Consider the following 72,089-nt stretch of genomic DNA (forward strand, 5'->3'; position numbering starts at 1 on the left):
TTGAATGTGGCAATGGCCGTGCCAAGGTGGTCCCCTGTGGGTGGAGGAACGTGACGTGGTGGAGAGCGATCTGCCATTTCAGGTGTGCGTGATGCCAAAGTATGTGTGCCAGTAAACGTCTCCTGGGTGCACCCTGGATGGAGGAGCAGAAGATGGCATGGAGGGAAACCTGCACTGGACGCTCCCTTCCTTCTGCTGCAAGGACTGAACCAGGCCTGCTCCTACATGCGGGCTCCGAAGATGTGGTCTTGGGCCTCCTGGGCGGGTGGGGTGGGGGTGAGGGGCGGAGGGGAGGACGAGCTCAAGGGGTCCAGTCACAGAGGGACCGGGGTGCGCAGCCGCAGGTGGAGCGGAGGCAGGTGAGTGCCTGAGGGATGTGCAGGGGTATCCGAGTGCGTGTGGCTGAGTGTGTAGATGAGCGTGGGACCTTAGGTGTGTGAGCGTATAGGTGAGGGAGCATGTATACGGATGTGAGCGAGTGGGTGGGTGGTGGTGAGCGTGGGAGTAGAGGCCGCGCATGACCCCAGCCCCAAAGCGTCGCCTCAAACTCGGGCGGGACAAAGGCGACCCTGGTCCGCAGCCGCCGAGTGGGTTTGCGGAGCGCAACAGCGCCTGGGCCGGGGGCCGTCGACACGCGAGTCCTCCGAGCTGCCCAGAGCGGCCCGGCGGCTCCTCCGCGCGGGAACTTCCGGCGGCGGAGCGACGCGTTTCCGGCCGTGGGCTCCCAGCGCGGCTCCACGGCGCTCGGCGTATGGGGTAGGCCGGGAGCCCCGGAAGCCAGCGGGGACCGGAGGTAGGTCGCGCGGGCCGAGAAGGGGCGGGTCTCGGGTAGAGGGGACGGGCGGGCCGAGGCGCAGCGCCTTTCGGGGATCCGCCGGGGCCGAGGGTTAGGGAGGCCCGCGGGGGGCGCGCAGGGGCCTGGGACGGAGCCGTGCAGGCTCAGCTTCGGTGAGACGGAGGCGGGGAGACTCCGTCCGCGTTCGGGGTGTCCTTGCCTCCACTGCGCCCGCTGCGTGCCTGCCCTCGGGCCTGAGGCGGCGACGTTGGGGGGAAGGACTGCCCTCGGGCGGGGCAGGGAGCGGAGTTCCGATGCCTGTCCTCAGGCGCAAGCCATTCGAAACAGCGTTCTGTACCTAAATTCATTCAGAAAACCTTGACCGAGAGCCGCTGTAGCGTACTGGTAGAGCAAGACTGCCTGAGTTCGTGTCCTGGCCCCTTGCCCTCTGTACGGGTTTGGGCAAGCTGCCTTGGCTCAGTCTCAGTGGTGGGGTTACCACCTACTTCAAAGATTATTGTGAAAATTAAATGAGATATAGAATATACAGCACAGGGCTATGCTTGCTCCATAGTAAATGTTCGCTGCTATTAACAGCTGCTATTACTACTGCTCTTATTATGCTACTGGCATCCCTAATATTCACCAAGTCTTCATTCTCCCATTTTTCCCTGTGACAGGAGATTGCAATTCCATCCTTCCCATCACTTAGGTAGAAACCTCGGAGGCAGCCTTTCTCAACTGTTATAATTTCTTTCTCAGGCATCCAAGGTGGTAATAGTTATGCACTTCAGGAGGAATAAGGAAATAGCTAAATTATTTTATCTCTCTAGGTCAGATAAGGGGCATAGGTTAAGGAAGTCTGCTGGGAACATTCCTAGATGCCTTTCCTCACCACTTCACCATGTGTTCTGCTGGCCTTGTCAGTTCTCCATTCACACTGAATCCTAAAGGGGCCTGATCTCAACCACCAACCGCTAAGTTGAGCCTCCATCATCCCTTCCTGGCTTTACAGGATCCTCAGCCTGACCACCCTACATCCACTGTTGCCCTCCTGTGGTCTGCCTTCTGCACAGTAGTTGGATCTCTCTTTTTAAGGCTTATGATCCTCCTGTGATTTCCTATCTTAAGGTTGCTTTTTTCCAGCAACACTCTGGCTCCCCTCTTGGCCTGTTCCCTTGGCCTGGACTGCTCTCCCTGAGATGTTTGCACTGCTTCTCTCTTCCTCCTGGTCTCCTCAGTATAATTCTTATTAAATACACCTTCCCTATCCATACTGCATGAAATTCTGACACCCCTTCCCATCCCGCTTTGATTTTCTCCACATCACTTATCGTCAGATGATTTCTCATGTATTTGCTTTGTGTCCCTCTTGCTAGACCATAAGTTTCCTGAGGTCAGGGACTGGATCTGCTTTGCTCACTGCTGAATATCCATAGCACTTGGCATTAGTGAACCCTAATTGAAAGCATGAATCCCAGGCTCTCTGTTGAGTACAGGAGGAGCACTGACGATTGGGACAGCTCCCTCCAGGAGCTCTTGCTGTGATGGAGAGCCGACAGACAAACCTGCCCACGCAGGAAGATGTTCCACGTTTTGGGGTAGGAAGCAGAGCAGAGCCCTTCTGTACAGCCCTACATGGAAGTGGCCATATTGCAGTGCTGGGTACTCGAGCCCTGAAATGTGCCACATCCAAGGCTGCAGGGAATAGAATAGACAATTTTTCCTGGGAGGAGATCAGGAAGGCTTCAGAGAGGAAGTGATTCCCCAGCTGAGCCTTGAAGGAGGTGAACTTTCCCAGGAGGCGGGGGAGACAGTTCTTGAGGGAGTGAGTAGGGAAGTCTGGAGCTTTGGGGAACCTGCAAGGGTCTCACTGTATTGGAGTACAGCCTGTGAGGGGGCTTCCAGGGACATGAGATTGGCCGATCGGGCTGGTGTGTCTGGGCAGTTGGATGTAGATACATCCATGGGGAAGTAACATTCAAGCTGGGTGTTGGGGTTGGCCCACATCATTGCCTGCCATGGCCTCTCTTCACACCGTCATGCCCCTTCCCATGGTTGTCAGGGAGGGGGCTGATGTGAGCAAAGTTGTGCCCAGGCTGCCAGAAGCTGTTGCAGTGGAGGCCTTTGGACAGTGATGGTCCCGAACTCTCGGAGCCTATCTGCCAGGTTTTCAGGTGAGCTTCATGGAGGTCCATCTTCCCTCTCACTCCTTAATGGCTGCCTCCTGCACCCCCAGGAAGCCAGAGTGGCCTCCATTTGTCCATAGTCTTGCCCATCAGAGTTCAACCCTCTCAGAGCCTGGCCCACATGCCTCCTCTTCCTTGCAGATTTCCATGCTCAGCCCAGCCAGCTGGGTGGGCACACCCTGCAGAAACCCACTCATGGGGTATAGAGACTAGCTCAGACTGAGTGCTGGCTCAGCTTTGCACATTTGGCTTCTTACTCCCCCCACCAAAGGCAGTTGATGTTTTCTTTTTCTGTGTCCCTCTCACACTGGGTCAGAGAATGCAGTATGATGAACGAGGGCCACCCTGTGTGGGTTTCTACCAGTCCTGCCTATGGGGGCTGTGAATTCTTTGATTGGGACCACAACTTCTGCATCTAAACACCTGGGAATGCTAGGGCTCAGAGCTTTGGTCAGCCTGATGGAATGTGCTCCTGAGAGGTGGAGCCTCATTCCTAGAGGTGGGATGGGGATGGGGGTGGTTGTCAGTGGATGAGCCACAGGCCAGAGCTGGGCTCACTCAGCGTCTCTCTGTCCCCTTCCAGATTCCTGCCTCTCACCACAGCCTAGGAGCCCAGGAATGGAAGCTGTGCTGCCTAGGGCTGGATCTCAGGTGAGCTTTCTGTCTACAGCTGGTTCCTTCCACTCAACCTGGAGCTTCTCTGCACAGCGGACTCCTGATTTGCTGTGCATTGAGCACCTGTTGTGTACCAGTTCCTGCACAGGAGTTGGTTTCTCCTGTCCCACAGAATGCACAGTCTATGGACTGAACAGACACCGGTTCCATGGGCACATAACCAGGAGCTAGCAGTCTGTGGGGTCAGAGAGGCTTTTCTGAGGCCACAGCTGGATGGAGAGTAGCGTGAGCCCTGGAAACAGCATGGCCCTGCAGCAGGGGGAGGGTGGCATGTTGTATGCAGAAGGGAGATGCTAACATCTACATCAGTGTGGTTATATGGGGTGGGGAGATGAAGGAATGAGAACCTCCGCCCTCAGGACAGATGGGGTATGGGAAAAGTGAAGGAATGAAGGTGAGACCTGAGCAGCAGTGGACCCAGGCATCTCGGCTGGAGCCAGCCATCTTGATCGCAACAGAAAATAAATGATGGGCAGAAGGTGTTTGCATCATACAGAGAGCAGATCCAGAGTGCTCCAAAATCAACGAGAAGATGACATATTGACAATGTTCCAATAGAAAAATAAACAAAAACAGGGAGGCCCCAAGGAAGCCATGGGGACAGTGGACATCAGGCAGTAACACCTAGTGTGGTGGTGGGGGCTTACCCACACTGCTGACAGAAATGGGAGTGAAACAGCTGTGGGGAGAACAACGTGTACCTCCTTATGAAACAGAGTCCTGTTTTTACACATCTCTCCATGAGGAGATGCCTCAACAAGGATATACCTGTGAGGTATGTCCTCTTTGCAAGGCCCGTGAAAGGGAGAACCTGGAAACCTGGGCAAGGAGTGGGTATGAGCAGGGTGAGGAGCACAGGGAGGTGGTAGGAGAGAGGATCAGGGAGCAGATGAGAAGATCGGGGAGCAGCAGAGTCAGTTGGAGTGTTCGGGAGTGAGTAGGAGAGCAGACTGGGGGAGGAGTGGGGGAGGAAGGGGGAGCAGGTGGGTTTGGGGCACAGCCACGAAGGACACAGCCTCATGCTTGGGACTAGCTTGTTTTCTCTTCAACATCCCAGTCTAGGAAGAAGGGGATCCAAAACTCCATTTACCGGAGTTCTTGGCCTAGGCTTTGGGTTCATCATGGGCCTGGGGAAAGGGAGATGGTCCTGAGCAGGAATAAAGTATTTGGGCTGTGGCCATTATGCCATCCAGTAACATGCAACATCCTAACAGGAGCACCCCAGCCTAACAGCATTCATTGCCAGTCACAGGAGTGAGGCCATCGTCTTCTCATTCAGAAGCCAGGAGAGGAAGCCCACGAGCAAAGAGGCACAGCTTCTCTTGTGAAGATGGCAGGTCCTTCCTAGAGGCTGGCTGGTGGGACAGGGTTCTTCTATAGAAGCAATTTGTTTTTCAGTGTTTTCCCAGTTTAAAAAGGGGAGGGCTGGGGTTGTGTTAGAAAGAGGAGTGTACATATTTGTCTGCCTTTGAAAAAATAAACACATGGAAGAATAGACAATGAAAATGGCAATCAACAGAGGAACATAGGACAGGAGAAATACAATGGTGACACTGTAGTTTGATGGCTAATGTTTCATTAAGGAGAGCCAGATCAGTTACCACTGCAAACACTGGGAGGAGCCTGAAGGTTTTCTCTATAAAATTGTGTTCCTATTCCTCTACCCTTCATCTGTGAGCTGGGGTGGAGGCCTCTGGGTGTAACTCCAATGCCTTGTCCCAAGTTGCATGTTTACACAGATGACCTTATCCAGTCTCTGGGGACTGAAAGCGGGTTTCCCTTCATGTGCCCCCAGCCTCATGGGGCTGGATGATGATGTCCTTTCCTTGATGCTGGGGAACTGAATCAGCCTGGCTTGGGTGGTATGAGTCATGAACATCACATCTGTGTCTTCTGGACATATTTGGAGGATATTAGTAACAAAACCCATAACCATGTATATTTGCCCTCAGTAATTTTTTTCACCCTCCTTGACCATGTTTGTTTTCAACTTCTACTACTAATTGAGGGCAATGAATTCCATTGGCTTGTTCCTTTATAAGTAACATGGAAGTTGTTTTCTTTGATCTTAAATTGACCTCCAGGTGTGCCTTTTAATTTATAATCTAGGATCTGCCCTTTTAGGGTGTCTTGGTTTTACCTCCACCCTGCAGAGGTGTAATTATGTATGTAAGAAGGTGTTTGGAGAAGCCAGCTGCCTCTTCCCTTCATTGTTTTCAGCTCTGGTCTCCAGCACCACCCGCTCCTTCATTTACGCTGAGGCTTCCACAGCTGATGAGAATTCCCTCAACATCCCCTTCCAAAACAACACACAAGAGGCACTTGAGTACCATCAGCAAATATCTGTTTGCCAGGGTTGCTATGACAAATACCATACACTTGTTGGCTTAAGTACAGGAAGGTGCAACAGGGATACATTGGCTCATGGTTTTAGATTCTGGCAGTTTTTTGTCAAGTTTGCCATGTTCTGGTGGTAGCTTCCCAGCAAGCCTCCATCACATGGTGATCTCTTTCTGTCTCCTGGCTTCTACATCTGACTTCTTCTGATTCCTCCTTCCTTGTCCAAATTCTTTTGTTTATAAGGACTTCAGCCATGTGATTAAGGCCTGTCCTCAATCTGGCCACAGCTTAACTAAAAATAACATCTTTAAAGGTCCTATTTATAAATAGGCTCACATTCACAGAACTGGGAGTTAGTATGTGAATGTGTCTTTTGTGGGGGGCATGATTGAATCTGCAGCAACCATCAAGATCCTTAGGGCAGCAGGAAAATGTTGTTTCAGGGATCAGTGACATTTGAGGATGTGGCTGTATATTTCACAAGGAAGGAATGGATGTATCTGACTGTTCAACAAAAGGATCTCTACAAGGACGTGATGCTGGAGAATTATGGAAACTTGATCTGGCTGGGTAAGCACTGTCCCCCTCCCTGAGCCACCTCTAGGCTCCCTGAGCACCTGGGTGCTCAGAGTTGTGATGCTTCTGAAGTGCTAACCTGGGCTGTTGCTCAAAGAGTGGAACTCCACATCTTTCCTGAACTAGAAACAGGGCTCTTTTGCCCTTTCTCCAGGAGATAGGCCTAAGCTCTGCAGAGGGGAAGAGACTGGGCCTAGTAAGTAAAAGTGACAGGCAAACTGGGTTAGAAGCAAAAGGCAATACAGGGTTTAAGCGAAAGAGATGATAGAGGTGGTCAGTTAGGAGTCAGAGTAGGGTCCTGAGAATGGTTGAGGCAGAACAACTGCGGAATGTGTGAGTGACCCAAACCCAAGAAGAAGGTTTCCAGTGGACTTGTCACCCACCACCCTGCCCATACAAACCAACTTTCCACATGACTCAGGAAACACAAGGGCCTGCCACTCCTAACTCCCTGGGCAGAATCTTTCCCCTCCTTACCCTAAACACAAGTTCCCTTTAGATTTTGTTCCACTCGGGGGATTCCAGTTTTTGGCAGGAGTTTCCTTCTCTTTCCTGTGTCAGAACCCCTTTAACGTCCTCATATTTGTTTTCTTCCTTTTCTTCTTCCCTCCCCCTCACCACATGGTATTCCCCAACCTCTCCCTCACCCTGGACTTAGTCATATCTTTAAAGAGACTAACTCTTCCCCACCCTGGGCCTTCCCACCTAGTCTAACTGAATCTCTCCCTCTCTCTACCTGCTGTCTGTAGACCATAGGCTTTGGTTCTCAGTAGAAATGCACGTGTTGTATTTCCTTCTCCACCAGCAGAACTTCGAGGTCTCAAACCTGACCTGATCTCCCAGCTAGAGAGAGGAGAAGAGCCATGGCTGCTGGATGTGCCAGAGACTGAGACAGTAGAGATGCAGAGATGTTCCTGTCCAGGTGAGAAGAGGGGAAGCCAGCCCTGAGAAGAAGGCATTAGTGAGATAAATTAGGAGGCCTAACTTGAAAGAATAGAGCCAACTGAGACAAATGGATTACGGGAGAGAACAAGTAAAGAGAAGATACCTGTGGTTCCACAGAAAGTAAGAAGCCAGCCCTGGGCCTTTGAGAGGGGTTGAGTGGGAGCTAGGGAGAACTTTGGCCATGGCCAGGAGACAGACTGAGGGTGAGTACCTTGGGAGTGATTCTGCCCAGGGAGTTGACAGGGGAGGCAGGCCCTTGTGTTTCCTGAGTTATGTGGGAAATTGGGTTTTATGGGCAAATTGGTGGGTGATGAGTCCAGTGAAAACTTTTGGGTTGGGGTCAGTCTTCTATACTTGCAGCAGTTATTCTGCCTCACTCATTCTCAGGACCCTACCAGACTCCTACCTGACTACCTCCATCATCCCTTTCTCTCACAACCTTTAATCTACTCTCCTATCCTGTTTAGCCTACCCTTTTTCAGCTTGTCTCTATCACTTGTTTGTAATTAAGACTCTTAATTAAATTCCTTGCCCATCCCCATCCCTTTTTGTACTATATTACTGTTCACCTTAACTACCACTCCCATCCTGCTTCCTCTCTGTAGATTGGAAATTATTTTTTCCACTTGAGCTTGCATTTAAGTGATGGTCCTTGTCCAGTGCCTGCACTGGGAGTAGTCATATTTACATTATTTTTGTTTATTTTTCCAGATTCTTTAATGGGCACTGAGAGCAAACAGTACTTTAAAAGACAAATATCAGACATAGCCACATGTGAAGTAACATTAGACATGCTCCTTCAGGATTTCCTACCAGGATTTGAGGAATACAGGGATGTTTCAGACACCTGTCAGGGAAATGCCACAGGAGTTGTCTTGAGGAAATCTCTAACTGAGGAGAAAAGTTATAGTGAATTGACCATGTCCTGTGAGGAGCAACCCACGTGGAAGACTGACCAGAGTTTACCTGAGTTAGGAGAAAACTTAAGTAAGAATGCAAATCTCATTACAAGTTCCAAGCATACTACAGGGTACAAAGCCCATCAATGTGATAAATGTGACACAAGTTTCAAATACAATTCTGATCTTATTCTACATCACCGAATCCATACTGAAAAACCCCACAAATGTCATGAATGTGGGAAAGATTTTAGCCGAAGTTCATATCTTAAGGGACATCAAAAGATTCACACGGGGGAAAAAACATATAAGTGTAATAAATGTTTGAAAGTCTTCAGTAGTAGCTCACACCTTATACAACACCAGGTAATTCATAGTGGAGAGAAACCTTATGGGTGTAGTGAATGTGGGAAATCCTTCAGACTGAATTCCCAACTTAAACAACACCAGAGGATTCACGAGAAACCATTTAAGTGTGAAGAATGTGGGAAATCCTGTAGTCAAAAGGCAACCCTGATTCAGCATCAGAGAATTCATTCAGGAGAAAAACCTTATGGCTGTAATGAATGTGGAAAAACCTTCAGTAAGAAATCGATACTTATTCTTCATCAAAAAATTCATACTGGGACAAAGCCCCACAAATGCCATGAATGTGGGAAAGATTTTAGTTGTAGTTCATATCTTAGGGAGCATCAAAAAATTCACACTGGAGAAAAACCATATAAATGTAATAAGTGTTCAAAAGCCTTCAGTTGTAGTTCACGCCTTATTCAACATCAGTCAATTCATAGTGGAGAGAAGCCTTATAGGTGTAATGAATGTGGGAAAACCTTCAGACTGACCTCACAACTATCTCAACATCAGAGAACTCACACTGGAGAGAAACCTTTTAAATGTGAAGAATGTGCCAAATCTTTTTGTAAAAAGGCCCACCTGATTCAGCATCAGAGAATACATTCTGGAGAAAAACCTTATGGCTGTAATGAATGTGGAAAAGCCTTCAGTCAGCCATCACTTCTTATTGTACATCAAAAAATTCATACTGGAGAGAAACCCCATGAGTGCAGTGAATGTGGAAAAGCTTTCAATCAAAGATCTCTCCTTAGTAGACATCAAAGAATTCATACAGGAGAAAAACCCTATGTTTGTGATGAATGTGGCAAAGCTTTCAGTCAGAGCTCACAACTCATTCAGCATCAGAGAATTCATACAGGGGAGAGACCCTATGTATGTGATGTGTGTGGAAAAACGTTCAACCAAAACTCCCAGCTTACAGTACACCAGAGGATTCATACTGGAGAGAAACCACACAGATGTAATGAATGTGGAAAAGCTTTCTCTCAGAGCTCCCAACTTAGACTGCATGAGAGAAGTCACACTGGAGAGAAACCTCATATATGTGATGAATGTGGTAAAGCCTTCAGTCAGAGCTCTCTACTTATTCGACATCAGAGAGTTCACACTGGGGAAAGACCCTACAAATGCAATGAATGTGGGAAAGCCTTTACTCATAGTTCAACCCGACTTCAACATCAGAGAGTTCACACTGGATTGAAACTGTATAAATGTAACACATGTGGAAAAGGCTTTAGTCGAAGTTCGTATCTTACGCGACATCAAAGAACTCACTCTGGTATAAAAACTTGATGTACTGCATGTGAATACCTTTGATGCTTCACATTTTAGTAAATATCAATAAATTTATTCTGGAAAGGAGCTGTATGAACATAATATGTATGAGAAAGCCTCGGGTCCACACATTTTTTTACACTCACAATTCATACTGGAGATAAATTTTGCAAATTTCACCATCAGATGTCATGCTTAAGGAACTAACACTAATTTCAGAAAGGTTGGGTAAGCCTTCAGTTTAAGCTCTCAGCCAGCTCACATCGAAGTCTTGCTGCACATTCCTCAGAATGTTGGAAAGATTTTAGCAAAAGCTCACTTGGAACAAGTTGCTGCATGGTGTGCCATGGAAACATAGGCTTGGGGCACAACAGAAACTTTCAGTAGATGACTGCCTTATTACTTACATAGCACAAAGGGTCCAAAGGAACAGAAAGAGATCCCATCATGACCAGTCTCCCAGGGTGGCCAAAACTGCTCCAGTTGGGGTCAGTAGATGGTATCTCTGCACACCCTACTTCAAGAGAAGAGAGACAAATCTGTGCTGTTTGAGGGTGGTATTTATGCACTCCACGGGGAGGGGACCCTGCCACTGAGAATTCCTGCCTTGATTAGCATTGGTGCTGCTTGTTCCCGGGTTTATGGTCCGTTTCCCAGGTTTATGGTCTGAAGAGGCCTTTTTCAGTAGACTTAACATCTCCCCTGTGTGTGGAATGGAAACAGACTGAAACATTGTCACACAATGGAAGAGGGGGAGGAGAGAGGCAAGGGCTATAAGGTAGCTGCTGAGTCTTTCTAGGAGGTGGCCACTGGAGGCTTACCCAGCAGCCACAACGTGGACATTTGTCCTAAATGCCGGCTAAGCCTCTCAATGGGAAACCAAGAGGCTCAGAGATAAAAGTGGCAGCCAATTACCCCATAGGAGGGGATCAGAGGGCCAATCAGGTGAAGGGCCCAGAAAATATGATGAAACTCCAGCCCAGACCTCTTGATGGTGCTGTGTCCCCAGTAGAAAGAATGCATGGGTCTGGGTACCTACAGATAGATGTAGGAATGGGTCAGAATTTTAGGGCGGCCACAGGGAAAGGGGGTCCTGGCTATTGTCAGAAGGGTGATGTCCAGATCAGGTTCAAGTCAGGCCACTACCTGGGAAAGTCAATTCAGAACAAAGTGAAGAGGATAATATGCAATGGTAAAGCTTTGATAAAGGGCTTGCAGAGTTCACAATTCCATTGTGCCAAGGAAGTGGGTCACTTGGGTCCACACATGTTCGTCTCTACACCCATGATATGACTGAAGCTCAAACTCCTGGTGATTAGGATTGATTACCCCTGCAAGTGTGGTGACGCCTTTTCACTTGCTGGTTTCTGGGCATGAGGATTCCAAAGTGCCCTGGCAGCAGCTGTAGCTTGTTCAGTAGGAACTTTGCTTTGTCCTCTTTGGGGACCAAGATCTTATGGTGAGTGGGACCACTCTTACGTCTATCCTTAGGTTCCCAGATCCATATATTCTACCTAGTAGAAACATAGCACCATCAAGACATCTATGAATTTATACACTGTTTCCCAAAAGGGCTGTCCCAGCCTTTCAGTGTGTTTTATCCAAGCTTGTGCTACAAATGAAGGCCAATTCAGTACTGTATAACTGCCTGCCTCTGGGTTATAATACATGAGACAATTGGGGGTCTCCTACCTCCCCCGTTGTAAAGTGGATTCTCTGTTTGGATGGTGTTCCAGTTTGCTAACGCTGCCATTATGCAAAATATGAGAAATAGATTGCCTTTTATAAAGGGGATTTATTTGGTTACAAATTTACAGTTGAAAGGCCATGGAAATGTCCAAATTAAGGCTATCAACACGAGTATACCTTAACCTAAGGAAGGCCAATGGCATCCAGAAACCTGTTAGCTGGGGAGGCACATGGCCGACATCTGCTGATCCCAGGTTGTGTTGCAGCTCCTCACTCAGCTCCTGTGCATTCTTCAAAATGTTGTTCTTGGGGCATTTTGCCCTCTCTTAGCTTCTTTGGAGCAAAACTGGGCTGGCATCTCCAAAGTGTTCAGCGTAAGTCTGCTTTCAATGGCTGTCTCCAAGATGCCTCTCTTAGCTGCTCTCCAAAATGTCACTTGTCAGCTGCTCTCAGATCCTTCTGTCTGTGAACTCTTTTATAGGACTTCAGTGATTTAATTAAGACCCACCCTGAATGGGTGGGGTAACACCTCCATGGAAATTATCTAATCAGAGGTCTTGCTCACAGTTGATTGAGTCACATCTCCATGGAAACAATAGGTTCCAACCTAATTAACACTAATACATCTGCATTAAAGAACATGGTGTTTCGGGAGACAATACATCCACACCAGCACAGGTGGTATGCTATATGAGGTTCCTCATCTGTGAATTAAGCAATTTTTAAGTCCCCAGATGGTGGTGCTGGTTCAGACTGCAAGAAAGGCAAACTCTTACCTGGAATAAGTATATATCCTTGGGAGGACAAACAGCTGGCATTTAGAGGATGGAAGGGGACTCATTTAGTCAACTCTGACACTGACAGATTGGACTGTCAAAGGTGGCAGCAGGTAAAGAGACATTGGGGGAGAGGGGTTGCTATTTAGTTGGGCCCTAATTTCTATCACCTCGGCCACTTCTTTCATAGACCCATCATTTCAGTTCCAATCTGGCTGATAATGAAGACTGTTGTCAGCTGACTGAATTATTTTGTCTACTTAGTTGTTCAGTGTCTTCTGTGTAATTTGCTTTCTGGTGGGCATTAATGTGTTATGCAAAAACTTTTACACTTTGTGCCCACTCCCGTGTCCATCCACGTGCCTCTACCCCAGAATTCCTTTTCTCCAGTCTTCCTTTTTCTTCTAGGCCCCTGATCACATGGCTAGGACACTGGCCACTACTCTGGAATCTCTATTCTCACCTTAGGCCACTCCTATTTCTATCCATAGTGGATGATCAGGGGCACTGCTTGCAGCTCTGCCCAGTAGGAATATTCTCCCTTGCCACTCTTTCAAGGCAACCTTGAATGTAATTGTAATGTAGTCACTGATGTCCATTTCAGCATGGGCTCATGTATTAAGCCTCTATTTGTAAACCAAGCTCAGCCTCTTTCCTACTCCTTCGGCTGTTCAAAAAGAACTCCCCATGTGACCTTAGGTGTAAACGGGAAGGAACACTGGTGCAACTATGGTGACTGACATGGAGGACTGGGCTATCTGTGCACTCAGCTTACCCATGCTCTCTAGCCCTTTTTGGGCTCCATCCTGGATGTACCATTTCCACCTTGAGATGGACAGTGGCTGGGCCTGTCCAACTCCATGTCTTGGCAGGCAGGACAGAACCTGATGAATAATAGGAAGTGCCTATGGTAAATGGTGACTTGGTGTCCAAAGTCACTTGATGGTCAAGTGTTCCATCAATACCATGGTCTAGTAACAAGCCAAGACCTGTTTCTAGAATGGCATATAATTCTCTGCTGAAGACTGCACAGTCTTACCCCTGCTCACAGTGACCTGAATTGTGATTATTTCTATATTTTTCAAATGCCTACATTACTGCACCTGTCACAGCATTCCCTTCCACCAGGACATTATCCCAGTTCACTGTTGTAACTGAGCCAGTGCCTTGTGCCAGGGACTGAGTATCCCAACGTACTGACTATCCATGCCCTATCGACAAGGGCAAGGTCTTCCTCACCTGCCATACAGTGAGTGAGCCAGTGCTCAATCCCATCTGACCACCTGTTTTCTTGTGCCACTCTTGGTACCATTTGGGTCCTCCAAGAAGCAGACACCAAGACAGGATTAAATGTGCAAAGGTTTTGCTGGGGGCAGGGAGTGCCTATGTGAGAGAAAAATTGGAGGGAACCAGGGAAGACTGAAACAGCCATTAGATCATTACACTCATCTGACACTGAGAGGAGAGAGGTTTGGGTGGAGGCATCCTAGGCTGCTGTGCAGTCTGAAGAAGGATCAACAAGGCTGTCAGGAGGCCATCACCTCCAAGGAGTTCCAAGAATGAGACTGCCTTAGTGTCCCTGCCATGCTCTGTGATTGGTAGGGACCAGCCCCTGAGAGATGTGACCTCAGCACAAACAGGGTAATAGGTTTCAGAGCTCAGCAGCTGAGTTCTAATTAATGGTGGTCTGTGTAGTTGCAATCTGCAAGAAAAGATTATCATGGCTGCCACAGTTAATCAGCAGACCATCCCTGGAATCTATTTTGGTAAAAAAGGGAAGAGATCATGGGTTCAGGAAGCTGTTAATGAAAATGTTTTCTGATTAATGTTTGCTCATTCACTTTCCTGCTTGCTTCCTTACTTACTTGAGTCCAAAATATTTTCAGTAGGGGCATTCATGGAGGTATGTGTGAGTACATGTTCAAGTAATCACATAAGGCATGAAGATGGCAAATCTGCACAGGTGATAGGGCAATTTGGAGATGGGTGATAATGATAGCTATGCAAGGCCTATGCAAAGGCAGTGTCAAAATGGGACAGTAGAGGCTTCCAGCAGTGGATATAGTAGCCTCCCTGAGGATAGGAAGCTGGAACAGAGAGATAAGGGTAGCCCAGGAGGCTTGAGAGATTGGCCATGTATAATGGATTGTACAAATTAGTAAATATGTTGAGGATAATAGAGCCAGGTTTCTCATTGACTGAGAAGGGATGAGGAAATGTGGAAAAGAGGAAGCTGGAATTAACCCTGTAGTGTTGGATTGGAATTGGAGATATTGGTTTGAACTCATGGTTTTCTATATAGAGAGATAGTGAATGAAATATAGTTTTAAAAATGTGTATGTGTATGTATGTGGTGTGAGTGCATGTGTGTATGGATGGACATACATATGTCTTGGAGCAGGAACACCTCAGCAGCAAATACTCTTGGTGCTCAGATCTGGGTACCTAAACACTCCACCAAAAGACATAAGAGGTGGTTGAAGAAATGGTTGATTCCAGGGCTGGGCCAGGGAAAATACAAGATTAACCTGGAATAACTTGTTGGGGTAAAATGCAAGGAAGTATTCATGGGGACATATCTAAAGAATACTGAAGCAAGCTTGAAGGGGTTCCCACTGGCCAAATCTGGTTCTATTTGAGCATTAAAATTAATCATAAAGAGGATCCAAGATGGCAGCATAGAGAGGAGTGGAAGCTGAGCAGTCCCCCTGGAACAACTGAAAAAAAAAAAACAGAAACAATTAGTAAATAATCCGGAATAACTGCAGGGGGACAAACATGACTGTCCACTCATCATACACTAACCTGAATTGGGAGGATTGCCCGAGATCACAGCATAAAACCTGTAAGTAAGAACTGCGGATCCAAATCAGAAGACCCTCCCCCACAGCCTGAGCTACAAATCCTCGTGGTGCCAGAGAGAAGCTTTCTCCCAGCAAGCGAATATAGCTCAGCTGAGCTCCAACTGGGGTTTTAATTAGTGAGTGTGAACTGCTCACTACGAGGTACGAATCCCCAACAAGTAGACAGAGGCTTTGGGTGACAACTGACCTTGGAGAGCCAGAGGGTCGCCTTGGACTAGCTCTGTTTCTTTTTCGACTCAGTGGAGAAAGCCTCAGCCATTTTCAGTTCCCAGTTCTGTGACCCAGACAAGGGTATAGCACAGGCAGAGAGAGACCACTGAAATGCTAATGACCTCCCCCTAGGGCGTCTATCTTCTCCAAGAGGAAAGGGGCGGGGCCCAGCTCTACTACCTGCCTTTCATTCAGAACTTAACACCAGTCAAGAATTATAGGCTAATCTTTGCATCAGGCAGAGAGTGACCCTGCATGGCCTGGCGGCCCGGGGCTTCCCTTGATGGACAACATGCTCTAGTGACGTAGCACAGCCTTCCCTCAGCAGAGGTCCTGGAAGATCACAGCAGAGAAGGGGGGCCCGCTCGGAAAACCCAGGGATGCTACGTCAATGCCGGTGGTGTGTGGGTCAGTGACAGAAAATCTGGGGCAAAACTGAAATGAAGGCTTAGACTTTGGCAAGAGCCCTGAATCTCCAGAAACACCTGGGACATTTGAATATTAAAGCGCCCTGCCTCCCTGACCACCCAGACACATGCACCATGTTTAGGGCAGACAGCTCCAACAACAAATCCAAACTGAGTTCACCAACTGAACCCCACAAAAATCATTTCTCCACACACCACAGAGACAGACTTGGGGAGAATTGACTTGAGGGGTATAGGTGACACACGGACACCATCTGCTGGTTAGTTGGAGAAAGTGTATGACACCAACTTGTATTTCTGAAAAATTAGATTGGTATTTTTTTTCTTTTTACAACCTGAAAGAACCCTATCAAGCAAAGCAAATGCCAAGAGGCCAAAAACAACAGAAAATCTTAATGCATATGATAAAACCAGATGATATGGAGAACCAGATCCCAAATACCCAAATCAAAATATCAGAAGAGACACAGTACTTGGCACAATTAATCAAACAGTTACAATCAAGTAATGAAAACATGGCACAGGATATAAAAGACATGAAGAAGACCATGGAGCAGTATAAAAGGGACATAAAGAAGACCCTAGAAGAGCATAAAGAAGAAATTGCAACATTAAATAAAAAAAATGGAAGATCTTATGGAAATAAAAGAAATTGTTGTCCAAATTAAAAAGACTCTGGATACTCATAATACAAGATTAGAGGAAGTTGAACAATGACTCAGTGTCCTAGAGGTCCACAGAACAGAAAATGAAAGAACAAAAGAAGGAATGGAGAAAAAAAATTGAAAAAATCAAAAAGGATCTCAGGGATACGAAAGCTAAAATAAAATGTCCAAGTTTAAGACTCATTGGTGTCCCAGAAGGGGAAGGGAAGGGTAAAGGTCTAGAAAGAGTATTCAAAGAAATTGTTGGAAAAACTTCCCAAACCTTCTGCACAATATAAATACACAAAGCATAAATGCCCAGTGAACTCCAAATAGAATAAATCCAAATAAGCCAACTCCAAGACATATTCTGATCAGACTGTCAAATACTGAAGAGAAGGAGCAAGTTCTGAAAGCAGCAAAACAATTCACCACATACAAAGGAAACAACGTAAGACTAAGTAGTGACTACTCAGCGGCCACCATGGAGGCAAGAAGGCAGTGGCATGACATATTTAAAACTCTGAGAGAGAAAAATTTCCAACCAAGAATACTTTATCCAGCAAAACTCTCCTTCAAATTTGAGGGAGAGCTTAAATTTTTCACAAACAAATGCTGAGAGAGTTTGCCAATAAAAGCCCTGCCCTACTTCAGATACTAAAGGGAGCCCTACCGACAGAGAAACAAAGAAAGGAGAAAGAAATATAGAGAATTTTAACAGACATATATAGAACCTTACATCCCAAATCACCAGGTCACTCATTTTTCTCTAGTGATCACGGATCTTTCTCCAGAATGGACCATATGCTGGGACATAAAACAAGCCTCAATAAATTAAAAAAAAGAAAAACAAAAAACAAAAGCAATTGAACATATTCAAAGCACAATCTCTGACCACAATGGACTACAAATAGAAATCAATAATTTTTGAATTGTAACTCCACTATTTACTTCCTACATGATATAAAATACACAAACTCTAATGACAAATCAGTGGTTTTGAACTCAATGTAAAATATGTAATTTTTGACAAGAACTATATAAAGTTGGGGGAATGGAGGAGTATAGGTACATAGTTTATGTATCCTATTGAAATTAAGTTGGTATCAAAGAAAAACAAGATTGTTATGGATATAAGAGGTTAATTTTAAGCCCCACAGTAAACACAAAGAAATTGTCAGAGATTATGACCATAGAGATGAAAAGTAGAGTATGGATTAAGAGAAATGGGGGAAGGGGCAATGGGGAGTTAAGAAATGAGTGTGGGGTTGCTGTTTGAGGTGAAGGGAAATTTCTAGTAATGGATGGTGGGAAGGTGATAGCATTACAACATTCTAAATGTGATTAATCCCACTAATGGAATGCTAGGGAGGGGATGGAATGGGAAGATTTAGGCTGTATATATGTTTCCACAATTGAGGAAAAAAAAAAAAAAACACAGTCTAAATAAATGACAATTGAATGCCAAGGATGACCCTGGATGGGATCTGAGGATGGAGAACAGGAGGCTCAAAGGGACATAGTTGAGACATAATGAAAAGGAAATATAGAATGTAAGCTTTGTATCATTGTTGAATCTCTTGTACTTCTTAGCTGCACTTAATGGGATTGCATAAAAGAATGTTCTTGATCATGGAAATTGTATATGTGAATTATAGTGTTTGTTCAAGGATGTGTGCAGCTAGCTCTCATATGTTCAGAAGACATAGCAATAGATGGATGATAGAGAGGGAGGGAGGGAGGGAGGGAGGGAAAGAAATAGCGGTGTGACATGTTAAAGTTAGTGGACTGGGGTATCGGGGGGGTCAGGGAATGCTGGAGTTCTGTGTATGGGGTTTGTATTGTTTTTGCAACTGTTCCTATAACTTTGAATTTATTTCAAAATAAAATGTAAAAAAAAAATTAATCATAGAGGCCCCTCTGATTCAAGATGGTGAAGTGAGAACTTCAGAGCTCTGTTACCCCACAGAAACTTTAAACAACCAGAGCTCAAGAAAACATATAAAGGACTGTAATAACAGGATGAGTGCTGAATCAAAAAAAATAGATTTGAATTAAAAAAAAAAAAGTCTCCTTAAAATCGGTATGATCTTATGGTACCCTGTCTGGCCCCTACTCTATGTCTTATCTGCTTTCCACAGAGCTGGGCCACACTTCTAGTGCAGATCCCTGGTTCCAGTTCTGGGGAAAGCAGAGTAACCCTCCACACACTGGGAGCATGTATGTCTGGCCAATCTGTGTGGTGGTGGCCTGAGGGACTTGCCATCCCAGAACTTGCCCTGCATGTAGAAGGAAGCTTATGGAACTCTCCTACAGAATACCATGGGAGGACAGTCAAATGCTGCCTGGGGCAAGGGATTGTTGTATATAAGACATACAGTGCAGTGCCTGGGACTATAAGGAAAGTGTTTCCTAGGGAAAAGGGACCATTGTATCTGTGCACATGGGGAATTCTTAGGACTACATGCATATGCCCAAGGCAAGACTCATGTACAGAAAGGATCAAGACAACCCCTATGCTTCAGTCTGGCTCTATTCTCCAAACCATTGCATGGATAAGCTCTGAAGGATAGTGTTCACACAGGTAAATCTGCAAAGATTGGAATTGGGGATTTGAAGATAAGACTATTAAAACCACTTAATCTGAGAGCAGAAAGAAAGAAAGAAGAAGAGAGAACAGAGCTTGAGGAAGCTATGGGATACCATCAAGCATACCTATATATGCATTGTGGGAAACTCAAAAGGAAAAGAAAAATTAAAAGGGACAGAAATAATATTCAAATAAACAATGGCTGAAAACTTAACAAATTTAATGAAAGACATAAAACAAACATATCCGAAAGGAAATGAAATAAGCTTCAGTGGCAGAGAGATTCCAAAAGGAGCCGAGAGGTCACTCTGGTGGGCACTCTTATGCACACTTTAGACAACCCTTTTTAGGTTCTAAAGAATTGGGGTAGCTGGTGGTGGATACCTGAAACTATCAAACTACAACCCAGAACCCATGAATCTCGAAGACAGTTGTATAAAAATGTAGCTTATGAGGGGTGACAATGGGATTGGGAAAGCCATAAGGACCAAACACCACTTTGTCTAGTTTATGGATGGATGTGTAGAAAAGTAGGGGAGGGAAACAGACAGACAAAGGTACCCAGTGTTCTTTTTTACTTCAATTGCTCTTTTTCACTCTAATTATTATTCTTGTTATTTTTGTGTGTGTGCTAATGAAGGTGTCAGGGATTGATTTAGGTGATGAATGTACAACTATGTAATGGTACTGTAAACAATCGAAAGTACAATTTGTTTTGTATGACTGCGTGGTATGTGAATATATCTCAATAAAATGATGATTAAAAAAAAAAAAAAAAAAAAAAAAAAAAAAACAAACATATCCAAGATATTCAACAAATTCTAAACAGGATATACTTGAATAGACCAATGTCATTGCATATTATAATCAACCTGTTGAATGCCAAAGGTAAAGAGAGAATTCTGAAAGCTGTAATAGAGAAGCAATATGTCACATACAAGGGAGACTCAACAAAACGCAACAAAATTAAATGCTGATTTATCATTGAAAGCCATGGAGGCAAGAAGGCAGTAGGATGATAGATTTAAAGTGCTGAAAGCAAAGAAAAGAAAAAAAGAAAAAAAAAAAAGAAACAAAAAACAAAACCTGTCAACTGAGAATTCTATATCTAGCAAAACTATCTTTCTAAAATGAGGGAGAAATTAAGACATTACCAAATAAACTAAAGCTGAGGGAGTTTATCACCACTACACTGGCCCTACAAGAGATGCTAAAGAGAATTCTGTAGGTTGAAAGGAAAGGGCAATAGACAATATATCAAAGCCACATGAAGAAATGAATATCTCCAGTGAAGATAATGACATAGGTAAATATAAATGCCAATACTATTTTATTTTTTAGTGTAACTCCACTTTTTACTTCCTACAGGATATAAATGGCAAATCCATAAAATGTAATGATAAATCAGTGGTAATGGACTCTTAATGCATAGACACGTAATTTGTGACAAGAATTATATAAATGTTGGGGGAGGGGTATAGGAACATAATTTATGTATACTGCTGAAGTTAAATTATTAATAAAGCAAATGAGACTGTTACAGATTTAGGATGTTAAATTCAAGCCCTCTGGTAACTACAAAGAAAACAGAGAAACTGCAAATTCATAGAGATAGAAAATAGAGTATGGTTTGCCAGGGGTAGGGGACAGGGGAACTTGGGAGTTAATGCCTAATGGGTGTAAGGTATCTATGTAGGGATGTGGGAAAGGTTTAGTAATGGAAGTTGGTGTGGGTACCACAATATTGTGAATGTGGTTAATCCCATTGAATGATGTGCTTGGGAGGGGTTGAGATGGGAAAGTTTATGCATATGCATATGTATATATGTTCCCACAATTATTAAAAATGAAAGAGTAACTAAAAAAGACAATGACAATTAAATGCAATACATGATCTTAGATGGGATTGAGCAAGGGAGGAGAAAAGACTCAAAGGCACATTATTGGGATATATAAAAAATTGGGATATAGACTGTAAGCTTTATATCAATGTTAAATTTCTTGAACTTGACAACTGCATTTAAGGTGGTTGTGTAAGTGAATATCCTTCTGCTTAGGAAATGTACAGGGCAGTATTAAATGTTCAGGGAACATGTATACACCCTACACTCAAGTGTTCAGAAACGAATTGATGAATAGGTAGACAGGTGGAGAGATAGAATGATATGCAAATATGGCAAAATGTTAAAATTGGTGGATGTGAATATCAAGGGGGATAGGGTGTGTGGGAGTTCTCTGGATGGGCTTTGTAGTATTTTTGCAACTGTCCTGTGTCACGAGTTCATCTCTTTACACCTCAAACCTATGATCTCCATTTGAAAAGGCCTGAGACTAATCAGGTCATGATTCAGTCAGTTTAGGCTTCCTTCAAGCAACCTCCCACTCAGTTAAGAGTAGAGGGACAAACAATAGTTTAAAAGTAAAGAGCACTCAAGACAAGAATTCACCTTTAACACATTTTTACTAAAAGGAGCACTTAAGGTAAAAGGAACAAGTTTACAATGTAAAAATTAATTGATACATTGCCAAGCCTGGGAGCCCCCACTCCTCCTGATGCAGCTGAACATGAGATCAGAGTTCCCTCTTGTTTCAGTTACAGAAAATGTATAGCCTACTGATTTAGAGTAACTTTAATTGTCATATTCTATTTTTACATTAAATGATGCTTCATGAACACAAATGTCTCACAAAGCAAAACATCTTGATCCATGAGTGGTTCAAGATCAAAGGAAGGTATCCTCATTATCAGAGACTTAGCCTTGAATGCCTGTAAAACTCTACTGATAATATCTTTACTAATTAAGCTATGATTTCTGTAAGAGCAATGTAACATACTTTTACTTGTATAAAAATTAGAAGAGATTACTGTTATTTATCTTTACATTGTTAATATAGTTTTTTCACTTTATTCTATAGATTAGTTTAGCCATTACATCATATTGATAAATATACATTTCATTAGGACTGTAATCAGCTTGCTACATTATTTATGACTTCTCTTTGATTAAAGTAACAGCTGCAGCTAAGAAGTTTGAGAGGGCCTTTCTGCTTTCTGGGAAATATTCACAGTTCTTTTAACTGTTTAGCTTCTCCTTCAGTATAATTTTCTAATATGGGACTTGAAGGGTATGAAACATCTGTCCCAGTTATTATAGTAAGGCCTTTCCAATTTTTATCATTTGGAAATTGTACTTGAGTGTTTTTAGATAAAAGTTCTGTTAAATATCCTATATCAGAAGGAATAACTGGTTTTTCACTATCAAAACAGAAAATATCAGGTGGTAAAGAGAGCAGCATGGAGAGAATGAATCAGCATTCTCATTATCAGATTCCTCCATAGAGATATTATCCTGTGATACCTGTAAGCATTTCAAAATAAAAGGTTAAAAAGTTAATAGTAATGGGTTATAACTTATTGAATAAAACAGGAATTAATGAGTCCACATTTATTTAAATAAGCAGCAAATAAATGGGAAACCTTTTACAGTAAAATTTCAAGTAACAGATGTAAAAGAAATTATAGATTTGAAAATCATCATATGGAAACTATTCCAGTCATTCACTGCTACATAACAAATTACCCTAAAACTTAGTGGCTTAAAACAAAAGCCATTTATTATATCTTCCCATTTTGTGGGTCAGGAATTCAGGCAGAACCAACAAGAGATATTGGTAAATATGAGACTGTACAAAAATGTCTCATGCAACTTTGGGGATGCACAAGTCAAAATTCCATAGGGTAGGCAGCAAACTGGCAACTCCAATGAAGCTGTTTAATGAACTACTCAGGAAACACTTCACTGGTTAGCTGAAGAAGAAGTGAAAGTCCTCTCTCTTTCTCCTTCAACTGATTGGATTAAATCCAGCGGATTGAATGCTCTCATTGAGGAAGACATGCCCTTCATTGATATAATCAGTCACAGGTGCAGTCAGTTGACTGATGATTTAATAAACTAGCATTCTGGTTTATTCACCAGCCACAAATGTCCTTGCAGTAATGGTTAGGCCACTGCTTGCTTGACCAGACACCTGGACACCATCACCTGGCCAAGTTCACATGTGAACCCAACCATCATAGTCTACATCTTTTCAGCTTGGCAGTTATACGTATCACCTTAAACCATACTTAATCTCTAAATACAGCACAATTACAGACACATATTTCACCTAACAATACTAAGCTGTCCGGTGTACAACCAGAAACACACTAAATCTCTGCAGAATAGGGTGCAAATCCTTGGGTAATATTGACTCTTAAACTTGATTTCCTATAACTTAAATTCTGCAAAATGAACAATACAGCTTATGTCATATGATAACAGGATAAGTAAGAGAAGAGAACAAAGATATCTGCTTTAGGACAAATGCAAACATACTCAGAACAGACAAGGAGGAAACATTCATGCCATCATAGACCTCATTTCTGTAACTGGTCATGGGGACATAGTTCATATTTATCACTACCTTCTCCCACTACCCATTCCATGTTCCCTTTACCCTCAGCAAGTACTTCAGCTGGCCGTGGTTCTTAGCCTGTTGGGGTGACCCAAACCTTCATTCCTGAAGTTTATTGGCCATTGTTAGTCCTGCCTGGATTGGGTTGTTGCATTTTTCCACTGACTTTAATCACATGGTAGTACTAGGAGACACCCTAGTGGATCTCCCATATTCCAGGAAAATTCTGCCTCCATTATATAGTTGCAGTGCTATTTCTCCTTGATAGTCAGGATCAATCACCCCAGCCAGTACAGTAATCCCCTTCCTTGCCTGTTGATTCAGAGGCATGAGAAGCCCAATGTGGCCAGGTGGCAGTCTTAACTTCAGTTCAATGGAATTACTGTGTCTCCTGGTGGGAGTACTCCTCCTTTTGGAACAAAGACTTGCAGACCTGTGGAGCTTAAGGTTACAGGAACAGGAAACAAAAATTTTCCTAGTGGATCACTAGGAGTGACAGTGGGTAGAGCCAGTCCTGTTTCCACCCCTTGATTCCTGGACCCATGAATCCTGACTATGGGAAAACAGCCCCATAGAGTGGATACTGATTCAGAGCATACACAGTCTCCTAGAGAATACCGCCCCAGACCTGCAGTGTATTTCCACCTAGTTGATGCCATAATTGAGCCTTCAAAAGGCCATTCCACCATTCTATCAACCCAGCTGTTTCTGGATGATGGGGAACATGGTAAGACCAGAGAATTCCATGAGCATGTGCCCATTCCCTCACTTTATTTTCCATGAAGTGGGTTCCTTAATCAGGAGCAATGCTGAGTGGAATACCATGACAGTGGATAAGGAATTCTGTAAGTCCACGAATGGTAGTTTTGGCAGAAGCATTGTGTGCAGGGAAGGGAAACCCATATAAAGAGTTTGTGTCTATTCCAGTGAGAACAAATCGCTGCACCATGATGGACTGGTCCAATGTTATCAACCTGCCACCAGGTAGCAGACTGATCACCTCAGGGAATGGTGCCATATCAGGGACTGAGTGTGGGTCTCTGCTGCTGGAAGATTGGGCACTCAGCAGTGGCTGTGGCCAGTTCAGCCTTGGTGAGTGGAAGTCCATGTTTCTGAGCCCATGCATAACCTCCATCCCTACCACCATGACCACTTTCTTCATGAGCCCATTGGGCAATGGCAGGAGTGGCTGGGGAAAGAGGCTGACTGGTATCCATCGAATGGGTCATCTTATCCACTTGATTATTAAAATCTTCCTCTGCTGAAGTCACCCTCTGGTGGGCATTCACATAGGACACAAATATCGTCATGTTTTTTGCCCACTCAGAAAGGTCTATCCACATACCTCTTCCCCAGACTTCCTTGTCACCAATTTTCCAATCATGTTCCTTCAAAGGCCCTGACCATCCAGCCAAACCATTATCAACAGACCACGAATCAGTATACAAATGCACCTCTGGCCAGTTCTTCTTCCAAGCAAAATGAACAACCAGGTGCACTACTTGAACATCCTCCCACTGGGAGAATTTCCCCTCACCACTGTCCTTCAGGGATATCCTAGAAAGGGGTTGCTGTGCTGTGGCTGTCCACTTTTGGGTGGTGCCTGCATATTGTGCAGAACCATTTATAAACCAGGCCCAAGTTTTCTTTTCCTCAGTCAACCAATTGTAAGGAACTCCCCAAGATGCCATGGCTATGGACTGGGAAAGAGAAGGTAAGGCAGCAGGAGTGGGGGCCATGGGCATTTGGACCACTTCCTCATGTAACTTACTTGTGCCTTCAGGACCTGCTTGAGCTCTATCTCATATATACCATTACAATTTTATGATGGAGTGCTGCTGTGCACACTCAACTTTATAGCTTGGCAGGTCAGACAACACCCAGCACGTGATAGGTAACTCAGATCTCATGGTAACTTGGTCGCCCATGATTAAGCATTCTGTCTCTACTAAGGCCAAATGGAGAGTAGTTATCTACAGAGGATGGTAAAGCTTTACTCCAAAATCCTAAGGGCCTGCATTGCCATTCTCCTATAGGAGCCTGACAAAGGCTCCAAAAACATCTCTATTTGCCACTGAAACTTCCAGCACCATTGGATCAGCTGGGTCATATGGTCCAAGTGGCAGAGCAGCCTCTTCTTGTTTCAGTCTCCACTCAAAACTAGAAGCTTTTCTGGTCACTCAGTAAATGGGCCAGTGTAGCACACCCAAATGAGGAATATGTTGCTTCCAAAATACAAATAGGCCAACTAGATGTTGTGCCCCTTTTTTTGTCATACAAAGAGCCAGATGCAACAGCTTATCCTTCACCTTAGAAAGGATATCTCTACATGCCCTGCACCACCAAACACCTAGAAATTTTACTGAGGTGGAAGGCCCCTGTATTTTTGTTGGATTTATATCCCATCCTCTGACATGCATATACTTTACCAACAAATCTAGAGTAGTCCAATCAACATATCATCAATATAATGGACCAGTGTGATGTCTTGTGGGAGGGAGAAATGATCAAGAGCCCTATGGACAATATTATGACATAGGGCTGGAGAGTTGACATATCCCTGATGTAGCACGGTGAAGGTATACTGCTGGCCTTATCAGCTGAATGCAGACTGTTTCTGGTGATCCTTAGTAACAGGTATTGAGAAAAAGCCTTTGCCAGCTAAGTAGCTACAGTAGGTACCAGAGGATGTGTTGATTTGCTCAGTGACACAACATCTGGAACTGCAGCTGCAATTGAAGTCACCACCTGGCTAAGCTTACAATAATCCACTGTCATCCTTCAAGACCCATGTGTTTTCTGCACAGGCCAAATAGGAAAGTTGAATGGGGTTGTAGTGGGAGCCACCACCCCTGCATCCTTCAAGTTCTTAAGAGTGGCAGTGGTCTCTGCAATCCCTCCAGGAAACCAGTATTGTTTCTGGTTTACTGTTTTGCTAGGCAGGGGCAGTTCTAGTGGCTTCCACTTGGCCTTTCCCACCATAATAGCCCTCAGTTCATGAGTCAGGGAACCAAAGTGAGGATTCTGCCAGTTGCTGAGTATATCTATTCCAATTTTGCATGCTGGAACTGGGGAAATAACCACAGAATGTGCCCAGGGACCCAATGGAGCCACTGTGAGATGGATCTGAGTTAAAACTCCACTGATCACCTGACCTCCATAAGCCCCAACTCTGACTGGTAGACCAGATTGATGTTTCAAATTTCCTGGAATTAATGTCATTTCCTTTTCCCCAATGCACCGTTACCCTTGTAAATGGCCTCCTTGGGGGAAGGCTGCAGGGAAGAGTAAATGTAAATTTTTGGCAGTGTAACAGGGTACTTCCCCAAGGGTACCTAACCTTTCCCTCATTCAAAGGGCTCTGAGTCTGTAAACTGTCAAATCTGGGAATTGATTAAGAGGTGAAGATTTTCTGTTTTTTTTAATTCAAGGTAGACTTTTGTTTTACCTTGACCTAGAATTCTTCTGCTTATACCAAGCAAGTAGGAATTTAGTAGACTGCCCATCTATTTTTTCTGCAATTTTATTGATACAGTCACATACTATACAATCATCCAAAGTGTACAATCAATTGTTCGCAGTATCATCATGTAGTTCTGCATTCATCACCACAATCAATGTTTGAACATTTTCATTACTCCGAGAAAGTAATAAAACTAAAAATAAGAATAAAAATAAAAGTAAAAAAAACACCCAAAACATCCTATCTCCCCATCCCCCCCATTATTCATTCACCTTTTTTTTCCCTATTTTTCTACTCATTTGTCCATACATTGGATAAAGGGGGTGTGAGCCACAAGGTTCTCACAATCACACAGTCACACATTGTAAGCTATATAGTTATATACTCATCTTCAAGAATCAAGGCTATTGGCTTGCAGTTCAGCAGTTTTCAAGTATTTCCTTCTAGCTATTCTAATACACTGAAAACTAAAAACTGATATCTATATAATGCATAAGAATAGCCTCCATAATGAGCTCTCAACTCTATTTGAAATCTCTCAGCCACTGAAGCTTTACTTTGTTTCATTCCTCTTTCCCCTTTTGGTCAAGAAGATTTTCTCAATCCCATGAGGCTGGGTCCAGACTCATCCCCAGGAGGCATGTCCCTTGTAGCCAGGGAGATTTATGCCCATGGGAGTCATGTCCCACTTAGGGGGGAGGGCAGCAAGTCCACATGCCAAGTTGGCTTAGAGAGAGACTGCCCATCTATTATATTTTTAGGTACTCCATGGTCTACTAGCAAATGCCATAGGTCTCTAAGAGTCAGATTATTTTGACTGCTACTTTGAGTCTACTGTCCATTGTGGTAACCACACCCACCTTGTGTTTGGCAATTACGTGCTGCCACATGCTTCTGCCAACTCAGGATCCAATCATCCACATTGTATTTAAGGAGTCCGGCTCAGTGACAGCAGTTCCCACAGTAATAGCTGACCTACAGAGAAGGGCGACTACAGAGCTCTTCAGGGATGATGCATTTAGTCTCACAAATTTATTCCTTACAGTACTGGTGAAAGGTGTGTCCTCTGGACATTCCAGTGGTGTGTGAGCAGATTTTTCATAAATCCACTTTAACATTCCGATTTCTCTAAGTCTTTGAATCCCCTCCTCTATGCTATTCCAGGGCAGGTCTGGGCATTTTGGCCTCAGGTAAGGTCAGCCATCTTTTGATCCATATTTCAGCCAACCATCCAAACAGTTAATGCCCTTTCTAAGCCCTCTAGCTACAACATTGGATCCCAAATTTTTCCTTAGTGGGCCAATATCAAAAAACCCAGCCTGATCCAACTTTATATTCCTTCCACCATTATCCCACACCCTTATCATCCATTCCCACACATATTACCCTGATTTCTGTCTGTATAAATTGGAAAACTCATGCAGTTCTTTCAGAGTATAGCATACCTCCTCATGAGTCACACTTTGTTCCTTACATTTCAGGGCCTGTTGGGACTTTAGTTATAGCTCTGGAAGAAAAGAGGGGTTGTGGGGGGGGGCATGAAAAGGATTGGAAGGGACTTTTGAGCCAATTATCTCAGAGCATTCCATTGCAATTTCATCTGGTGAACCAGGATTAATCTCTCCAGTCAGAAGAATGAAGGCCGTTTCCTTTGGGGAGGTGGTTACAGGTTTAGCAGGCACTGAAATGTTAATCTCTTCAGGTGTTGGTTGGATGGCAGAATCCTCAGGGCAGACTGGAGATCAGGAAGCTGTTTCTTCAAGGCAGGCTGGAGGTCACGTAGCTGTCTCCTCAGAGCAGCTAGAGACTGGGTTGGCAGTTTCCTCAGGGCAGACCATCACAGGTTTATCAAGCGAAGACTCAGAAGAATCTAGGCTTTCAATGTCCCCACTGCCATCATTATCAACCTATATGTCCACATCCCAATTTTCAGAATCCCATTCCTTTATAATTAATGCCCTCACTTTAACAGCAGGCACCTGGCATGGTTGAGAATTTAGTTTGCATTGTATATGCTACCCACACAATGAGACTCTGGGTCTGTTTTTCAGAGATCTGATGTCTGTGCCCACAGGAAATAAGATTTTCTTTCAGGACACACAGAGAAACCTTTATATCTTTCATATGCCACTTAAGTCACAAATTTGAAGATTTCTGTTCATCCCTTTCTTTTATAACTGTACCCAGCATATCTAGGAACAACCATCCAACATCATTATAACTTTTAACTCCACAAAACTCTTTAATGTGTCAAAAACACTCTCACCCAGAACCTTGCCTGTATAAATGTGTGATTAGCAGAATTAAATATCCATTTCCAACTCATGCTATGGACTGTCAATGCCATCTTGATTATTTGAAATAAAGTCATTAGTGCCTTTGAATCTAATTAGAGTAGAAAACCTATTTCAAAAACCCATTTTAAGATTCTGTTTCTCAAAAACCACTCCTGGTACCAAGATGTATTCTCAAGGGAAACAAAACCAACAGGAGATATCTGCAAATATGAGACTTTTTGGAACATATTAAAATTTTTATTAACAACATTTTTATGACTGTATAAGAATCTATCATGTGGACTAACGATAATTTATCCATCTAGCCCATTGAATTGGACTTTTACACTATTTCTTTTTTGCTACCATACATAATCTGTATTAAACATTTTTAATCATATTTTTATTATACAATATAACATGTACACATATAAGTGATAACTTTCCAAGTGCAATTTAACAAGTAGCTAGAGAGCAAATTTCAAAGAACATTATGAGTTAGAGTTCCACAATTTCAGTTATTTCCTTATTCTGAAATATAACATAAATGCAGAAAGTATTATCTTTCAAAGTATGATTTAACAAGTAGTTACATACAAAATTTCCAAAAATGTTATGAGTTACAGAGCCATAGTTTCAGTTATTTCATTATTGTGAAATATAACACATATACAAAAAGGTGATAACCTTCAAATTACAATTTAACAAGTCGCTATAGAACAAATTTCAAAGGATGAAATGGGTTACAGTTCCACCATTTCAATTCTTTCCTTCTAGCTATTCTAATACCCTAGCAATGGAGAAGAAAATTATATAGAGATTCAGTATTCATAATCCCTTGTTAAATTCCATCTTGTCTGTTGCTACCCCTTCCTCTAGTTTAATCACTTTCCTGATCTTCAGGGATGTATGGGCTGTGACCACCCTAATGTGTACATGTTGAAATGAGTATCAACATTGTGGGAAAAGGGGACACATCTAGATGATGTTCCTGAAGAGGCTTTTGCTCTGGGTTTTAGGACTTAGCTGGCATAGGAGTTCTCTGGAGGATTTAAGTATCTGAAGAATAAACTAAGTGAGTGAAACCTTCATAGAGTCTTGGGTACAGATATGGGTATTATTTAAGGTTTGGGGGAGTATGATTGACTTGGGCTTAGAGAGAGAAAGTCCACATTTGAGCAACAAAAGAGGTTCTCTGGAATGACTCCAAGGCATAAATACAGCTGGGCTTAGCCTCCCCTTTACAATCATAATTTTCACCCAAGCAAGCCTCAAGACTGAGGGCATGACTTATAAATAGGTGGTTCCTAAATTCATATAGCATATGTTACATCCTCAATAATCCATCCATATTATCATCACTTAGTTATACAATCCTCATTACTCTTCATTTAAAACAATTCCCATGACCCAAAACACCTCATATCTCTTTTCAGCCATTAATTATATGTCACTACTATTTGTGTAGTACTAGTATGATATTCCTATTAAATATAGTCCCTAGTATGCAATAGGTAGATTTTTCCCATACACTGTTCTGTTGTCAACTCTCTGTACTAGTCTCATACTTTAGAGTTATAACATGCAGGCACCTATCTATATTTGTAGTGGTGATCTGTGGGATACATGCCTTTAAACAACCACTGTCAATCCTAATCACCTTCAATACAGCTCTGATACTTATAATCCCATTAATAAACAATCATCACCCCTATCCATTCCCATGCCTTTGAATTCACCACGACTAATGTCTAACTTGGCAAATAAATTCATCACCCTCCCCCCAACATGGGACAGGATCCCTCAGATGAATGAGTCCTCCTGGTGACATGGGGCACAGATTCTGGGAATGAGCCTGACCCTGGCACCAAGGGGCTGAGACTGTCTTTTTGACCAAAAGGGGGAAAAGAAAGGCAACAATAAGAGGTTTCAATGGCTAAGAGAATTCAAATAGAGTCCAGAGGCTGTCCTGGAGGTTACTCCTATGTGTATCTGAACATATTAGATTATCATTCTCCCTCACTGGATTCTATCACTAGGTCCTCTATATTACACATTATAAGACATTGATTTCACATTGTTCAGGGAGTTCATGGAAGTGGTAACATACAATATCTCTCCTTTTGTGTCTGACTTATTTCCCTCAGCAGTATATCTTCAAGGTTCATCCATGTTACCATGTGTTTCAGGACCTTGTTCCTTCTTACTGCTGCATAGTATTCCATTGTGTGTATATACCACATTTTGTTCATCCACTCATCTGTTAAGGACACTTGGATTGTTTCCATCTCTTGGACACTGTGAGCAGTGCAGCTATGAACATTGGTGTACAAATGTCTGTTCATGTCATTGCTTTCAAATCTTCTGGATATATACCAGATTGCCGGATTGTAGGGTAATTCAATATCTAGTTTTCTGAGAAACCACCAAACCATCTTCCACAGTGGCCGTACCATTATACATTCCCACCAGCAGCGAATAAGAGTTCCGATGTTTCCACATCCTCTCCAGAATTTATAGTTTCCTGTTTGTTTAATGGCAGCCATTCTTGTTGGTGTGAGATGGTATCTCATTGTGGTTTTGATTTGCATTTTCCTAATAGCTAGTGAAGATGAACATTTTTTCATGTGTTTTTAGCTGTTTTATTTCTTTTTCAGAAAAGTACCTTTTCTATCTTTTGCCCATTTTATAATTGGGCTGGTGCTGAGTTGTAGGGTTTCTTCGTATATGCAGGTTATCAGTCTCTTATCAGACATTTGGTTTCCAAACACTTTCTTCCGTTGAGTTGGCTGCCTCTTCACCTTTTTGTCAAAGTTTTTGAGGCACAGAAGCTTTTGATTTTGATGAGTTCCCATTTATCTATTTTATTCTTTTGTTGCTTGTGCTTTGGGTTTAAGGTCTAAGAAGCTACCACCTATTACAAGTCCCTGAAGATGTTTCCCTATATTATCTTCTAAGAGTTTTATTGTGCTGTCTCTTATCTTGAGGTCTTTCATCCTTTTTGAGTTAATTTTGGTACAGGTTTTTGAGGTAAAGGTCCTCTTTCATTCTTTTAGTAATGGCTATCCAGTTCTCCCAGCACCATCTGTTATACAGACTGTTTTGCCCCAGTTCTGTGATTTGGGGCTTTATCAAAAATCAGTTGACCATAGATCTAGGGGTCTATTTCTGAGCTCTCAATTCTATTACATTGATCAATATGTCTGTCTTCATGCTGATACCATGCTGTTTTGACCACTGTGGCTTTACAGTAATCTTCAAAGTCTGGAAGTGTAAGTCCCCCCACTTCATTATTCCTTTTTAGGATGTTTTTGGCAATTTGAGGCCAATTTCCCTTCCAAATAAATTTGAAAACTAGCTTTTCCAAGGGTGTAAAGTAGGTTGTTGGAATTTTTATTGTACTTGCATTGAATCTGTAGATCAGTTTTGGTAAAATTGACATCTTAATGAAGTTTAGTCTTCCTATCCATGAACGCAGAATATTTTTCCACCTATTAGGTCCCTGTTCTAGTTTGCTAATGCTTCACTGGATTGAAAAATACCAGAAATGGATCAACTTTTATAAAGGGGGTTTATGTGGTTACAAAGTTACAGTCTTTAGGCCATAAAGTGTCCAAGGTTAGTCATCAAAAAATCAGGTACATTCACTGGAGGATGGCAAATGTTGTCCGGAAAACCTCTGTTAACTGGGAAGGCACATGGCTGGTGTCTGCTCCAGAGTTCTGGTTTCAAAATGGCTTTCTTCCAGGACATCCCTCTGTAGGCTGCAGTTCCTCAAAGATGTCACTCTTCATTGCTCTTGGGGCATTTGTCCTCTCTTAGCTTCTCTGGACAAAAGTCTGCTTTCAATGACCATCTTCAAACTGTCTCTCATCTGAAGTTCCTCTCTCAGCTCCTGTGCATTATTCAAAGTGTCCCTCTTGGCTGTAGGAAGCTCACTCCTTCTGTCTGAGCTTATATAGTGCTCCAGTAAACTAATCAAGGCCCATGCTGAATGGGAGGGGCCACACCTCCATGGAAATTACCCAATGAAAGACCCCACCCACAGTTGGGTGATCACATCTCCATGGAAACATCCAATCAAAAGTCTCCAACCCAGTCAACACCGATACGTTTCCTGCCCACACAAGACTTCATCAAAGATAATGGTGTTTGGGGGACATAAAACATCCAAAACAGCACAATCCCTTTTTATTTATTTTAGTAAAGTTTAGTAATTTTCTGTGTAGAGGAATTTTACATCCTTAAGTTTATTCTTAGGGACTTGATTTTTTTAGTTGCTATTGTGAATGGAATTTTTTTTTTTGATTGCCTCTTCAGTTAGGTCATTACTAGTGTATAAGAACACTACTGACTTATATGCATTAATCTTATATCCCACCTCTCTGCTGGATTTTTTTATCAGCTCAAGTAACTTTGTCATCAAATTCTCAGGATTTTCTAAATATAAGATTATATCATCTGAAAATAATGACAGTGTTACTTCTTCCTTTCCAATTTGGATTCCTTTTATTTCTTTGTCTTGCCCAATTGCTCTGGCTAGAACTTCTAGTACAATGTTGAATAATAGAGGTGACAGCGGGCATCCTTGTCTCATTCCCAGTCTTAGGGGGAAGGCTTTCAGCCTCTCACCATTGAGTCCTATGCTGGCTGTGGGTTTTTCATTTATGCCCTTTATCATATTGAGGGATGTTCCCTCAATTCCTACCTTTTGAAGTGTTTTTATCAAAAAGAGATGTTAAGTTTTGTCAAAAGCTTTTTCAGCATCTATTGAGATGATTGTTCTAGAATGCAAAACACCAGAGATGGATTGGCTTTTATAAAAGGGGGTTTATTTGGTTACACAGTTACAGTCTTAAGGCCATAGAGTGTCCAAGGTAACACATCAGCAATCGGGTACCTTCACTGGAGGATGGCCAATGGCATCCGGAAAACCTCTGTTAGCTGGGAAGGCACGTGGCTGGCATCTGCTCCAAAGTTCTGGTTTCAAAATGGCTTTCTCCCAGGATGGTCCTCTCTAGGCTGCAGGTCCTCAAAAATATCACTCTTAGTTGCACTTGGGGTATCTGTCCTCTCTTAGCTTCTCCAGAGCAAGAGTCTGCTTTCAATGGCCGTCTTCCAACTGTCTCTCATTTGCAGCTCCTGTGCTTTCTTCAAAGTGTCCCTCTTGGCTGTAACTCCTCTTCAAAATGTCACTCACAGCTGCACTGATATCCTTCTGTTTGTCAGCTCATTTATATGGCTCCACTGATCAAGGTCCACCCTGAATGGGCAGGGCCATGCCTCCATGGAAATTATCCCACCAAAGTTATCAACTACAGTTGGGTGGGGTGCACCTCCATGCAAACAACCCAATGCAAACGTTCCAACTTAATCCCCACTAGTATGTCTGCCCCACAAGATTGCATCAAAGAATATGGCTTTTTCTGGGGGACATAAAACATTCAAACCAGCACAATGATCATTTGATTTGTTAATGTGTTGTATTACATGGATTGATTTTCTTATGTTGAATCCCCCTTGCATGCCAGGAATGAACCCCACTTGGTCATGGTGTATAATTCTTTTAATGTGCCTTTGGATTTGATTTGCAAGTATTTTGTTTAGGATTTTTGCATCTATATTCATTAGGGAGATAGGCCTATAGTTTTCCTCTTTTTTTTTTTTTTTGTAATATCTTTATCTGGTTTTGGTATCAGAATGATATTAGCTTCATAAAATGAGTTAGGTAATTTTCCTTTTTTTCAATTTTTTGAAAGAGTTTGAGCAGGGATGGTGTCAGTTCTTTTTGGAAAGTTTGGTAAAATTCTGCTGTGAAGCCATCTGGCCCTGGGCTTTTATTTGTAGGTAGATTTTTCATGACTGATTTGATCTCTTTTCTTGTGATTGGTTTGTTGAGGTCTTCTGTTTCTTCTTGGGTCAGTCTAGGTTGTTTGTGTGTTTCCAGGAAATTGTCCATTTTCGCTAAATTGTCTAGCTTGTTGGCATACAGCCGTTCATAGTATCCTCCCATGAATTTTTTTTTACTTCTTTGGGATCTATAATAATTATCCCCCTCCCATTTATGTTTTTGTTTATTTGAGTCTTCTTTCTTTTTTACTTTGTTAGTCTAGCTAAAGGTTTGTCAATCTTGTTGCTCTTCTCAAAGAACCAACTTTTGGTTTTATTCATTCTATCTATTGTTTTTTGTTCTCCAGCCCATTTATTTCTGCTTTAATCTTTGTTATTTCTTTTCTTCTACTTCCTTTAAGGTTACTTTGCTGATCATTCTCTAGCCCCTTCAGTTGTTCAGTCAGGTCTTTGGTTTTAGCTCTTGTTTTTTTTTGTTTTTTGTTTTTTGTTTTTTGATAAATGTATTTAGAGCTATAAATTTCCCTCTCAGCACTGCTTTTGATGCGTCCCACAGGTCTTAATATAATAAACCTGAATAATTTCAATCTTTTAAAATGTATTTAGACTTGTTTTGTGCCCCAGTATATGATCTATCCTGGAGAACATTCCATTTGCAATAGAGAAGAATGTATATACTGGTACTTTGGGATGTAATGACCTATATATGTCTGTTAATTCTATTTCATTTGTCATATTGTTTAGGTTCTCAATTTCTTATTGGTCCTCTGTCTAGTTGTTCTCTCTATAGAAGAGAGTGGTGTATTTAAGTCTCCCAGTATTATTGTGTCTATTGCTTCTTTCAATTTAGCCAATGTTTGTCTCATGTATTTTGGAGCTCTTACCCTTCTTTGTCTCTTATGGCATCTTTGCATTTAAAGTCTATTTTGTCTGATATTAGTATAGCTACTCCAGCTTTCTCTTGGTTGCAGTTTGTGTAGAATATTTTTCCATCCTTTCACTTTCAGTCTCTTTGTGTGGCAGGATCTAAGATTACTATCTTGTAAACAGCATATCTATGGGTCATACTTTTTAATCTAGTCTACCAGTTTGTATCTTTTAACTGGAGAGTTTATTCCATTCACATTCAAAGTTATTCCTGTGAAGGGAGTTCTTGAACCAGCCATCTTATCCTTAGGTTTTTAGTTGTTGTATCTATTTTTTCCCTCTCTCTCTTTTTTTCCTTTAAGTTACCCTTACTAGTACTATTCTTTTCCATGCCCTTCTCCAGATCTCTCTCTCCTGTCTTTTTTTCTCAGCTGGTAGAGCACCCCTTAGTATTTCTTGCAGGGCAGGTCTCTTGTTAACAAATTCTCTCAGATTTGTTTATCTGTGAAAATTTTAAACTCTCCATCAATTTTGAAGGAGAGCTTTGCTGGATAAAGTATTCTTGGCTGCACAACTATATGATGGTACTGTGAATAATTGATTGTACACTGTGAATGATTGTAGGATCTGTGAATATACATCAATAAAACAATATTTAAAAAGGTGCAGCATGAGGAAATGCTTTGGGATGATGAAGCTGTTCTTTACCCTGTTACAGCTGTTGTGTACTTGTGGTGGTGAGAAAAACTCTAGATATTTTTCAAAACTATGAACTGTTCCCCAAATAGAGCACATTTTATTGTATGTAAATTTAAATATTTAGTATTTGATAATTTAATTTTTAAATGGCATTGAAGATGATTGCATAAATGTACAATGAAAGGATATTCAAAATTAAAAGTGTTTACGTGTAAGTGAAGAATCTGGCAAACAAGGGACATAAATATTTTGTATATTGTATTTTGTTATATATGTGAGTGAATATATTACCTGTCAAACATATTGAATTTAAAATTCAGGAATCACCTGTCAAAGAGTCTTCCCTAGTAAGTCATGGGTGATTCCCTAGATAATGCACTTCTGGTTGAGGGACACTTTGAAAATTGTTTGCTTTGTAGGTTGAGGCAAAACCTCTAAAGCTAAGCTGACCAAACTCATCCTTTGCTCTACTTCTAACTGAGTGATTTGGGACAGTTGAATTCACCTCTCCAATAAATAGGATTGGTGTGAGGATGGAATGAGTTCTTACCTGGGGCAGCAGTGTTTCCTTCCCCCTCCTCATTGGTCTACTTCTGTTTTGAGGCCAAAGAACTTAGGATCTGTGAGAGTATCAAGACCATACATATTAAATGAAAGGTGTTTAACCACATCTCCATCTTACATGAATATATGTGTATCTGTTGGCATAAAAATTAAATTTCTACACCAAAAGTTATATATTCAAGAGTAACAATTTATAATTGGCAGTAATGTCACAAGTCATCAATGTGCATAAGGACAATTCTTGCAAAATGAGACAAATTACTGTTCAAATTATTTTCTACCATAACGCCATTTAAAAAATAGAGCATCAGGCTTATTTCATTTGGCATAATGTTTTCACAGTTCATTCATTTTGTCATATGTATCAGAACTTCATTCCTTTTTATAGCTGAATTACATGTCTTTATATGTATATATGACATTTTGTTTCCATTCACCTGCTGATGGACATTTGTGTACTTACCAAGAGTTGGGGGAGGGGTAAATGGAGCGTGATTGGTAAAAGAGTACAGAGAGTATTGGGGTGATGAAAACTTTTGAAAATATACAGTAGTGATGTTTGAACAACATTGTGAATGTAATTAATGTTCCTGAATTGTACACTTAGAATGGCTAAAATGGCAAATTTTGTATTATACATTTTACCACAATAAAAAAATTGTGTGGCTTAAAAAAGAACAAAAGAATTCTTTGCTGGCAATTTTTCTCTTTTAGAACCTTAAATATGTCATACAATTACCTTCTCACCTCCATGGTGCCCACTGAGTAGTCAGTACTTAGTCTTATGTTGTTTCCCTTGTATGTGGTGAATGGCTTCTCTTGTGCTGCTTTCAGAACTTTCTCATTCTCTTCAGCATTTGACAATCTAATCAGCATATGTCTTGCAGTAGGTTTATTTGGATTTATTCTATTTGGAGTTGGTTGGGCATAATTTTCCCCAACTATGTTTTAAAACACTCTTTGTAGCCTTTTACCTTCTCTTCTCCAGCTGGGACACCAATGATTTTTATATTTGTTCACTTCATGTGGTCCATCATTTCTGTGAGCTCCATTCCAAAATTTTCAATTGTTTTCACCATTTGTTTGTGTGTGTGCATTGGAATTTGAATGCCCTGTCTTCTAGTTCACATATTCTTTCTTCTGCCTCTTCAAATCTGCTGTCATGTATCTCTAGTATATTTTAAATTTGATCCACACTATCTTTTATTTCCATAAGATCTGCTATTTTTTAACTTACTCTTTCAAATTCTTATTTATGCTCTTTGAGAATCTTCTTGATTTCCTTTATGTCTTTAGCCATCTTGTTGAAGTTGTTTTGGAGATTTTTTTGTACTTATTTAATTAATTGCTCTAAATTTTGTCTCCTCTGGCTTTTTAATTTGTTCTATTTGGCTTGTCCATATCTTCTAGATTCTTCAAGTGCTTTGTGTTTTTCTGTTGGATTTGAGGCATTTGCTTGTCTTGATAAGGTTATTTTGGGAAATGCAGGATTATTTGAGAATTTATATATAATTTGGGAGAGCTACAGCTTGCTGGAATGCAGTTTTCCAATCCTACCAAAAGATGGCACTCACAAGCAGGTCTTCCCAAACTTCTCCTGTGCACTGTGTGGAGTCCAAAGTGGGTGGGGAACCAATCAGTGTACTGGTTCCCCATGTGCACTGGGGACTACCTGCCCTGGGGCTGCCATGTGGGCCCTGGACAGTTATGCTGGGAGTCTGCTGAAGGGCACACTGTAGATCAAAGGTGCCCTGCTCCCTGCCTGCCAAGCACCCATGAGTCTTCGGGGTATGGGAGGGGCTACTGATGTGCTGGTACGGCACCCTCTCCTTTCCCCACCTCTCACCAGTGCACACCCCAGACTTCCAATGGGGGAAAGCCAATGCTGCCTCCCGGGTTCCCTCATGGGAACTCCCATCCAGCTGGCTGTGGAGGATCACACCCCAGCTAACTGCCAAGGAAGGTGCATGCGAGTGGAGAACCACTGCTCAACTCCCTTGCCCAGAGGCTGCACTGCTGCTGCTGGCCTGGGAGGTGGACCTGGCCAAACAAACTCACACCATCTCTTGAGTCACTGTCTATTGCATTTTTGTCCACATCCCCTCCAGGTACTGTGGGGGACCCTTAGGTCGAGTGACATCCCAAAATGTCAATCCTGGTCATCCTCCAGCCGCTCTCTAGTTTGTTTCATGGAGGAAAAGCCCATTCCTACTATGCCATCTTCCTGGAAGCCCCCTAAATATGAGATTTTATAAAAGTGTCTCATGCAACCATGAAGATGCATGAGTCAGAATTTCGTAGGGCAGGCTGCAAGCTGGCAACTCTGATGAAGATTTTCAATGAATTTCCTGGGAGAGGCTGGCTGGCTGAAACAGAGATGAAAATTCTCTTCTGACTGCTGAAGTCATCACTTCTCCTTTTGAAGCCTGCAACTGATTGGATTAAATGTCTCTCATTGTGGAAGGCACTCCCCTTAGTTGGTTGTAGATGTAATCAGCTATAGATGCAATCAATTTGCTGATGGTTTTAGTCCATGAAATGTCCTTGAAGTAGCAGTTAGGTCAGTGCTTTCTTGACCAGAAAACTGGGCACCACTGCCTGGCCACGTTGATGCATGAACCTAACCATCACACCACCCCAAACAGAAACTCTGTCCCTATGAAGCAACAACTCCCTTTCCTCTCACCCCATCCCTTTCTCCCACCAGCTTCTAGCAATTTTAATCTATGTAGCAAATTTTAATCAATTTGTTTATTCTAGATATTTCATATAAGTGAAATAATACAATACTTGTCCTTTTAGGTCATTTTGCATACTGTTTTCAAGCTTCGTCCATGTTGTAGCATGTATCAGAATTTCCTTCCTTTTTATGGCCGAATAATATTCCATTGTATGTTGTGGTGGTTTGAAGCTGTATATACTCCAGGAAAACATGTTATTTAATCTAATCCATTCCTCTGGGTGGGAACCCATCATAAGTTGGATTTTTTGATGAAGTCACTTCAGTTAAGGTGTGTATGACCCAGAACAATAAGGATGGATATTAATCCTATTACTGAAGTCTTTTATAAATGGAATGAAGTCAGACATGAGAAGAAGAAAGCCACAGGAAGAAAAGGCTGGACATAGATGGAACCTAGAAGAGAACGGAGGGACTAGGAGACCCCATCATGCGCCTTACCCTGTGACAGAGGAGCCAAGAATTACTGGCGTCCAGACCCAGAATGCCAGTCTTCAGGAAGAAAGTACTGCCTTGATGACACCTTAATTTTGACTTTTTCCCAGCCTCAAGCCAAGAGCAAATAAATTCCCATTGTTTAACCTGACCCATTTCATGGTGTTTTTGAAACTAAAACATATGTATATGCCTGTTCTAGTTTGCTAATGCTGCCAGAATGCAAAACACCAGAGATGGATCGGCTTTTATAAAAGGGGGTTTATTTGGCTACACAGTTATAATCTTAAGGCCATAAAGTGTCCAAGGTAACACATCAGCAATCGGGTACCTTCACTTGAGGATGGCCAACGGCATCCGGAAAACCTCTGTTAGCTGGGAAGGCACGTGGCTGGCATCTGCTCCAAAGTTCTGGTTTCGAAATGCCTTTCTCCCAGGACATTCCTCTCTAGGCTGCAGATCCTCAAAAATGTCACTCGTAGTTGCACTTGGGATATTTGTCCTCTCTCAGCTTCTCTGGACCAAGAGTCTGCTTTCAATGGCCATCTTCAAACTGTCTCTCATCTGCAGCTCCTGTGCTTTCTTCAAAGTGTCCCTCTTGGCTGTAGCTCCTCTTCAAAATGTCACTCTCAGCTGCACTGAGTTCCTTCTGTTTGTCAGCTCATTTATATGGCTCCACTGATCAAGGCCCACCCAATGGGTGAGCCAACACTCCATGGAAATTATCCAATTAGTCATCACCCACAGTTGGGTGGGGCATATCTCCACAGAAACACTCAATCTAATCAACACTGATGACATCTCAATCTAGTCAACACTGATAACATCTGCCCATACAAGATTACATCAAACATAATGGTGTTTGAGGGACATAATACAAACTGGCACAATGCCATATTTTCTTTATCCATTCATCTGCAGAAGGACACGCTAGTTGTTTCTACATGTTGACTATTGTGAATATTGCTGTTGTGCTGGTTTGGATATATTATGTCCCCCATAATAAGGGAGTAGACTTATTAGTCTTTGGTAAGGGTGGAACTTTTTGATTGAGTGTTTTCATGGAGATGTGACTGCACCCATTCCAGGTTGGTCTTAATTAAATTACTGGAGTCCTTAAGAGAACTCATGGAATCAAGGAGCTGAGAGAAGCTGAGAGAGACATTTGGAGAGAAGCTAAGATACGCAATCCAGAGTCTGCTCCCAGGAGAAGCTGAGAACTGGCACAGACACAGATGTTTGGAGACTCTGGGAAATGCAGACAGAAGGATGTTTGGAGATGATAAGAGAAGAAGTCCAGAGTTCTCCCTGGAGAAGCTAAGAGAGGACCCCCCCAGATGCTTAGAGAGAAATGCCCTAGGAGAACAAGCATGGATGCACAAAAGCTGAGAGAGAGAAGCTAAGAGAGACAGAAACACAGAAACATTTTGGAGAAAGCCATTTGAAACCAAAACCTGGGGGCAAAAAACAAGCACACTCCAGCCACATGCTTTCCCAGCTGACAGAGGTGTTCCAGAAACCATCAGCCTTTCTTCAGTGACATTTCCTCTTATTGATGCCTTAGTTTGGACACTTTTATGGCCTTAGAACTGTGAATTTATAACTTAATAAATTCCCTTTTATAAAAGCAAATCCATTTCTGGTATTTTGCATAGCATCAGCTCTTGCAAACTGGAACAACATCTTATGAACATTGACACATAAGTATCTGAATCCCTGTTTTCAGCTCTTTGGGGTACTTAGGAGAGGAAATGCTGGGTCATGTAGTAATTCTATTTTTAGCTTTTTGAGGAAACAACATTGTTTTACACAGTGGCTGCACGATTTTTACATTTTCACCAGCAATTTAAAGGGTTCCAATTTCTCCACATTCTTGTTAGTTTCAATTTTTAAAATAATAGTTATGCTGGTGGCTGTGAAGTGGCATCCCACTGCAGCTTTATTTTGCATTTCATTAACGGCTAAAGATTTTAGTATGTTTTCCTGTGCTTATTGGCCATTTGTTTCTCTTCTTTGAAGAAATGTCCATTAAAGTCCTTTGCCCACTTTTTAATTGGTTTTTCTTTTTGCTGTTGAGTTGTAGGATTTCTTTACACATTCTTGACATGGAATCCTTATCAGATATTTGATTTGCACCTATTTGATTTGCAACTATTTTCTCCCATTCTGAAGTTTGTCTTTTCACTTTCTTGATAATGTTCTTTGATGCACAAATATCTTTAATTTTGATAAAGTCTTATTTTATCTATTTTTCCTTTGCTGTTCTATTTTGGTGTAAAAAGTCTAAAAATTCATTGCCAAATCCATGATCATGAAAATTTCCCCTATGTTTTCTTCTAAGTGCTTATGGTTTTAGTTCTTATATTTAGGTCATTGATCCACTTCAAATTATTTGTTTTTTGTTTTGTGAGGTAGGAATATCAGTGGAAATCCAGTTTTCCTACCACTGTTCATCGAAGACACTATTCTTTCCCTATCAGGTGGACTTGGAAAACTTGTCAAAATCTATTGGCCATAGGTGTGTGGGTTTATTTCTGGATTTTCAGTTCTATTCTGTTAGTCTATATGTCTATCCTCATGCCAGGACCATGCTATTTTGATTATTGTAGATTTGTAGTAAAATTTGAAATCAGGAAGTGTATGACTTCCACCTTTTTCTTCTTTTATCAATATTGTTTTGGCTTCTTGGGACCCCTAGCATATACATACAAATTTGAAGTTTGGTTTGTCCATATCTGCAAAAAAGGCTTCTGGAATTTTGATAGGAATTGTATTGAATCTGAGGCACTCTGGGTAGTATTGACATCTTAAGATTACATCTTCCAAACTATGAACCTGGGATATTTTTCCATTTATTCAAGTCTTCTATAATTTTCTGCAACAACATTTTGTAGTTTTCATTGTAAAAATCTTTCACCTCCTTGGGTAAATTTATTCCTAAATATTTTATTCTATTTGATGCGATGGTGGCTTGGAGCTATGTATCCCAGAAAAACATGTTCTTAAACTTAATCCATTCCTGTGGGTGTGAATGAACCCTCATAACTAGAACCTTTTGATGACGTTACTTCAGTTAAGGTGTGGCCCAACTGAAACAGTACGGGGCTTAATTCTCTTACTGAAGGCCTTATAGAGAAGGCCACTGAGAGAGCGAGAATGTGAAAGCCTCAGGGAACAGCCAGAAGTTGGTAGTCAACAGAACTGAGAACCCAGGAGAGGCCACCACATGCATTGCCATGTTACAGAAAACTCAAGGACAAAGGAATGCTGGCAGCCAGCCACAAAATGCCACAGTATTCTGGGATAAAACATTGCTTTGATGATACATTGATTTTATGTTTCTCCTAGCCTCAAAACCATGAGCCAATAAATCCCCATATCTTAAGCTAACCTATTGCATGGTATTTGCTTTAGCAGCCAGAAAACTAAATCAGATGCTATTATAAATAGAATTGTTTTCTTGGTTTCTTTCTTGGATTGTTCATTTCCGGTGTATATAAACACAAGTGATTGTGTGTGTTGATCTCTTATCTTGCAACTATGCTGCATTGGTTTATTAGTTCTTGTTACTTTCTTGTGAATTATTTGGGATGGTTTATATATAAGATCACATATCATATGAATAGAGATAGTTGAACTTTTTCCTTTCCAATTTAGATGACTTCTGTTTCTTTTTCTTCCTTAATTGCTTTGGCTAGAATTTCTTGTACAATAGCAAATAACAATGGTGAAAGCAGGCATCCTCATCTTGTTCCTGATCTTAGAAGGAAAACTTTGAGGACTTCACTGTTGAGTAGGATGTTAGCTGTGGGTTTTTCACAAGGGCTCATTATCGTGTTGAGGAATTTCCCTTCTATTCATGGTTTTCTGACTACTTATGAAATGGTGTTGGATTTTGTCAGATGCATTTCCTGCATCAATTGAGGTGGTTGTGCCAATTTGTAAAGATTACATCCCCCAGAAAAAGCCATATTCTTTAAAGCATTCTTGTGGGGGCAGACGCATTACTGTGGATTGAGTTGGAACCTATTGGTTCACTGTCCATGGAGATGTGACCCACCCAACTGTAGGTGATAACTCTTATTGGATAATTTCCATTGAGGTGTGGCCACACCCATTCAGCACGGGCCTTGTTTAGTTTACTGGAGCACTATAGAAGCTCAGACAGAAGGAGCTCATAGCAAGCTGGATCTGAGACAGACATTTTGAAGATGGGATTGGAAGCTGATGCAGACATTTTGGAGAATGTCATTTTGTAATGCAACCTGGGGACAAGCAGACACCAGCTATGTGCCTTCCCAGATAACAGAGGTTTTCCAGATGCCATTGACCTTCCTCCAGTGAAGGTACCCTTTGTTTATGGACACTTTATGGCCTTAAGACTGTAACTTTGTAACCAAAATAAACCCCCTTTTATAAAAGCCAATCCATTTCTGGTGTTGTGCATTCTGGCAACATTAGCTAATTAGAACAGATTTTGGTACTGGAGAAGTGGGGTGCTGGTGTTGCTGAGTTTGCAAATACCAAACATGTTAGAGTGGCTTTTTAAATGGGTAAGGGGAAGATTCTAGAAGAGTTGTGAGGAGCTCAACAGAAAAGGTCTAAATTGCTTTGAAGAGACTGTTGGTAGAAATATGGACTCTAAAGATATTTCTGATAAGGGCATGAGCAGAAGTGATCAATGTGTTGTTGCAAACTGGAAGGAAGGTGTTCTAGTTTGCTAATGCTGCTGTGATGCAAAACACCAGAAATGGATCGGCTTCCATAAAGGGGGTTTATTTGGTTACACACTTACAGTCTTAAGGCCATAAAGTATCCAAGGTAATACATGAGCAATTGGGTACCTTCACTGGAGGATGGCCAATGTTGTCCATAAAACCTCTGTTAGCTGGGAAGGCACGTGGCTGACGTCTGCTCCAAAGTTCTGGTTTCAAAATGGCTTTCTCCCAGGATGTTCCTATCTAGGCTGCAGTTCCTCAAAAATGTCACTCTTAGTTGCACTTGGAATATTTGTCCTCTCTCAGCTTCTCTGGAGCAAGAGTCTGCTTACAACAACCATCTTCAAACTGTCTCTCATCTGCAGCTCCTGTGCTTTCTTCAAAGTGTCCCTCTTGGCTATAGCTCCTCTTCAAAATGTTACTCACAGCTGCACTGAGTTCCCCCTGTCTCTCAGCTCATTTATATGGCTCCAATGACTCAACTTAGACCCACCCCAAATGGACAGAGCAACACCTCCATGGAAATTATCCATCATCCACAGCTGGGTGGGGCACATCTCCAAAGAAACACTCAAAGAATTACAATCTAATCAACAATGATAGCCTCTGCCTACACAAGATTACATCAAAGATAATGGCATTTAGGGGGACATAATACATTCAAACTGACACATTCCACCCCCTGGACCCCAAAATGACATTATCTTTCCATATACAAAATACATTCATCCCACAACAATATCACAGAAACTTAAATCATTTCAGTAACAATAAGATCCCATCAAAATCAATTATAGGTGCGGTCGCAGTTGAGTTGTCTGAGGGGGGGGGGGCGGCCGGTTGCTGAACCCTCGGCTCTCGGCGTTGCTCGGAGGGTACCGGCGGCGGGGGCTCTTTCCCGGAGGCGAGGGCGAGGCGGGGGACTGGGCCCTAGTCCCCGGCGGAGGCGTGCAAGGAGGGCGGCGAGAAGGAGCAGGCGGGACACGGTTCTTTGAGGGTATGGAAAACCAAGAGAGCGAGAGAGCTTTATTAGGCGAGAGCACAAGCTTATATTGGGCGATTAGAGGGCGGGGTAGCTGTAGAGGTCAAAGGCTTGGATTGGTTTAGAGAGGGTGCAGAGGTTGATAGACAGGGGGCGGGAGTTGTTCCGGTAACTGAGCATGCTCACTAGAGGTGGGGGAGTTGCTCTGGCAACGAGGAGTGTCCGAGCAGGACAAGGGGGTGGGGAAAAGGCGGTTCCCTCCGGCAAGCCTCTCCCAACAGTGGTATTTTGGGTGAGGAAATGGGGCCTGCCTCCGGCCTCACTTTCCCAGGCCTGGGGGGCTGTGGAGGGCGCTGTCGCCCGTGCCCACCACCCTCCCCAGGGGCGGATCCGGTCCCCTGGCCCAGGCCCGCCAAGTTGAAGCACGTAATCAGTGTCCCGCATTTCCCCCTTCTTTTCAAATTAAAGGGAGAAGCTTACCGGAGAGGTCCGCCAAGGGATGAGGGAAGGGGACGGTTGGGGAGGGGAAGAAGGGGTAGACGGTGGCTCAGCAAGGCTGGAGCTCAGCGTTGGTGTGGCGCCCGGGCGCTCGACAAGGGCCTTGCTGGTAGCGGGCTGGGCGAAAGTTTAGAGAAGCTGGAGCTCGGGGTTGATACGAGGTTCAGGCGATTGAGAAGGGCCTCGCGGTCGACGGGTTGACCGGTGGCGGCGAGGTTGCTGAGGGTTGGTTGTCATCTTGGAGTAGGCAGCGTCAGAGGTGGCGAGTCGCTGGTACTGAACTTGCACGAACGAGGAAAAAATAGCATCCGTTTGTTTCCTTACAAGTTGGACGATTCTGCGGATAATGCAGGGCCCTAGGGTGAGAGCTAGAATGATCATTAGTAGGGGGCCAAGGAGAGGGAGGAGGTATGGGAGGAGGGGTGTAAAGATGTGGGACCAATAGCTGGTGGCTTTACGGTCTCTCCTACGTTGTTCCAGTCCCTTTCGGACCTTCTTTAGGCTGTCCTCGGCGAGACCTGTGGAATTGGCATATACACAGCACTCTTCTCCTAGGGCGGCGCAGAGGCCCCCTTCTTTGAGGAGGAGAAGGTCGAGACCTCGGCGGTTTTGGAGCACTACCTCAGAGAGGGAATTGACAGAATTTTTAAGATGGGAAATAGCGTCTTGTAGGTGACGAATGTCCTCGTCAACAGCCGCCCGGAGGTGAGTTAGGGCGGAGCTTTGACTGGCTAATGCAGCGATTCCGGTGCCAGCGCCTGCAAGACCTAGGAGGGAGGCAATTGTGAGAACGGTGATGGGCTCTCGCTTTTGCAGTGGGGCAGGAGCTGCAGTTGTTTCCAGGCGGAGGAAGAAGTCTTCCTCACTGTGGTATAGGACCCTAGGGATGAGGACAATCAAGAGGCAAGTTTCATGAGTTGTATTGAGGGTTTGTACATTAAGGCAGGGGGTAAGTCCTGTAGAGGAGCAGAGCCATTGGGAGGAGTTGTGGGGAATAAGAAACTTGGCAGAGCTGCTGGGAGAGGAGTAGTTGGCACAAGCTGTGAGGCTGGGAGAGTTACTCGAGTGAGGGCGGATGCACTTTCCTGTAAAGGAGACTGAATGAAAGGTTAAGGGGATGGCAGAGGTATTCCAATTGCATTCCGAAGGGCTGTCCTCTGTGTTTTCTGAAAAAGAAAGGTTGGAGGCGACCGGCTCATACAGGGGGGAGGAAGTGGAGAGGCAAAGCCAACAAGAGGAGGTAAGATTGGGGTTGGAGGAATTCACTGAGGTGAAGGCCGCTTGGATAAGGTCGAGGAGGGGAGAGGAGTAACGAGAGGGGGGTAGGAAAGGTTGGGGTGGTGGTGTTGGCGATGCGCTGTTTGTAGCTGAGGTGCGGTTTCCGGATGCGCTGCTTGTACTTGAGGTGCGGCTGGAGGGCTGTGGATTAAGAGGGTTAAGGACTTGGTTGGGACCTATGCCAGAGGGTGCTTTTAATGCAGTATTTTGGCATGGTTGGCTTACAGCCTCCTTTTTTATGAGAATAAGTGATCCTCGGTCGGCTCCCTTTTCATAGACTCTGAAGCCCCAAGTTCGACCGAGTAACCAGGAGGGATCACTGGGGAGCTGCACTGTCAGATTAAGATGTGTGCAGGATCCCTCGCTTTCTTGGCCGAGCCAGTTAACTGTAGGGAGTTTGCACCCTGTAGGGGCCCACTTTAAGGTAAGGTATTGATCAGGAACAGGAGGCTTCCAATTAGTGGCTAATGTTTCACACCCCCAGTATGCACAGTAGTACTCGTTGGGGGAATTGTAGTACGATTTTCCAGGATTTGAGGATGGGCACATGTAATACTGGTTTAGATTTTTGTTACTGCGTACTCCAACTCGGCCTCCCCTTCTAGTACTACCAGAATCGCTATAGGCGGGGGCAAAGGTTCCGGGAAGAAACAGATCAGAGGCATTAAAAGAAAAGGAGGGGGGTTGTGCAGTGATATTGCAAAAGACAATTTTTGAATCTTCCCAACGCACAAGGGTCCATTTTCAAGGCTGGTGGGGGTAGTGGGGCTGAGAGACAGCCTGGGTAGAAGAGGCGAGAGCCAACATGATTGTAAGAAGGGAAGCAATACTAGGGTGAGGGTTGTGGAGGTGTAGGGGGCTGGCTTTCGCCTGCCTATAGAGGCGTATAATTTCTTTGATCTTTATTTTCTCTGGGGTCTCACTCGGGCTGGGGTCCAGGCTTAGGTGTACTGTTGTCATCTGGTGCACCAGGCTGCGGAGATGACGGCGTTCTCGTCTCGTTAGACGCTTGGTTGCTGGTGGCGGGCCGGATTGCCCTTCCTGGGATCCAGATTGGTTGTGCTGCATCATCTGGAAAAACACAAGCAAACCCGCGCCCCTGGGCGAGGAGTGGGGAGGGACCCTTCCAGGCATTATTCTCTGGGTCCTTCCAGTAGACCATCGGGGCCTGGGTGGGCCTATATGAGGGCCCCCAATGTTTATGTAGGGGCGAAAGTCCATCCTTATTGAATGTGAGTAGATTGAGGTGAATAAGGGCTGCTATGATAAGGTCCCCTGGAGTTGCCTGGGGGAACATAGCCCTCTCTTTTTCAATTTGTATTTTTAAGCGGCGATGGACTGCTTCCACAATGGCTTGCCCCTGAGGATTATAGGGGATGCTGAAATGATGGGTGATGTTATATAACTGAAGAAAGGCCGCAAAGGAGGCACTGCGATAGGCAGGCTCATTGTCCGTTTTTAGGTCCCAGGGAACTCCCATGAAGAGAATTTCTTGTCTTAGGGCCTTGATACAGTGTTTTGTCGTTTCCCCGGCAAGGGGGACTGCATAACACATGGCTGAGAAAGTGTCAATTATTACATGCACATATTTGAGGCGTCCAAAGGACGGAACGTGAGTTACGTCTATTTGCCATCTAGAATTGGGTTTTAGGCCTCGTGGGTTGACTCCCTGAGGTTGCAGGGGGCCAAGCGGCGTAAAGGGCGCACAAGTTGCACAATTGCGGACAAGATGTTTACAGGTATCTAGGGGGAGGCCACATAGATGATGTAACGACGTAGCCGAAAAGTGAAACCTAGAATGCAATAACTTGGCCTGGTTAACAGCATCCCCCGGAGGGGCTGCCATGTGAGTTAGCATAGCTTGGGTATTTTGAGCTGAGACCGCTTGGTCTACTATACTATTGCCATTAGCCAGGGGCCCCGGAAGGCCTGAGTGACTACGAATGTGGCTAATGAACCAAGGATCCTGTCGATGCTCTAGGATGCTTCTGAGGTCAGAAAGTGCTTTATCAATGGCCGAGTCTCCCGGGAAAAAGGTGGAAAACGCGAGGACTCGGCAGACCTGATACGTGTAGAGGCTGTCTGTGAAAATGTTTACTGGGTGGTTGCAGTGGGCGTTTAGCGCGTATGACACTGCCAGAATTTCCCCCACTTGGACTGAATGAAGGTTAACATAACTGAATAGGCGGGGTTCAGGGTGGTCCTGGGAATAAGAGAGGAAGGCAAAACGGGTTTTGGAGGCGTCAGTGAAAACGGTAGTGGCACCCGGGATGGGTGCAGAGGAGGGGAAAGGATGGAAGGGGCTGCGGAAGGGAAGCTTGGCGAGCCCCTGTAACAGTCGATGGCTAGGATAATGACAGCTGAATTCTCCCTGAAATCCTTCTAAGAGGATTTGCATGTCTGGGTTATCACGTATAAGCAGGCGAGTTTGGCCTGCGTCCAGGGGCCAGATAATTTTTTCCGGCGGCACTCCAAATACATGAACAGCCAGAGTGACTAGATCTGAAGCTAGGCTGATCCAAAGCCGCACTGCGGGGCAAATTTTCTTAAGCCGGCTCTTAGCAGGGTGCACTCAAAGTAGAGGGCCTGGCACGGGAGTGGCGGTAGGGGCAGCGCTGTCCTAAGGGTTGCCTTGAGGTGTAGAAGGCAGCCAGGGGTTGTTAGTCGGCAGGGTGGGAGGAGCGGCGGCAGCTGCCGGTAGCGGCTCCGAGGGGGAGCTTGTCTAAGGGGGAGGCGGAAGTGGGAGGCCCCATGCGTCGCAAGATGGCGGCGCAGTGGGCGTGGCTACAACACAAGATGGTGGACCAGCCCCGCCCTGTGAAAGGGCGGGGTCCAAGGCACAAGATGGCGGACTAGCTCCGCCCTGTGAAAGGGCAGGGTTTAAGGCCTAAGATGGTGGACTAGCTCCACCCTGTGAAAGGGCGGGGCCGAAGGCATAAGATGGCGGACTAGCTCCGCCCTATGAAAGGGCGGGGCCGAAGGCCTAAGATGGCGGACTAGTTCTGCCCTGTGAAAGGGCGGGGTAAAGCGTATGCGGTTTCCAGCCCGGCTTAGGGCTGACGTCATTACTAGAGCACTTCCTCCCCTCAGTAGAAGAAGAAGGAGGAAGTTCGCCATTTTGGAGCAGTTTGGGGGGGCGGTTGCAAAGAGGCACACGGTGCCAAACAAAGAAAGAAACACACAAAGGACTACAGCAAAGTAATGGAGGGAAAGAGGGAGAGCGTTAGGAGGAATGGGGGTTATAGAAGAAAAGGACGAGAGGTAGACGGAAGAATGGGTAGTGGGGAAGGGAGGAGCGGCTCCGGAGCGGCGAGGGAGAGGCGGCCCCTGAAGCGGAGCGGCGAGGGAGAGGCGGCCCCTGACGCGGAGCGGCGAGGGAGAGGCGGCTCCGGGAGCGGCGAGGGAGAGGCGGCCCTTACCTTGCAGGCGAGGAGAAGGGGAGCTGGAGAGGCGTCCGGGCGAGCGAGTGGCGTCACTGGACCGCTGCGTGGAGAGGACTTCCAAGTGCAGGAGCCCCACGTTGGGCGCCAGTTGCGGTCGCAGTTGAGTTGTCTGAGGGGGGGGGGCGGCCGGTTGCTGAACCCTCGGCTCTCGGCGTTGCTCGGAGGGTACCGGCGGCGGGGGCTCTTTCCCGGAGGCGAGGGCGAGGCGGGGGACTGGGCCCTAGTCCCCGGCGGAGGCGTGCAAGGAGGGCGGCGAGAAGGAGCAGGCGGGACACGGTTCTTTGAGGGTATGGAAAACCAAGAGAGCGAGAGAGCTTTATTAGGCGAGAGCACAAGCTTATATTGGGCGATTAGAGGGCGGGGTAGCTGTAGAGGTCAAAGGCTTGGATTGGTTTAGAGAGGGTGCAGAGGTTGATAGACAGGGGGCGGGAGTTGTTCCGGTAACTGAGCATGCTCACTAGAGGTGGGGGAGTTGCTCTGGCAACGAGGAGTGTCCGAGCAGGACAAGGGGGTGGGGAAAAGGCGGTTCCCTCCGGCAAGCCTCTCCCAACAGTGGTATTTTGGGTGAGGAAATGGGGCCTGCCTCCGGCCTCACTTTCCCAGGCCTGGGGGGCTGTGGAGGGCGCTGTCGCCCGTGCCCACCACCCTCCCCAGGGGCGGATCCGGTCCCCTGGCCCAGGCCCGCCAAGTTGAAGCACGTAATCAGTGTCCCGCAATAGGCATGGTCACTCCTAAGGCACAATTCTCCTTTAGCTGTGGATCTGTGAACTTAGAACAAGTTATGTGCTTCCAATATACAAAAGAGGGACACTCATAGGATAAACATTCCCATTGCCATAAGGAGAAACAGTAAGGAAAACAGGGTTAACAGGACCAAAACAGTTTCTAAAACCTGCCGGACAAACTCCATTACATTTCAAAGTCTGAGAGTCATTAACAGAATGATGTTACATCCTTGGGGCTTGAGAGAGCGGGAGTCTAACCCATCCTAAGGGCCTTTGTGGTAGCCCTTTCCTCTCCAAACACTTGGGTGAGTGTTCCAACATATCCACACATTGGGGAGACCACCTTCTCAGCCCCACCCTCCTCAAACATCGAGGCAGCACTGAGATTCCCTTCCATCTCTGGGGCACATGCTCAACCCCTTCAGAACAGTGTGGTGGCAGCCAGGCTCTCCCCAATTCCCTGGGAATGTGCTCCACACTCTTTGGGGCTTGGGGTCACAAGACATTTCCTGAGCATCGAGGTGGAAGGCCCACCTTTGACCTCTGGGGCAAACTCACCCTTTCCATGCATGTGGGCCACTCCACTCTCCCAGCCTGAGACCTCTTGACTCCAGACCTCAACTTCCATGGCTCTGTCTTTGAAGAAGTCTTTTCTTCAATTTGTTCCTTGTCTGTATCCTTCAGTCCAGACTGGCACTGGCTCTGTCTATAAAGATCTAAAAAAAATTCTGTTGGCTTCACATGAAACACACAGGTGCCAAAGACATCAGACAATAGGACTTTCCACAAATCCTTTCTGCTTAACTCCTTTTCCAATCTTGGCTTGTACTGAAATGGTGGTTGGGTTCCATGTCTGGTTACATCCTCACATTGGGCTATAGCTTCTGGGATTCCATTCCCTGGAAGCCTGTAATTTTCCAAGCCAACAGCTTCTGGTTTCTTTGAACCCAAGAGTTCAGTTCTAAGTTTACCTCTCTCTGCTCACATTTTACTATAAGCTGCAAGGAGAGGCCAGGGTACATCCTCCACACATAGTCTGGAGAGCTCAGCTAAGTATTCCAGGTTGTCACTTTCAAATTCTGCCTTTCATCCAACACAAGGACTCAATTTTGCCAAATTCTCTGCCACTTTAAAACAAGGATCACCTTCCTTCCAGTTTGCAACAACACATTCATCATTTCTTCTCAAGGCCTCATCAGAAGTATCTTTCGAGTCTGTATTTCCATAAACAGTCTCTTCAAAGCAGTTTAGGCCTTTTCTATCAAGCTCCTCACAATTCTTCCAGAATCTTCCCCTTATCCATTTAAAAAGCCATTCCAACATGTTTGGTATTTGCAAATGCAGCAGCGCCCCACTTCTCTGGTACCAAAATCTGTTCTAGTTTGCTAATGCTCCTGGGATGCAAAACACCAGAAATGGATCGGCTTGCATACAGGGGGTTTATTTGGTTACACACTTACAGTCTTAAGGCCATAAAGTGTCCAAGGTAACACATCAGCAATCAGGTACCTTCACTGGAGGATGGCCAATGGTGTCCAGAAAACCTCTGTTAGCTGGGAAGGCATGTGGCTGGTGTCTGCTCCAAAGCTGGTTTCAGAATGGCTTTCTCCCAGGACATTCCTCTCTAGGATTCAGTTCCTCAAAAATGTCACTCTTAGTTGCACTTGGAATATTTGTCTTCTCTCAGCTTCTCTGGAGTGAGTCTGCTTTCAACAGCCATCTTCAAACTGTCTCTCATCTGCAACTCCTGTGCTTTCTTCAATGTGTCCCTCTTGGCTATAGCTCATCAAAATGTTACTCACAGCTGCACTGAGCTCCCCCTGTCTGTCAGCTCATTTATATGGCTCCAGTGACTCACCTTAGACCCACCCTGAATGGGCGGAGCAACACCTCCATGGAAATTATCCAATCAGAGGCATCATCCACAGCTGGGTGGGGCACATCTCCAAAGAAACACTCAAAGAATTACAATCTAATCAACACTGATAACATCTGCCTACACAAGATTACATCAAAGATAATGGCATTTGGGGGGACATAATACATTTAAACTGGCATAGAAAGTGATCCTTGTTTTACAGTGGCAGAGAATTTGGCAAAATTAAGCCCTGGTTTGGATGGAAGGCAGAAGTTGAAAATGATGATCTGGGATACTTGACTGATGAGATTTTCAAACTAGAAGTTGTAGATATAGCATGGCTTCTCCTTGCAGCTTATAGTAAACTGCAAGCAGAGAGAGATAAACTTAGAACTGAACCCTTGGGTTCAAAGGAACCAGAAACTGATGGTTTGGGAAACTCTAGACTTCCAGGGGGTGGAACCCCAGAAGCTATAGCCCCGTGTAAGGATTTAACCAAACATGGAACAACCATTTCAGTAGAAGCCAGGATTGTAGATGGAATTATCCAGAAATGATTTGTGGAAAGTCCTATTATCTGATGGCTTTGACTCCTGTGCGCTTCATGCAAAGCCAACAAAATTTTTGTGAGAACTTTATAGATGGAGCTGCTGCTGGTCTGAACTGGAGGATACAGACAAAGAACAAATTGAAGGAAAATTTCTTCAAAGACAGAGCCATGGATGTTGAGGTCTGGAGTCAAGAGGTCCAGGCTGGGAGAGTGGAGTGACCTACATACAAGGGTGAGTTTGTCCTGGAGGTCGAGGGTGAGCCTCCATCTCAATGCTCAGGAAGAATTTTGCCACCCCAAGCCCCAAAGAGGGTGGAGCACATACCCAGGGAATTAGGGAGAGCCTGGCCACCACCCCACTATTCAGAGAGGGTAGAGTCTTTGCCCCAGAAAGGCAGAATCTGGGTGGCACCCTGATATTTTAGGAGGGTGGGGCCAAGAAGAAGGTGGTCTCCCCAATGTGTGGATATGTTGGAGTACTCACAGCAGGATTTGGAGAGAAAAGGGATGCTGCAAAGTCTCTTGGAAAAGGGTGGACTCCCTCTCTCTCCAGCCCCAAGGATACATCATTCTGTTAATGACTCTCAGACTTTGAAATCTAATGGAGTTTGCCCTGCGGGTTTTAGGAATTGTTTTGGTCCCTTAAACCCTTTCAGTTTCCCCTTATGGCAATGGGAATGTTTACCCTATGACTGTCCCTCTTTTCTATATTGGCCTACTACAATGGTATTCCCCAATGCTTACAAAAATATCAGGGATTCCCCAGGTGGGAAGTTTAATGTTTCTGCCTTTTTCCCCACTCCCTCAGGGGGGCTTTGCAAATACATTTTTATTCTCTGCCCAAATTAGTTTGAGATATATCAGGGATTCACACTAATCTGTACAAACCAACCAGATCTCACTCCCTATTCAAAGTTCCACATAATTACAGTGTTTGAGTAAGCTGACTATACGAGTTAAATTATTTAGTGTGCTACAGAAAATACAGATTTTGCACCAAATAAGCATCTCTTCCTTCAGTCTCACACAGAAGTTGAAGTTTTAAAACACAGTAATTATTCTTTCACTCTTTAGACTGATTTACCTTAGTCCTAACCAAATCCATTTTTTTCATATCTCTAATTGAAGTCTGAACTCCTTTACAGATTTTTAACAGTTACTGTATGGGATAATACTGACATTCATAGCTTCCAACCTCTATCTCTGAGTCTCAGGTGTCACACAAATACCCAAAGTTCCAGAGACTGACCAGGTTATAATAAAGAGCTCGGCATCTCAGAATTTAGAGACAACCATTACAACTCATAATAGATGTGCTCATGTAAGAGCTTACAGTCTAGGTACCTTTACAATAAGCCTTCCACTGATAACCTGTGCTCTAAAATTCAATTCTCAGGGTTTGCACTTTATAGTCTGTATTAGTGAGGCATTACAATGTTTGTCTTTTTATTTTTGGCTTTTTTTTCACTCAAAATGCTGTCCTCAAGATCCATTCACCTAGTTGCATGCTTCACAACTTCATTCTTTCTTGCAGCCACTCAATATACTATAGTATACATGCCCCACAGTTAACCATTCTGTTCATCAGTCAATGTACCCTTAGGCCACCTCCATCCATTGCAAATCATGAATATTGCCACCACAAACACCAGTGAGCAAATGTCCATTCATGTCCCTGCTCTCAGTTCTTCCAAGTATATACTAAATAATGTGGTTACAGGACCATATGGCAATCCCATACTTAGTTTCTTGTGGAGCCACCACACTGCCCTCCAGATGGGCTGCACCATTCTGCTTCACTACTAATAGTGACTAGGTACATCTCTCTCTCCACACTTTCTCCAACACTTGTATCCCTCTGTTTATTTTTACCTCTACAATTTTATAAAGACATTCACATACTGTACAACAATCCACAGTGTACAATCAATTGTTCACAATATCATCATATAGTTGTGCTTTCATCACCACAATCAGCTCTTGAACACATTCATTACTCAAAAAAAAATTAATAAAATAATAAAAAGATGAAAGGAAAAAATAAAATACAATTAAAAGGTCAGACAACACCAACACCACCAAGAATTCCATACCCCTCCCTTATAATCCCCTCTTATATTGCCTTTGTTATATTTAATGTGATATTGCCTTTGTTATATTTAATGTTATGTTCAATAGAAGCATATTACAATGTTACTGTTAATTATAGACTCTAGTTTGCATTGATTATATTTTCCCCAATACCATCTTTGCAAAGTTGACATTCATTGTTCTCCCACATGTAAATACATTTTTATATTTGTGCATTTAATCACCATCATTGACAACTCTAGGTTTTGCTAAGTTGTACCATCCCAGTCTTTATCTTCTATCTTTCCTTCTGGGGTCATACATGCCCCAGCCTTCCACCTTCAACTGTAATCACAGTCATCTTTGTTCAATGTACTTACAATATTGTGTTACCATCACACAGCATTGTGCTACCTGTTTCTGGATCTATACAATCAGTCCTGTTGAACATTCTATACTTCTTCAGCATTAAATGCCTGATCTCTACCCTCTTTCTATCTCCTTATAATCTGTGTTCTCAGATTTAACTCTTGAATGTTTGCTCATTAATGTTAGTTCATATTAGTGAGGCCATACAGTATTTATCCTTGTTTCTGGCTGATTTCATTCAACATAATGTCCTCAAGGTTCATCCACATTGTTATATGCTCTGTGACTTTGCTCTGTCTTACAGCTGTGTATTATTCCATCATATGTATATACCACAGTTTGTTCATCCACTTGTCCATTGATGGACATCTGGGCTGTTTCCATCTATTGGCAATCATGAATAATGCCACTATAAACATTGGTTTACAAATGTCCATTGGTATCTTAACTTTCAGTTTCTAGTAATGGAATTGTTGGATCATATGACAATTCTATATTTAGCTTCCTGAGGTACCACTACACTGCCTTCCAGAGTGGCTGCATCATTCTACATTCCCACCAACAGTGAATAAGTGTACCTCTTTCTCCACATCCTCCTTAGCACTTGTAATTCTAATAGGTGTGAGATATCTGATCGGGGTTTTGATTTGCATTTCCCTAATAGCCAGTGAAGTTGACCATCTTTTCATATGTTTTTGAACCATTTCCTCTTCAGAAAAGTGTCTGTCCACGTCTTTTGCACATTTTAAATTGGGTTGTTTGCCTTTTTGTTGTTGAATTGTAGGATCTCTTTATATATTGTGGATATTAAACCCTTATCTGAAATGTGGATTTCAGATTTCAAATGTGGATTTTAAATGTTTCACATTTATTTGGAAATGTAGTTTCCAAATATTGTCTCCCATTGCATAGGCTGACTTTTTACTTTTCTGATAAATTCTTTTTATGTACAAAAGTGTTTAATTTTGAGTAGATCTCTGTTCTAGTTTGCTAATGCCACTGGAATGCAAAACACCAGAGATGGATTGGCTTTTATAAAAGGGGGTTTATTTGGTTACACAGTTACAGTCTTAAGGCCATAAAGTGTCCAGGGTAACACATCAGCAATCAGGTACCTTCACTGGAGGATGGCCAATGGTGTCTGGAAAACCTCTGTTAGCTGGGAAGGCATGTGGCTGGCATCTGCTCCAAAGTTCTGGTTTCAAAATGACTTTCTCCCAGGATGTTCCTCTCTAGGCTTCAGCTTCTCTCCAAAAGTTCACTCTCAGCTGCACTGAGTTTCTTGTTATGTCAGCTCATTTATATGGCCCCACTGATCAACTTAGACCCACCTCGAATGGGCAGAGCAACACCTCCATGGAAATTATCCAGAGTCATCACCCACAGCTGGGTGGGGTGCATTCCAAAGAAACACTCAAAGAAATCTAATCAAAACTGATAATGTCTCCCCACACAAGATTACATCAAAGATATTGGCATTTGGAGGAACACAATACATTCAAACTGGCACAATCCCATTTATCTATGTCTTCTTTCATTGCTCACACTTTCAGTGTAAGGTCTAGGAAACCACCTCCTATCACAAGATCTTTAAGATATTTCCCTACCTTTACTTCTAAAAGTCTTATGGTCTTGTTACTAATGTTTAGGTATTTGATCCATTTTGAGTTAATTTTTGTATAAGGTGTGAGATAGGAGTCCTCTTTCATTCTTTTGGATATGGATATCCATTTATTGAAGAGGCCACTCTATCCCAGTTGCATTGGTTTGACCACCTTATCAGAGATCAATTGTCCACAGATGAGAGGGTCTATTTCTGAAGACTCATTCCAATTTCATTGGTCAGTATATCTATCTTTATGCCAGTACCATGCTGTTTTGACCACTGTGGCTTTGTAATATGCTTTAAAGTCAGGTAGTGTGAGACTTCCCACTTCATTCCTCTTTCTCAAGATATTTTTGGCTATTTAGGGGTACCCTGCCCTTCCAAATAAATTTGGTTATTGCTTTTTCTATTTCTGCAAAGCAAGTTTTTGGTGCTGATAAGTTACTCATTCAATCTGTTTGTTATTGGTCTGCTGAGATTCTGTTTCTTCTTGGATCAATTTAGGAAATGTGTATTTTAGGAAACAAAATTCTAGGAATTTTTGTCCATGTCATCTAGTTTATCTAATTTGCTGGCATATTATTGTTCATAATATCCTCTTTACGCTTTTTATTTTTCTAACATTGATAGTAATAGCTCCAGATTCATTTCTAATTTAGTTATTTGCATCCTCTCTCTCTCTGTCTCTCTGTCTCTCGATTTGTCAGTCTAGGTAAAGGTTTGTCCACTTTGATATTTTCAAAGAACCAACTTTTGGCTCTATTAATATCCACTATAGTTTTTCTATTTTCCAAATTATTTATCTCTGCTCTAATCTTTATTATTTTCCTCCTTCTGCTAACTTTGAGTTTAGCTTTCTCTTTTTCTAGTTCCACAAGGTGTGAGCTTAGGTTATTGATTTCAGATATTTCATCTCTTTAATGTAGGTGTTACAGCTGTACATTTCCCATTGAGCACAGTATTTACTCCATCTCATAAGTTTCAGTATGTTATGTTTTTGTTTTCATTTGTCTGCAATTATTTTCTGATTTTCCTTTGACACATTGATTAAGAGGGTATAGTTTAATTTCCACAAATTTGTGAAATTTCCAGTTTTCCATTATTGATTTATAGCTTTATTATATTGTAATCAGAGAAGATACTTTATATGATTCAATCTTTTAAATTTATTGAGGCTTGTTTTGTGAACTAACTTCAGGTTCTATCCTATAGACTGATCCATGTGCATTTGAGAAGAATGTGTATTTTGCTGTTGAGTGGAGTGTTCTATATGTGTCTTTTAGGTCTAGTTCGTTTATAGTGTTTATCCTTCCATTTTTTGCAAATGTAAAATTGTTTCAAAAATAAACTAACTTGGGAACAACTAGTATATAGCCAGCAACACCTAGTGTATAGCCAGGAACAACTAGTAACCACTCAGGAACAACTGTTGGGGGACATCTGTGACCAGACACACATTGTACCCCAGTCTGGAATGGGTGGAATGGCTGAGATCACAGTACAAGAACCATAAGTAAAGCTCCCCAGCTGCAGTGCTGACACCTCTCCCCAACTGGCATGATAGGCTGAGCTGAAACATTTCCCTGTGGGAGAAAGAAGCAGTCTACTAGGAGGAAGGGAAGGCAGCTCAACCAAGCTCCAACTGCAGTTTTAGTTAGTGAATTTGGCTACTGAATACAAGCTATGAGCACAGATAAACCTGAAGCAAGCAGGAAAGGAAGCCAGAGGTTTCTCCCAGCAGAGAGGAGGTGGGGCTGACAGAAAAAAATACATAAATAAAAACAGAGTCCTTTGTAGAAAGGTGTAGCCTTTCTGGAGGTCAGTGTGGTGATTCCACAAGAAGCTAAGTATGTGGGGAACATAAGGTCCTGCAACCTCATTATGGGGTACGTACTTGGAAGATCTGAGAGCAGAGACATGAATGGACGTTTGCACACTGGTATTTATGGAGGCAGTAGTCATGATTTGCAATGGGTGGAGGTGGCCTAAGTGTACACTGAGGAACAGAATGGTGAACTGTGGTGTATGCATACAGTGGAATATTGAGCAACTACTAGAAGAAGTGAAATTGTGAGACACACAACGAGGTGAATGGATCCTGTAGACAGCATTTTGAGTGAAGTTTGCCAGAAACAAAGGCAAACACTATAATGCCTCTCCAATATGGACTAACTACAATGTGTAAACTCAGAATTGAATCTTAGAGCACAGCCTAAGAAGGGCATGATTATTGTAATGGTCACTAGATTTTAAGCTCTTACAGCAGTCAAATCTCTTCCTGAATTGTAATGGAAATCTCCAAACTCTGCAACACTGATCCCTTTGTGTATAACCTGATTGGTCTCTGGAACGTTGCATATCTGTGTGACATCTGAAACTCAGAGCTAGAGTTTGGCAGATATGAATGTCATTATTAACACATACAGCAACTGTTTAAAAAAAAAACCTGAAAAAGAGCCCAGATTCAATTAGAGATATGAATGAAGCAGATCTAGTTAAGACTAAGGCAAATTGGGCCAAAGGGTAAAGGTTGAAACTGACGGGGTGTTAAAACTTCAACTTCTATGTGAGACCAAAGTAAGAGATGTTTATTTGGTGTAGGATCTATATTTTCTAAACAATATATCTTCTACAGTCAGTTTGTTCAAACACCACAATTGCATTGAACTTTGAATAGGAAATGAGATAGGGTAGGTTTGTATAGGTTAGAGTCAAATAGCAACACATCCCAAAGTAACTTGGGTGGAGAATAAAAATATATATGCAGGGCCCCCTGCGGAGCTGGGGGAAAATGTGGTGTTGGACTTTCTCACCTTTATTCTTGCTGATGTTCTCACAGTATTGAGGACTGACAGCTTGGGATGCCAAGCCCTCTATCTTGGGGCTTGTCCTTATGAAGTTTGTTACTGCAAAGGAGAGACTAAACCTGCTTATAATTGTGCCAAAGAGTCTCCCCCTGAGTGCCTCTTTTTTTGCTCAGATGTGGCCTCTCTCTCTCTAAGCCACCTTGGCAGGTGACTTCACTGCCCTCCCCCCTATGTGGGACCTGACTCCCAGGAGCATAAATCTCCCTGGTAATGTGGGATATGACTCCTGGGGATGAATCTGGACCTGGCATCATGTGATTGAGAACATCTTCTTGACCAAAAGGGGGATGTGAAATGAAATGAAATAAAACTTCAGTGGCTGAGAGATTTCAAATGAAGTCAAGAGGTCACTCTGGTGGACATTCTTATATACTATATAGATAATACTTTAGGTTTTAATGTGTTGAAATAGCTAGAAGTTAATAACTGAAACTATCAAACTCCAACCCAGTAAACTTGACTCTTGAAGATGATTGTATAACAATGTACTTACAAGGGGTGACAGTGTGATTGTGAAAACCTTGTGGATCGCACTCCCTTTATCCAGTGTATGGATGGATAAGTAGAAAAATGGGGACAAAAACTAAATGAAAAATAGGGTGGGGTGCAGGGATGATTTTGGTGTTCTTTTTTACTTTTATTTCTTATTCTGATTCTGATTCTTTCTGCTACAAGGAAAATGTTCAAACATAGATTGCGGTGATGGATGCATAACTGTGTGATGGTACTGTGAACAGCTGATTGTGCACCATGGATGATTATATGGTATGTGAATATATCTCAATAAAACTGAATTTAATTTTCTAAAAATAGAGGCATTTGGAGTTGGCTGAGCTCAGAATACTGAAAAGGGGCTATGTGTCAATAAAACAGTCACATAGAACCAGGCACCAACTCTGGTTCTTGACTGGTAACTGAAGGGCTGGGGACTAGCTCTGAAAAGGGGGTTTCTTTCTTTTTTCCTTTTTTTCTCTCATTCTAAGTAGCTCATTACAGAAAGCTTCAAGCATTTTCAGTTGTCAGTGCTGACCTAGGCAAGGGTGGAGTTAAGATAGTTAGAGAGACAAAGGAAGAAGTCAAGTGTAGGAGGTAAATCCCTAAAGGGCTTATCTTCCTTAAGAAAAAGGGGAAGGCAGCCCCAGCTCAAGTGGCTGCCTTCCCTCAGAAAACTCAAACCCTAGGGCCTGGGAGTAAAAACCAAAAAGCTTTATCCTGGCTTCTGACACCCTCAGTCCCTGGCCAGGACAGGGTCCACTGAGAAGGGCAATGCACCTCTTTATGCCAGTGGGGAGCTGCAGGCTGACAAATGTCACCTACTGTGCATGACAGGAAAAGCATCAAGTCTAGAGACCTCACAGAAAAGTCTGACAACTTGCTTGGTCTCATCCTCAGGGAAACTTGATACTGATTACACCCTCCTCCTGAGATCTGGGAATGTCTGGTCTGGGACAATCTAATAGGGGTACTCAAGGAAAGCAAATGCCTAGACAAAAAAAAAAATATGAATCACAGTAGAAAAAACAAAGATATGGCCCAGTCAAAGGAAAAAACTTACACTTAAAATGAGATACAGGAGTTGAAACAAGTGATTAAAGATCTTCAAACAAATATGCTAAATCAATTCAAAATCAAATCAACAAGTTGAGGGAAGATATGGCAAAAGAGATGAAGGACATAAAGAAGACATTGGATGAACATAAGAACTTGAAAAATTGAAGAAAAAAAAAACAATTGGCAGAACCTAAGGGAATGAAAGGCACAATACAAGAGAAGAAAAACACAATGAAGACATACAACAGCAGATTATAAGAAGCAAAAGAAAGGATTCGGAAACCAGAAGACAGGACATCTGAAATCCTACACACAAAAAAAGAACAGATAGAGAAAAGAATGGAAAAAAATATAAGCAAGCTCTCAGGGAATTGAATGACAACATGAAGCACATGAATATACCTGTCACAGGTGTACCAGAAGGAGAAGATATGGGAAAGGGGGCAGAAATAATAACGGAAGAAATAATCACTGAAAAATTCCCATCTCTTATGAAAGACATACAATTGCAGATCCAAGAAGTGCACCCTACTCCAAACAGAATAGGTCCAAATAGACCTACTCCAAGACACTTAATCAGATTATCAAATGTCAAAGACAAAAAGAGAGTCTGAAAGCAGTAAGAGAAAAGTGATCCATCATATACAAAGGAAGCTTAATAAGATTATGTGCAGATTTCTCAGTAGAAACCATGGAGGCAAGAAGGCAATGGCATGATATATTTAAGATACTGAAATAGAAAAACTAGCAACCAAGAATTCTATATCCAGCAAAAGTATCCTTCAAAAATGAGGGTGAGTTTTAAAATATTTTCAGACAAACAGACACTCAGAGAGTGTGAACGAGAGACCTCCTCTACAAGAAATAGTAAAGGGAGCACTGCAGGCAGATAGGAAAAGACAGGAGAGAGAAGTTTGGAGAAGAAAGTAGAAATGAAGACTATCAGTGAGAGTAAAAAGAAAGAGAGAGGGAAAATAACATAAAATAAAATAAGATATAACATACAAATTCCAAAAGTCAAAATGGTAGACAGTAGATATTATGTTGAGTGAAATTAGCCAGAAACAAAAGGATGGGTACTCTATGGATTCACTAACATTGATGAGTGAAATTTGAGAGTTAAAGTTGAGAACACAGGTTATCAGGAGATAGAAAGAGGTTAGAAATGGGGCATTTGATGCTGAAGAAGTACGTAAGGGTAAACAGAATTGATTGTATAGATTCAGAAATGGATAGCATAATAACGTGTGATGGTAATATAATATTGTAAGTACCCTGAACAAAGGTGAATATGAGTATGGTTGAAAGAGGAAGGCTAGGGTCATGTAAGACACCAAAAGGAAAGATAGAAGATAAAGACTGGGACTGTATAACTTAGTGAAACCTAGAGTGGTCAATGGTGGTGACTAAATGTACAAAAAGGATGTTTTTAAAAGAGGGAGAACAAATGAATGTCAACATTGCAAGTTGTTGAAAATTGGATGGTGCAAGGGAAAACAATACAATCAATACAAACTAGAGTCTATAGTTAATGGTAAGATGCTTCCATTAAATGTAACAAAGGCAATATACCAAGGCTAAATGTCTATAAGAGGGAAATATAAGGGAGTGATATGGGATTCTTGGTAGTGGTGTTGTTGTCTGACCCTTTTATTGTATTTTAATTTATTTTTATGTTTCTTCTATCTTTCATATTTTTTTCTTCATTTTTTTCTCCTTTTCCTCTTTCTTTGTGGAAGAAATGGAAATATCTTCATATAGGTTGCAGAAGTGAATGCCTAACTATGTGACTAGACTAGGAATCATTGACTGTTTACTTAGAATGGATTGTATGGTGTGTGAATAAAACTGTTTACAAAATAAACAGAGGGATACAAGTGCTGGAGAAAATGTGGAAAGAGGGATGTACCTATTCTGTTGTTAGGGAAGTAGAATGGTGCAGCCCACCTGGAGGGCAGTGTGGTAGTTCCACAGGAAGCTAACTATGGGGTTGCCATATGGTCCTGCAAACCCATTATTGAGTATACTTGGAAGAACTGAGAGCAGGGACATGAATGGACATTGCACACTGATGTTTATGGTGGCAGTATTCATGATTCACAATGGATGGAGGTGACCTAAGGGTACATTGACTTATAAATGGAATGGTGAACTGTGGAATGGAATATTGAGCAGTGGCAAGAAGAAATGAAATTGTGAGGTACACAGCTACGTAAATGGAACTTGAAGACAGTATATAGAGTGAAATAAGCCAAAAACAAAAAGATAAACATTATAATGTCTCAATAATACAGACTAAAGATAATGTAAAAACTCTGACAATTGAATCTGAGAGCATAGGTTATCAGGGGAAGGCTTATGGTAAAGTTTCCTAGATTGTAAGCTTTTACAGCAGTCTCGTCTATTCATGAGTTGTAATGGTTATTTCTAAATTCTGAGATGATGAGATGATAACCTGGTCAGTCCCTGAAACTTTTGGTATGTGTGACACCTGAGACTCAGAGCCAAAGTTCAGCAGCCATGAATGTCAGTATTACCCCACAGAGCAAATGTTAAAGAGCTTGAAAAAGAGATCAGACTTTAATTAGAGATATGAACAAAATGGACTTGGTTAGGACTAAGGTAAACCAGACTTAAAGGGAAAGGATGATATTGAATGTTTTTTTTTTATTATTGAGATTGTTCACATACCATACAACTATCCAAAGATCCAAGGTGTACAATCAATTACCCTTGTTTCCATCATACAGCTGTGCATCCATCACCACAATTAATTTTTTTTCAATTTTTAGAACATTTTTATTACTCCAGAAAAGACATATAGACAAAAAAAGGAAAGTCCAATCATCCCATACCCCTAACCATGCCCCCTCCATTATTGATTCATAGTTTTGGTATAGTACATTTGTTACTGTTGATGAAAGAATGTTAAAATACTACTACCTGTAGTATATAGTTTGCAATATGTGTATTTTTTCCTATATGCCCCTCTATTATTAACTTCTAGTTATAGTGTCATACATTTGTTCTACTTCATGAGAGAGATTTCTAATATTTTTACAGTTAATCATGGACATTGTCCACCACAAGATTCACTGTTTTATACATTCCCATCTTTTAACCTCCAACTTTCCTTCTGGTGAGCTTACCCTTTCCACCACTTTCACACACCATTCAGCACTGTTAGTTATTCTCACATGATACCATCCCCTCTGTCCATTTCCAAACATTTAAGCTCACCCTAGTTGAATATTCTGCTCATAATAAGCAAATGTTCCCCATTCTTTGGCCTCATTCTGTATCTTCATAACTTATATTTCATGTCCATGAGTTTAAATATTATAATGAGTTCACATTAGTGAGACCCTGCAATATTTGTCCTTATGTGTCTGTCTTTTTTCACTCAATATAGTGCTCTCAAGGTTTCTTCATCAACCCATTTTTAAGACAGTTTTAGTCACACACCATACATTCCATCCTAAGTAAACAATCATTGCTTCCCTGTATAGTCACATATTTATGTATTCAGCACCATCACCACTATCTATATAAGGACATCTCCATTTCTTCCACAAAGGAGGAAGAGTCAAAGAAGGTAGAGAGAAAAAAGAAAAAGGAAAAAGAAAGAGAGGGAAAAAACATGACAGCTAGAAAGCAACAAAAGGAAAGATAGCATTAAACTAAAGTAGAATAAAGAGTCAGACAACATCACCAATGCCAGGAGTACTATACCCCTCCCCTATGTCCCCCCTCCCCATATGCATTTAGCTTTGGTATATTGCCTTTGTTATATTAAAGGAAACATAATACAATGTTTCTGCTAATTGTAGTCCCTAGTTTGCATTGATTGTATTTTCCCCCCAATCCCACCCTATTTCTAACACCTTGCAATGTTGACATTAATTTGCCTACCTCATGTAAAAATGTATTTGTACCTTTTATCACAGTCATTAAGCACCCTAGGTTTCACTGAGTTATACAGTCCCAGTCTTTATCTTTCCTCTTTCCTTCTGGTGTCCCACATGCTCCTGACCTTCCTCTTTCAACCATTCTCACAGTCATCTCTGTTCAGTGTACTTACATTATTTTCCAAACCTCTCACTCCTGTCTTTTCCTTTCTGTCTTCAGTGCTTCCTTTAACTTTTCCTGTAGAGCAGGTATCTTGTTCACAAACTCTGTCATTGTCTGTTTGTCAGAGAATATTTTAAGCCCTCCCTCATATTTGAAGGAGTTTTGCCAGATATAGGATTCATGGTTGGTGGTTTTTCTCTTTCAGTATCTTAAATATATCACCCCACTTCCTTCTTGCCTCCATGGTTTCTATTGAGATATCCACACATAGTCTTATCAAGCTTCCTTTGCATGTGATGGATTGCTTTTCTCTTGCTGTTTTCAGGATTCTCTCTTCATCTTTGATGTTTGAAAACCTGATTATTAAGTGTCTTGGTGTCTATTCTGTTTGGGGTACACTGTGATTCTTGGATCCATAATTTTATGTCTTTCAGAAGAGATGGGAAATTTTCATTTATTATTTCCTCTATTATTTCTTCTGCCCCTTTTCCCCTATCTTCTCCTTCTGGGACACCAATGACATGTACATTCCTGGATTTCATTTTGTCCTTAAGTTCCTGGAGACATTGCTCATAGTTTTCCATTCTTTTCTCTATCTGTTCCTTTGTGTGTAGGCTTTCAGGTGCTTTGTTCTCCAGTTCCTGAGTGTTTTCTTCTGCCTCTTGAGATCTGCTGTTGTATGTTTCCATTGTGTCTTTCATCTCTTGTGTTGTGCCTTTCATTTCCATAGATTCTGCCAGTTGTTTTTTTGAACTCTTGATTTCTACCTTATGCACACCCAGTGTTTTCATTATATGCTTCATCTCTTTTGCCATATCTTCCTGAAACTCTTTGCATTGATTTAGTATTAATTGTTTAAATTCCTGTATCTCAGTTGAAGTGTAAGTTTGTTCCTTTGACTGGGCCATAACTTCATTTTTCTTAATGTAGGTTGCAGTTTTCTGTTGTCTAGGCATCTGATTTCCTTGGTTTCCCCAATCAGGTTTTCCCAGACCAAAATGGGCTCAAGTCTCAGAAGGAGGCAATAGTATCGTGTCTCCCTGAAGGTGTCTTAGAAGATTGGTACACCCTGTGAGGCCTCAAGTCACAATGCTTTTCCACCCAGCAGGTGGCACCTGTCAGCCTGTAGCTCTAGACTGCTGTAAGGAGGTGTGGTCCATGGCTGTTTTTCCCCAGGCTCTGGGGTCTGGTTCTGAATGGAAGGTGGGTAGTAGAGCTTGGCACCACCTTCTTCCTCTTAGGGAAAATACACCCTATAGGGAGAGGTCATTAGCATTTGAATAGGCTCTCTGCCTGTGCTATCTCCACCCTTGTCTGGGTCAGAGCCCTGGGAACTGAAAATGGCTGAAGCTTTCTCCACTAAGCCAAAAAAGGGACAGAAAGCCCCCTTCAGGGCCAGTCTGCAGCCACCCTTTGGCTCTCCAAGGTCAGTTGTCACCAAAAGCCTCTGTCTGCTTGTTGGGGATTCATATCTTGTATTGAGCAGTCCACATTTGTTAATTAAAACCCCAGTTGGAGGTCAGCAGAGCTATATTCACTTGTTCAGAGGGTGCTCCTCTCTAGCACCATCAGGCTTTGCAGTTCAGGCCATGGAGGGAGAGGGCTCCCAGCTTGGATCTGCAGTTTTTACTTACAGATTTTATGCTGCAATCTCAGGCATTCCTCCCAATTCAGGTTGATGTATGATGAGTGGACAGTCATGTTTGTCCCCCTGCAGCTTTTCCAGATTATTTACTAGTTGTTCCTGGTTGTTTATTAGTTGTTCCATGGGGACAAACTAGCTTCCACTCCTCTCTATGCCACCATCTTCTTTAGTCCTTGACTGTGTTTTAAAACTTCAATTTCTATGTGAGACCAGAGGAAGAGATGTTTATTTGGTGCAAAATCTATATTTTCTGTAGCATGCTGTATAATTTAACTTGTATGGTTAATTTACTCAAACACCATAATTACATGGAACCTTGAATAGGGGGTGAGATCTAATTGGTTTGTACAGGTTAACTTGAAGCCCCGATACATCCCAGAGTAATTTGAGTGGAGAATAAAAGTGTATTTGCAAAGCCTCCTTGAGGGACTGGTGAAAAATTGGAGATATTAAACTTCCCCATCTGGGGAATTCCTGATATTCTCACAAGCATTGGGGATCACTAGCTTAGTAGGCCAAGCCCTCGATCTTAAGGCTTGCCTTTATGAAGCTTATTACTGCAAAGGAGAGGCTAAGTCTACTTACAATTGTGCCTAAGAGTCACCCCCAGAAAACCTCCTTCATTGCTCAGATGTGGCCTCTCCAAACCAACACTGCAGGTGAACTCACTGCCCTCCCCACTAAGTGGGACAAGATTCCCAGAGGTGTAAATCTCCCTGGCAATGTGGGGTGTCTCCCAGGGATGAGCCTGGACCTGGCATTGTGGGATTGAGAAAGCCTTCTTGACCAAAAAGGAGGAGAAAAATAAAAAACAATAAAGTTTCAGTGACTGAGAGATCTCAAATGGAGATGAGAGGTCATTCTGAAGATTATTCTTATGTGTTATATAGATATCCCTTTTTAGTTATTAGTGCATTAGAATAGCTAGAAGGAAATACCTGAAACTGTTGAGCTGCAATCCAGTGTCCTTGATTCTTGAAGATGATTGTATAACTATGTAGCTTATAAGATGTGACTGTGTGATTGTGAAAACATTGTGGCTCACACTCCATTTATCCAGTGTATGGACAGATGAGTAGAAAAAAGGGGGACAAAAAGTAGATGAATAAAGGGGGGAGAAAAGAAATGTAAGATGTTTTGGGTGTTCTTTCATACTTTTATTTTTATTTTTATTCTTATGTTCATTTTTATTTCTTGGAGTAATGAAAATGTTCAAAAAGTTGATTGTGGTGATGAATGCACAACTATATGATAATACTGAGAACAACTGATTGTACACTTTGGATGATTGTATAGTATGTGAATATATCTCAATAAAATTGCATTTAAAAAAAGAATTACAATGAAAGCAGTTCAGAGCCTCAAACCACAGGCTATTTTTAAGTCTGTAATTATGACATAAAATATAATGAACACTAAGTAAAGATGGTGTGAGATATCAAAGAAAAAAAACATACTGAAAAAGCTGGTTCAGTACAGAACAAAGACAAAAAGTAGACACGAAAAAAAAAAACAGAATTTTATGATGAGTTCAAGAGAGAAGAAAGCAGCTAGGCAAGGTTTTTGTAACATCCTGTGGACATGATGTGCTTCTGCTCCTTCTTGCTATAGTGTTGTGACCTGACCTGGTTTGGCTACAAAATAAAGTTTGCAGTTTCATTTCTGTAGAACACTGGCCATAGGAAAAGAAAAAGAAAAAACCAACTTAGAAAATACTGATTAGATGGTGAGGGCTCTGTCATGCTCCAGGAGTCCTGGTTCTTGGTGGGAGTGGTCTCTGGCCTGGCCTCCTGGAGTCCTGGCTGAGCTCACTGGAGGGGTGGGTCAGGATCCACTTCCCAGACCTCATACATGTTAACACTTTGCCACTTTGTTTCAGATGTTAAGAAATAATAAAACCTTAAAGATGAAGCCCCTTTGGAAACTGCCTAGGTCCCATTCCTGTAAACCATCTTCCCTCTCCAAGATTTTTTGCTTTTACTACATATGCATGTAAGCACTATACAATATTTTGTATGTTTTAAAGTTTTACATAAGTAATCATGTGTTCTTCTACAAGAGTATATTCCTATTGCTCCACACATACCTAATTTATTTTAACTGATGTAAGACACGCCACCACATGAATATACCGTTACATATTTCTCTTTTCCCTTGTTTATGGGCGTTGAGGTTATTGTTCCAGCATCTTGCTTACAATGTAACTGTCAGCGTCCTTACGTGTGTCCCATGTGCACATGTGTGAGGGTCTCTCAACAGAGTGGCTGGGTTGTAGGATATGCCAGGCTTGAACTTTAGTAAATATTGCCAAATTGCTCCAATCCTCTAGTAATTGTACTAATTTTATTCTCCCACCAGCAACACTTGTACCTCTAAGTCATCCATTTCCTTCAGGCTTTCTCCAGCTCCTCCTTTCCCGCCGTCTTCACTTCATGTCCTAGGTACTGTCCCCAGGTCTGGTGCAGCTGCTGTGGAAAACAGTTTGGAAGTTCCTCAGAAAGTTAAACAGAGTTACCCTATGCTTTGGTTTGCTAAAGCTGATGAGATGCAATATACCAGAAATGGGTTGGCTTTTACAACAGGGATTTATTAACAGACAATTTACAGTTACTAGATCATGAATATGTCCAACTCAAGGAAGGACGATGCCTGGACTCTGAAGACAGGCTGCCGTCATCCGGGACACCTGCCACAAGGGAAGGCACATGGCGGCATCTGCTTGTCCTTCCCTTCTGGGTTCATGCTTTCAGCTTCTGGTTCCAGTGGCTTCCTCTCTGAGCTACTATGTGTCCTCTCTTAGCTTCTATGGGGATTTTGTTTAAGAGCTTCTCTTAATTTCATCTCTTACCTTCTGTAGTATTGTATCCTCTTATAAAGGACTCTAGCAAGAGGATCAAGACCCACCCTGAATGAGGTTGGTCACTTCTCAATTGAAATAACCTAATCAAAAGGTCCCACCCACAGGAATGTATTAAAAGAACAAGGCCTTTTCTGGGGTATGTAACAGCTTCAAACCACCACATAATATGACCCAGTAATTCCACTTCTGAGTATATATCCAAAAGAATTGAAAATGGAGATTCGGACACATATTTGTACACCAATAATCCTTGCAGTATTATTCATAATAGTCAAAATGTGGAAGCAACCCAAGTGTCCATTAACAGATGAATGGATAAATGTGGCCTGTGCTGGTTTGAATATATTATGTTCCTTAGAAAAAGCCATTTTCTTTGATGCAATCTTGTAGGAGGAGATATTAGTGGGGATTAAGTTGGAA

The 72,089-nt window shown here is 42.6% G+C and overlaps 1 protein-coding gene across 6 annotated transcripts; it reads left to right on the plus strand.

Moving 5' to 3' along the window:
- The first annotated feature begins 719 nt into the window (after nt 1-719).
- Nucleotides 720-10,115, plus strand: LOC119508702 (zinc finger protein 260-like). 6 transcript variants are annotated; one of them, XM_037802379.1, is made up of 6 exons: nt 727-793; nt 1,456-2,952; nt 3,548-3,615; nt 6,423-6,549; nt 7,361-7,477; nt 8,212-10,115. In XM_037802379.1, exons 2-6 carry the CDS (start codon nt 2,913-2,915, stop codon nt 10,044-10,046), a joined length of 2,187 nt encoding a protein of 728 aa, XP_037658307.1. In that variant the 5' UTR covers nt 727-793; nt 1,456-2,912; the 3' UTR covers nt 10,047-10,115. The 6 variants fall into 6 exon arrangements, with proteins under 6 accessions (XP_037658310.1, XP_037658307.1, XP_037658308.1 ...); XM_037802380.1 differs by lacking the exon at nt 727-793 and having other exon boundaries at nt 901-2,376; nt 2,841-2,952; XM_037802382.1 differs by lacking the exon at nt 1,456-2,952 and having other exon boundaries at nt 720-793.
- The last annotated feature ends 61,974 nt before the right edge of the window (nt 10,116-72,089 follow it).

Source organism: Choloepus didactylus, chromosome 14 (assembly GCF_015220235.1).
Source record: "Choloepus didactylus isolate mChoDid1 chromosome 14, mChoDid1.pri, whole genome shotgun sequence".
Lineage (NCBI taxonomy): Eukaryota > Metazoa > Chordata > Mammalia > Pilosa > Megalonychidae > Choloepus > Choloepus didactylus.

Coding starts and splice junctions, on each gene's coding strand:
- LOC119508702 (XM_037802379.1), top strand. CDS start 2,913: ATGGTCCCGAACTCTCGGAGCCTATCTGCCAGGTTTTCAG. Junction 2,953..3,547: donor CCTATCTGCCAGGTTTTCAG/GTGAGCTTCATG, acceptor GTCCCCTTCCAG/ATTCCTGCCTCTCACCACAG. Junction 7,478..8,211: donor GCAGAGATGTTCCTGTCCAG/GTGAGAAGAGGG, acceptor TTATTTTTCCAG/ATTCTTTAATGGGCACTGAG.